Source organism: Dipteris shenzhenensis, chromosome 18 (genome assembly GCF_047967505.1).
Source record: "Dipteris shenzhenensis isolate YYH24624 ecotype China chromosome 18, Dip_SZ_1.0, whole genome shotgun sequence".
Lineage (NCBI taxonomy): Eukaryota > Viridiplantae > Streptophyta > Polypodiopsida > Gleicheniales > Dipteridaceae > Dipteris > Dipteris shenzhenensis.
In genome coordinates this window covers 45,175,222-45,247,310 of record NC_141613.1, presented here as the reverse complement: position 1 = coordinate 45,247,310, position 72,089 = coordinate 45,175,222, and the positions used below count along the sequence as shown (strand labels likewise).

At 40.7% G+C, this 72,089-nt stretch overlaps 2 protein-coding genes across 5 annotated transcripts; both read right to left on the bottom strand.

Moving 5' to 3' along the window:
* Window positions 1-1,824: 1,824 nt before the first annotated feature.
* On the bottom strand, window positions 1,825-3,339 carry LOC147891288 (protein DOG1-like 3). Of its 2 annotated transcripts, XM_087389799.1 has the most exons (3): window positions 3,085-3,339; window positions 2,400-2,831; window positions 1,825-2,261 (listed from the first exon to the last, which is right to left on the bottom strand). In XM_087389799.1, the coding sequence occupies exons 2-3, from the start codon at window positions 2,802-2,804 to the stop codon at window positions 1,872-1,874; spliced, it is 795 nt and encodes a 264-aa protein (XP_087245925.1). In that variant the 5' UTR covers window positions 2,805-2,831; window positions 3,085-3,339; the 3' UTR covers window positions 1,825-1,871. The 2 variants fall into 2 exon arrangements, with proteins under 2 accessions (XP_087245925.1, XP_087245924.1); XM_087389798.1 differs by having other exon boundaries at window positions 2,400-3,339.
* A 19,747-nt stretch (window positions 3,340-23,086) lies between these two features.
* LOC147891287 (uncharacterized) lies at window positions 23,087-47,242 on the bottom strand. 3 transcript variants are annotated; one of them, XM_087389373.1, is made up of 13 exons: window positions 46,619-47,242; window positions 46,377-46,471; window positions 45,918-46,183; window positions 45,286-45,360; window positions 45,135-45,193; window positions 44,612-44,747; window positions 38,088-38,184; window positions 37,907-37,973; window positions 37,533-37,631; window positions 37,330-37,419; window positions 23,663-23,820; window positions 23,379-23,477; window positions 23,087-23,272 (listed from the first exon to the last, which is right to left on the bottom strand). In XM_087389373.1, exons 3-13 carry the CDS (start codon window positions 46,177-46,179, stop codon window positions 23,143-23,145), a joined length of 1,272 nt encoding a protein of 423 aa, XP_087245499.1. In that variant the 5' UTR covers window positions 46,180-46,183; window positions 46,377-46,471; window positions 46,619-47,242; the 3' UTR covers window positions 23,087-23,142. The 3 variants fall into 3 exon arrangements, with proteins under 3 accessions (XP_087245499.1, XP_087245500.1, XP_087245501.1); XM_087389374.1 differs by having other exon boundaries at window positions 23,663-23,817; XM_087389375.1 differs by having other exon boundaries at window positions 38,088-38,181.
* Between the last annotated feature and the right edge of the window lie 24,847 nt (window positions 47,243-72,089).

The following is a 72,089-nucleotide window of genomic DNA, read 5'->3' as shown; positions in this document are numbered from 1 at the left end:
CTATGACTTTGCCCCCCTCAATCTGGGCAAAATGCTGAGACATCGTTAACTGGAGCTTCTGAAGCGTTGACCGTTGCCATCAAGTGCTTCCATGGACCTGCCTACTAGACTGGTGTGCGAAAGCGGAACCGGACCTGTGTTTGAGAAATCATAGCCAAAGAGTGTGTTTTGGTGTGTTTATACCAAGAGTTCTAGTTGTGTGTGTGTGCCCCATGTCCTTGAAGTGTTCTCTACTTGTTTTTGAGTTCTTCTATTGGGCTCTCTTTCGGAGTTCTTTGCTAGTGTGTGGGAGACCTCCCATATTGTAAATTTATGAGCATATAAATACAATGGATTTTACCAAAAAAAAAAAAGTGTGTGCCCCATGTCACTGTGGGAGTTATCCAGTGTATGCCTATTCTATAAAGGCTTGTACTTCTCATGTCACTTCAATGAATGAATGAAAGCCTTTCCATTATGTTTTCATTTGAGTATCATTTCCTCTCACCCTAGCCTACCTTCTCTCTCTCTCTCTCTCTCTCTCTCTTCCTCAACACCATGTTTCTATAATGGTATCAGAGCGCAGCCCTCAGCCAGGGCATACAGATGCTCACAAGGGCGGCCCATGTGGCTGCCCTAAAACAATACAAGAAGGATCTGAATATGCTGCGAATGTGGCAGCACGACTGCTGCCCACATGGCAGCCCTAACACCCATCTTATGCTGTATGTCATCCTCCCCCAGGTCTTCCTGATGAGGACTCACATGGGGAGGTGATAAATCAATTCCAACACTACTGCTGAGAAATAGAGATCATGTCAGCACCTGCCAAATCTCTATGACAAGGAAACGGTTTTAAAATCCCTGGACTCTGGTGTACACCCTAGACCTCTTGGATCTTCTCCATGAGGTTACTAGTGATGATCAAGCCATCAATGATGACCATCCTTTATTATCCTCAAGAAAGGTATAATTTAGCATCTGACGTAGTACGTGGAGGACCAATCTTATCAATCCTCTCATAACAAGCTCTTGGGCTTGTTTCAGCAACACACACCTCGTGAAGTGAGCACTTTTACTTTTGGTCCTTATGGCTGCTCCGCATAGACTTCCTCCTCCCAAGTCCTAATTCTCAAGACGGCAAACTTCGCAATTCATCTACAAAATGGACCACCAATGCTGTGGTGCCAATGCTATGGCTGTCCAGATCGTTGTCATCTTAGCTATAGAGACAAACGTTTCATTATGGTATTAACATTTCATTTTTTATTGGAATGTAGAGTTATTTACATAGAGAAGGTGTGATGTTCTATTATAATAGGAGGGAGGAGGATAATCGTTGCTGTGTCTTCAGCAATCTTGAAAAATAAGTTCCATGAGTTTTGAAATCAAGACTGTCCTAAAAGCTCCAGCACCTATCAAGTCGCCACAGATGAATTGCCGGCAAGCATTCACTGAATGGGTATATTATGGAGGAAATTCTATCCCCATTCTTCATAATTCATTCAAACAAAATACTCCTCCATTTCCACAGTCTATTCATAAAAAGTATCAACGCACACAAAAGGGCATCCTTGTCTCTCGCTAGACATCTCATAAAGGTCCTTAATATAAAATTTTATCCAAACAAAAACCTCTCTCTCTCTCTCTCTCTCACACACACACACACACACACAAAATATCTACCTAAGACATCAGAAAAATAGATGTCGCTTAGGTGGATATTGTGAGTAGAGAGAAAAAAGGGGGGGCGAGGGGGGACAGACAATATCGCCCGGGTTAGTGATATGTGAGCGTTTTATTTTGAAAAACAGACAAGAATCGTTCCAATTTGCAGAGTCAATCTTCGATCTGAGAAATAATTTTTATTGCAGCAGTTCAAATCTCACTCCTTAATTCGGCTCAGATGGATCACTTCCACTCTCCAAGCCCTTCTGAAGATTTTGAACATCATTTTGAGAAGCACCGTCCCTGATACTTGCAGGGGTAGCACTTGATAATTCGGACAAAAGAGGATGCCCTTCCATTTGATTCCCCAGCTTTTTAACAGCTGCTGCCATTTCATATGCAGCCAAAGCATACTGCGCAGCTTGTAGAGGTCTCAAGATATTGACCATATCCCGCACAGTTTCTCCTCTTACCTTTTCGGCTTCTACCAAAAGATCGCGTAAACTAGATAGTTTGGATTCAATAGCCTCCCGCACATCTGAGAGATCGTTGGTTTCACTGGGCGGAGGCGTTGCCGCTGTTGCTTTTATCATTTCCTGATCAGCCAACGACATCTGCAAGAAAATTGGGACTTGGATAAATCAGATTGACCTGTTCGGATAACGAGGACCCGATATTAACACCCAAGACGAAAAAATTCAAGAAACAGGCGAGCGTCGTGTTTTTTATATATTAAAGCAACGTAATCTTACCTGCAGAAGAGCGAAGCGATTAGAGAGGTCGTCCTCAGAAAAGCGAATTTTCTGCTGCAACGAGTTTATCATGGAAAGCTGCCTCGCCGATAATGCTGCCATAGTAGGTAGTTCAATCCCATCTAACAAATTGCGCAACTCGCTCTCCATTTGCATGCCCATTAGAGAGTAAGCCAAAACGACGGCCGCTGTTGGCCGCCAGCCTCCCATCCACAAAAATCCAACTTCCAATGAATTGTGCCACATGCCTGCGAGGACGAAGGATGCATCTTCCTGGCACAGCTTTATCTTTTCATTGGTATACAAGCTGTAGTGTGAAAAACAAGCCTGCACCAGGCTTCCGACATCTTCCTCCTTCGTAGACTGTTGCAAAGCGTCCCTCAGTGTAGAGAACAGCGTCTTCATCTCTTCAAGCCATTGGACGTAGAACTTCTGGAAGGCAAGTATTGACATATTCAGATCAGAAGCTGCTTATGACCAACGCCTTGCGCTACAATCCAGCCTCAAGACGTGCTCCTTTGCAAGCGCATGGCAGTTCACATCTTGGGCAACGTCAACCATCAATTCTCGTGTGCTCATTTGAGTCTTCTTCGCCGCCACAAAAGATTTGCAGAGACATCCCCAAGAACACAAGTTCTCGAGGCGTGGAGAGACAGGAACAGGATGTGATCGAAGGGATAGGTACCGAAATTCGTCGCGCGGTTGTCGAATTGCAGCGTATGCGTCACAGATTGTGATTGATTCTGCAGCGATTGCTTCCCAGATTGTGATTAAGTCCCAGGATTGCAGCGTTTTCTTCACAGATTGTGATTGCAGATGCAACCATAAACTCTCGGGAGGGGAAGAAACTCAAAAATTTTGTGGAGTTGAATGGGGATGGAGCTCAGAAAATGGCAATAGCAAGGGAAGAAGAAAAAGCACCAGAAGAAGAAGAAGAAGAAGAGGAGCAAATACCAAAATAGAAATAGAACCCAGTTAAGGTTTGCATCAGGTCAAGAGAAGCTAACCAGCATTGGTTCCAAATTCCCCACCAGAATGTGTGCCATGTTCGCATCGCAATCCCTTTGTGCACCAGAACCTGTGGCATGTTCGAAACATCTTCGTCGCATCGCACTTCGCATCCTATGCACCAGAAGTGAAACATTACACATATCTAGAGTAACTTCACGTCCCTCAACCTGATCAAAGGCCATGATAATAGACTCTCTGAATAAATGTTGACCGTTTTCAGAACTATCTACTTTGCATCGCAATCCCATTGTGCACCAGAATGTGTGGCATGTTCGCACATTGTTAGAAACATCTTTGTCACATCGGAATCCCTATTATGCATCAAAAGTGAAACAATACACATATCTAAAATAAGTTCGTGCCCCTCAACCGAATCAAAGGCCATGATAATAGACTCTTTGAATGCATGCTGACCATGTTAACACCCACCCGATCACTCATGGTCCTCAAGTCCCTCGGATGATGATATCTTTGGGGAATCGTTAACTTAGTAGCGTTGGCCATGACATGCACGTCGCACTTGTAGCAGCTTGCAAATCCAAGCATTTTCCTTCACATGAAATAAGGTGCTATGTTCACATTTCTTCGTCAATCTGTTAATGAACGTGCCACCGCACTTGGATCTTCCACATTGGAAGCACAAGATAATTATCATCCTCCCACATTCTTTTTTTTTTGGAAGCCTATTGTCAATTGTCCACCTTTTGTAGTCATGCCTGTTGACCTGTAACATTTTTGGGATGCCTAATGCAGAAGACGACATTCATTAGACATGACCATCGTTATTGCAAGCTTTGCAATTTGAAACGGTAAGCCAAAATTGATTAGTTCAAGTTCTTATTCAACCTCACCGATGAGTTATTACCCTTATAGTTACCCAAAATGGAAAAAGGGATACTTTCCTCTCAGCCCCTTTAAATCAACCTCGACATCACCTTCAACCCACTTTCTTCTCATAATACTTTTATAAAGTGACTATCTTTTCATTTTCAGTCATATTATCTTTTCTGAGTTTCAACTTTTTTTTCATTTAGAATCTCTCCACTTGATAAAGTTATTTGCTGCATGTACATCTAATAAGATTATAGCGCCGCAAGCTTCTGCATATAAAAAGAGCCATGAGTTCACATTCACACTAGGTAAGGTATCGCCATTACCATTAAAGTACACTAAAAATGTTTGATGCTTGAATGTTTGACGAAGCATTGCAAGCCTTTGAATAGTAAACATTCACATTAGGTGGGCTACCAACCATGCCATTAAAGTATACTAAAAATGTTTGATAGTTTGATGCATTTGTACATTCTCAAGAAAAATTGTCCAAATCATCCTTCATGGCCATCACTATGATGAGATTTCATTGAAGATAAGTACAATAGTCTTGAAATTTTGTCCTAATTCAAGAGGTTTCTCTTTCCTCACAACTTTCTTATATATCACTATAGTACAAGGGTGTACAAGAAGCCCTTTTAAAAACAAAATACATACTATTATGAACAAAGGTGTTTCAAGAAGTAGGGGGTTTTCTTGAATTACTATATTTGACCTTCTATAAATGTGTAGGCTACTTCTACTATACAAAGGCATATTAATAAAGGACCCTTCTACTTGCAATAGAGTTGAGTGTTGCCTTTTGTTATTTTCAAATCAATTTGAGCTTTTTTTCATGAAAGAATAACAATGGAAAGTTCTACATGTTTTTCAAGTACAAAAAACTTAAACAACGCAAAAGGCATTGTCACTTTTAACAAAGGATAATGAATGCAAACTTGCTAAAGTATCACCATTTTCCAATTGAGTAACATAATAAAATGATAACCTCAGTCTTGAAATTGATTCAAAAATACCTACTATCATAATGCTCAAAGATGTTTAATTTAACAAATTTACTAGAGACATGTATACAGGGTTGGGACATTTGATGTTTGTCTATAACATGAAAAAATAGGAGGCAATTACATTCAACTCATTTGACAAGACATGATCATTTGAGGCATATGTTGGTAAACTGAAAAGAAAGCAAGGAGTGAACACAAACTCAGAATACTTGCATATAGAATGAAGAAGAGTGAGGTCCTTATGTAGGCACCTCTAACATGCTCACTGACATCACTGATGACTTCAGAGCTCCACAATCATCTCCTCAATCTGCTCCTAGATTCTCTCAATCATCCTATGTGGATTCTACCACCACCTAACTGTGCTTATGGGCACCTAACTGTGCCTCTAGCACTCACACATAGAAACCAAGGTGTGCCTGAGGCATACACCTTGAGATATCCCAACAAACCCCCCCTCAAGGGAATGCCTCAGGCTATATCAAGGATACAGCTAGCACAAGGTGTCTCATGCCATCTCATGGTGGTCATGGATCTATCAATGGCTAGGATCTCAAGCTAGCAAGAGTTCCCATGGGTGTAAGGTAAACAAAAGGGATACAAAAGACTCTTCAATGGTTATCTCCCCTGCATGTACATGCACACAATGTCTGCAAGAGGTACCATGGAGCAAAACACATACACATGGCCTACATCATATGGTGACCAGAGGTGTTTACAAAGAACACAAGAGTTTATTCCATTCATTTTGGAGGACTATCCAAGCAGAGTACCTTGAATCAACATAAAAAGAGAGATCTGGAGCATACATAGAGATGATTTAAAAAGCATAATCTTCAAAGGATGCCTCATCTTGTGGAAGCACATCACAACTGAAAGTAGATTGGCATTTTCTATCTTTGAAGTTGCTTCCTTTTTGGCAACCATTATCTTGGCAATCTTCAACAAGGAAGCCATGTTGGCATTCTCTTCCTCTGTAGCATAACAAGACATTGCTTTATGATTTGGCCTTTCACATATTTTGCATAGGCAAGCCATGAGAGGGTCTAACCCAAGAATTGGGCAGTGTCTTCTCTCTTACAAGCTTAGAAAAATAACTGAAAAGCTTCAAAATATAAGCATTTAATGTAGCAAAGACTTGTGACCAAATTTCAATCAATGATGCTTTCACTTACATGCTTCACAGAGGTGTCTAAATGAAAGCTTTCCAATCAAAACCAGGTATAGCAACTTAAAAGAAAGTTGTAGCCACAATTGTACTAATGCTTTTCAAAACTTCAAAACCTCAGAAATGCTAAAGTAGCATCTAATGTAGCATCACTTTTAAAACCTTGTCAAAACTGTCAAAAACAAAGGCCTGATCTTGGAGGGCTTGTATCTCACTCTCCAAAGCAAAGAAAAAGGGGCTTTCTAAGGCAAAAGAAAGCTCATATACCACAGAAGGTCCACTGAGGAGGAGGGGCACAAATCTGCGTCAGATCGCCATAGCTTGCTTCTTCAATTTCGTTTGGTTTTTCTCTGTTTTTGCCTTGAATATGCAACAAAAAATAAGGATGTTTATAGGCAAAATGGGGGATACAAGAAATATGAGGAGCATATTATATGCATGCTTAGCACATCGTAGGTCATTAGTTGGAATTGCAATGCTAAAATTTGGCTATTTTTTCCCTTGCAAACTAGTTAATTTTCATTTGCATCTTATGAAATTTTGGGGAGAGAGAGAGGTAGATATATATATATATATATATATATATATATAGAGAGAGAGAGAGAGAGAGAGAGAGAGAGGCATTAGTATTCTTTTCCAATCTTGGTGGTTGAAATAACAACCACTGTGATAGTTCTAGTTGGGGATCATAACAATGGTCAACCACTTGAGATTGTATGATTGTATAAATAGGGACCAATGCATAATTGGGTATAGTGGTTTTTTGTGAAGTTTAGGGTGATGATGGAGATTGAATATTCATTTGTTAATTTTAGCCACCATGCTGGGTCTGTCATTTGCAAACAAATATTGTATGATGTTGAATCCATGAGGCTACAGCTTGTTGGGAAGGCTTGCAAGAGAGAGAGAGGGAGCATCTTGTTGACGACGGGAGAAATAGTTGTGGAAGCAAAAGGGACCAATGGTTACAGTCACTATATTGGTTGTTTACTGCTACTATGTTGGTGAATTCTCATTCACATTTTATGAAATTTGGGGGGTGGTTTATTCAATCACCATGCTGGTTCTCAACCACCGTGCTGGTTGCAACTGTGATGTGTTGGTTGAGTAGTTTGAGAGGAAATCATCTCACTTAGAGGACATGGACACTTATAATAATGATGGTGGAGATTGGCCATTGTGGTGACACTACTAGTTACTACTAGTTAGTGAGCACATGCATGAATTCTAGTTACCGTGCATGGTTACAACCCCAGGTGGTCTAATCAATATTGAACTATAAAAATCCCTAAAAATTATACAATAACCCAGGTTTTTTTATTTAACTGGTTGTTTTATCAATTGTCATCTAGCTATTGTGTTCCATGGCATTCAATAGGCTTAACTGAGATGTGGACACTTATAATAATGATGGTGGAAATTGGCCATTGTACTGGCACTACTAGTTACTACTAATTAGTGATCATAGGCATGACTTCTTACTATTCCCATACCAAAACTAGTTAGTGAGAACTAGTTTTAATCAAGACCCTTGTAACTTATGTCAACTTTGCAGATTTTGTAATGTAACACATCATAATTGTATTTGGGAAAACGATGGAGCAAAGAGCACCATCTACATGAAATGACGGTGTGGTGAGGATTAAGTGGCAACCTTCAGAGTTAGATTAGGATTTAGTCAGATGACTTAATTTCATTCCTTTTTAGCCACTGAGCTTGCAGCCCTTGGAGTTGGATAAAGACTAATTGTGATAACTTAATTTTGCTCGTCTTTAGCCATGGGGCTTGCAGCCAATTAAATAGCCATAGGGTTCCTATAGTCACCTAGCTTGCATGATGGGATGCCTAATTCATTGCTCTACAGCCAACAATGTCTATACAAAGGAGGTTTCTTTCAACCCTTTGACACCCCTTCAAAACAAAGTGACATGTTGCGAAAAATTTGTTGTAGTCCCCTTCAAAATGATAGCAGGAAGCTAGTTGCTTATCGACTGCCAATAAAATTGAAATAGTCAATTCTTGTCCCACCTCTAGTTTATTCCATTCTTGCTCCCGTCTATCTTCAAATCATTGGTTGTTCTCTCCCACGATCGTAGAGTGGGATATATGCTCTGAGACCTTAATTGGATGGGAAATCTTCTTGATTCATTACATTTGAGGTTTGTGTTTGAGTCCCAGCATGATTCAGTTTATTTGTGGATTCTATATGGGCCACACTCACAATTAGTCCAAGCCATAAAAATAATATTGTGGGAGTCTTTTCAATGCGACCTCTCATTCTTGCTCTCTACATATGCCCCTTGCACTCCCTCTCCACCTCTCTCTCAAATTCACCCCCTATTCACCCTCTTCTTCTCCTTCTCTCTCTCTCTCTCTCTCTCTCTCTCTCTCTCTCTCTCTCTCTCTCTCTGTGTGTGGCTTGGTCAATGATATCATCAATCAAGATTGTTCTTGGTCGATGATATAATTGACAAAGAACAAGCGTATGACCAAGCCACACACAGAGAGAGAGAGAGAGAGAGAGAGAGAGAGAGAGAGGGAGAGAGAGGGAGAGAGAGGGGGGCAGAGAGAGATAAAGGTAGAGGGAGAGGGAGAAGTGCAAGGGAGGGAGGTCAAGCTGTTGATTATATTATCGATTGGACTAAAGCCTAGGGATGTGTGTGCGTGCGTGTGTGTGTGTGTGTGTGTGTGTGTGAGAGAGAGAGAGAGAGAGAGAGAGAGAGAGAGAGGGAGGGGGGAGGGACGGAGGGAGGGAGAGGGAGGGAGGGAGGGAGGGAGCGGGAGAGAGAGAGAGAGAGAGAGAGAGAGAGAGAGAGAGAGAGAGAGAGAGAGAGAGAGAGGGTGAAATAAAGGTACAAGGAGGGAGGTTGAGTTGATTATATTATCGACTAAACTACAGTCTAGGGGATGATATCATCAATGCACTGATGCTCAGTTAGTGTGCTTCTCTTTCTCTTGGATCTAGTGATTGTATCTTCTCTTATTTTATCTACTCATCATGTTGTTGAACAAAATTTGTATAAAAAATGTTTGAAGAGCTCCCTTTTGAACAAAATCCTACTAAAACTTCTATGCTCGTGTTCCCAAATACAAGGTTTTCTACCATTTGTGCATATATACAAAATGGACTTTAATAATCTTTTTGATGATTTTGGACTCTAATTTTGCATTTTTCAGTTCAAATCTTTTGCCTTTAGGGTAAGTATTTAAATTTTTCTGGGGAAAATAATCCAAAGTGTTGTTTCAATGGTATATTTTTGCATGCTGAAGTTCTGATTGATTTTAATTATATTGCAATGTTTTCTAGAAGCCTTTATGCAAACAAATTTGTAAATTTCGATGGGTATTGAGATTATCTTGTCATTCTTTTTGCATAGGAAGATCATATGAAATCCAAATTTCCCAATGAAGTCTAACCTAACCTTCTTGGGAAAAGCCCTTGGCACAACCAATCTTGATGATGTGTACTTATCAATGGAGCCATCTATCGTGACTTTGATTTGTACACCACCAAGTTAAGAACTTTTTGTTAGAGGCTAGGAAGCCTCACCACCAATACAGTGTTCATTGGTTTGTGACAAAAGGGATACTACCTAGCTATCGCATCATTGATCCCCAAATCCTCCCAAAGCAATGGTTAGGCAAGAAACACTATTCACAAAAAAGCTCTAAACTATAATTTCACACCAACTTGTATACAATTAGCAAAATACACAACCTTTAGGAATACATAGACTTGCATATGGTTAGGAATATACACAACATTTAGGAATTATTGTACAAACTTTTCCTTCACACCAATAGATAACACAAAATCTTCTAATATCAAATCAGTACCCAAGAGCAGCTCCTTTTCAAAATTTTGTATCCCTTACTCTCCCCTTACTTGCTTCCATTTATTCACCTTGTGGTACTATAAGCAAATAGATCAAAAGGAGTTTGATAAAGAAGCTATCAATGCATCTCATGCAGGGCAAAATTTTTGGAGTTTGTGTTCAAAGAATCCCTACTCTTGGCAGAAGCTCATAGGTCAATCGGAAGGGTAGGCCAATGTTGTCGAATCCACACTTTCCCATTTGTATTTGAAGTGCAACTGATAGAATAAAAATGGAAATCCTTCTCAACTCTGCAGCCAAATGTTCCTTGATAGTGACCAAATAAATAGGGGCCACAATGAATAGAGAACAATAGTGATCCCTACTGTGTGCCTGCCTAGTAAATGTACCTTGAGTTGTGCACATGCCACGACCATTTATATGATTTCTACATTTGACCATACTCATTGATAGAAAATGAAGGCAACCTGGGGGGGATGTCCTTCTCTCTCTTCATCGAGTTGGAGCTCCTACACATGGTGGACTAGGGACAAGGCCTAGAAGGTAGGATGTGCTCCCCCTCAAGCTTTGCTAATCGCTTTTAGACATCGGGAAGGTAGTGCTTGATCACCAAGACCTCCTTCTCGACTCTCTTGGTAGAGCAGAGGGGTTGTTAGGGGATGGTTTTGGAGATGAGAGAACCGAAGGTGCAGAGGTGTTCCAATTCATCGGAGAGGATGTGGGATTTATGAGAAGAAGCGCTTTGTGCAAGCAGAGGTGGGCATTGTGACAGAAGGATATGGGGAAGAAGGCATGCTCCATTATGTGAGTAGAAGGGCCATGTAAGGAGGAGGAGATCAAGAAGGTTGGCTATGTCAATGAAGCTCTGACAGGATTGAAGAAATAGAGTAGAAAAAAAAAAGTCCTTGGAGAAGACAACCTAAGGAATCAATTTGAGATTTTGGCCTTTTATCTTTGAATTGGGCAGCTACTCCATCAGACCATTCCCAATGATGTTTAAGAGGTAGACCAAAACCCTTCAACCATTCATGATGAAGCATGAAACAATGATCCACAAAAAGGGTGTCGTGTTTCCTATCATCAAATATGTAGAAGTGATGGGTTTTATGGATGTCACCTACAATACAAATGTAGGAAATGTGAACAAAGATTGTTACTTGGCTGGAATACTAATGCATGGACTGTGTCTCATTTTGCTTCTTGAAGCTATAGTTTTCAGTCAAATATACTCATGATACAACCACATTTTTTAGGAACCTTTGTTAAATATTCTTTATTTTTCTCTGCTTTCCATCTATACACAAAATTGTGCTGAGAAAATCCACCAGGTGAGCATTGAACTGATCAATCAATTCCCTGGTTGACATGTCCTTGTGTGTTAGAACCTTCCTTTTCTTCTTCTTCACATTAGTAGTAAATCCCGCTTCTATGTCTTCAAAAATCTTCATAGCTATAGTGTGTTCACTAAATGGTTTCTCAATTGGACATATCGGCAACTTCCGAGCTCAACAGTCAATTCATTCTCCCATGACACACTTCAAAGCATGGAATGTAGAAGTTGCTAGTTTTGCACACAAAACAAACTCCCAAACTGATGTGACACCCTTGTAGGACTTATTCGTAGACTTGCATCGTTTGGAATGGAAATACACTATACAAATATGGCAAGCACATTGACATGCATATCCATGCAATCCAAAAGCAGGAATCCTCATGTGATTCAAGGCATCCTTTAAAAAGGACATCCAAGCATGTGCAATGCAACAATGTGTGTAGCGATCCTTGAGCTTATGCATGAAATACATCTTCAAGTTCTCAAATGCTCATTGTCAATCTTGATCTCTAGGTGCATTTCCTTGAACAAGAGATAAATCTCCAGCTGCAGCATCAAGTAAATAGATATATTACTTACATGATACTAGTATAAACCAGTATTTTGTTCCCACTGGTTCTTGGTAAAATTATATCGGTAGTCTTGTGAAACCACTGCAACTTCATTCTTGCTTTAAAAAAGTGTTAACTCAATGGTATGAAAAACAAATATTTTCATGATATCAGTACAATAATGGGAAGTAAAGTATGTTACCAACTAACCATGATAGTACATAACCTTACTATAAATCAGGTATTGTTGTGCTACCACTGGTTTCAAGTGAAGTACATTTCCATTATAGCACACAACCTTACTACGAATCGTTTTAGTATCTTGTGCTACCACTATTTCCTTTCCCACGAATGCACATATCCTTACTTTTATACTGTTATTGTTGCACTACTAGTGCCACCTCACTATGGAACCGATTTTTTGTAAGGAACTTACTACAACCACCTACAAGAAGTATGTCAAATTGCTTTCTACTATGTAGGTACCTTGCTGATGCAACATGGGAAAAAGAGAGATTTTCTCAATAAGATATCATATCTAGTGTAAAACTTGTCCATACTACCACACAATCATACATAGATACCAGTTTTCTAGTACTACCATTGTGGCATTGTTAAGTAACTATTTTCTTTGTAATGAGTGACTGAAAGAAATGTGATATGTTGCAAACTACCACTTGAGTGATACTCACCATGATAATATCATTATCAAAGTAGTATACAGTTGGGGTATAGGAGCAAACCAAAGAATGAAAGAATCATGACCATTGTGAGCACCTGAGGCTGGTCAAGGAGATGCATAGGGTGCTTGATCCAAGGTTTTCTTCCGAGTAACTTTTGACAAAGATCTTTTTTGTTGGGTGACACATGGGTGTGAGCAGCCCAAAAGTAGAATACCACCTCCTTAACCTCATTAGTAATTGACCCAACTAGATGAGGTTGTCGTTCTCATGTTGACAATGGTAATACACCATATTTTGCCTGTTCTAAACACGATTTAGCCACATAAAAGTTTCTCCTGTGTATGTTTACCATTCTTGACGTGGCAAAAACGTTTTTTTGAGATGTTTCTATTGTGGTACCATTGATTAGCATCATAATTCTAGCTCTTTTGAAAAACAACTACTAAGAGGTTCTAGGCACTTTCACTATAGCAAGTGTATTGCATATGTTTGCTACTAAACCTCCATGAGCATCCTTAGATCTCTATTGCAATCTAGTAAGGAATCCCCTCATAGAAGGTTGTTGGACAATCTAATTTAATATACAAGACATTGTATCCATGTCCAGACTTGACTTATGTTGATTAAAAAGATGAACAACCTCGTTGCATATTCTTTGTCCCTTTTCTTCATTGGATCCTTTGAAGACCATGAATTCTCCTCCTATGATTTTATCACCTTGACACTAGCATTATAACATTGCTTTTTCTTTCTCTCTACATGATAATCCTTTATTACATTGCTTCTAATCTTGGCACAGACCACAGATTCATACGGGCAGCCAAGCAAAGTACATGCATGTATAGATATCGTCATGTTCTTGTATTGCAACTATACGCTATCCTTGGTTTCTTCCTTATGAAGGCATTGAAGGCTCCATGCCCTACAATACAAACTAGTGGAAGAATAAAGAGAGACAAAGAGAGAGGCAGAGTGAGAAATTCCAAAGCTAGAGTGGATAGAACACAAAGAAAACACATGAGAGAGAGAGAGAGAGAGAGAGAGAGAGAGAGAGAGAGAATTACTAACTAACCGATGGTATTTGTTTGCACAAAGTCATTGAGACAAGTTGAATGAGAGAGAAAGAGAAAGAACAAGAGAGTCTTCGGGGGTTCACCTCCCAAAATTTTAGTGTATCACATGCATTCAAAAGGAGGGGTATTTTAATTCAACTTTTGGAAAAAAATTAACAGGTTTACAATAACAAGAGGAGGTTTTTAATTCAACTTTAGAAAAAAGAGGGGTGGTTTTATTGCGAGAAAGAATTTAGTTGAGGTGTTTTTTAATACCCCTTAAACACATGTGATACCTAGGAACTCTTAGTGTTGCACCCCCCGAGACGAGAGTGTAGGAGTGAGAGGGAGTCTACTGCAAGAGTGTGTGTGAGAGAGAGCGCGAGAGCATAGAAGTGAGTGAGAGTCAGTTGAGGGAGAGAGAGGTTCCTGCACAACTTTTTCTTATCCACATTTTACATTGAGTGACAAGAAATGGCACATTACTATGTGAAAGTTCAATTCATAATGCTTTTTTTTTTCGCACCCAAACTGCTTGCCGTACCATTGTCTAGAATAGAGACTTTTTGTCCACCTTAGCATGCATATACTCTGGACTATCGATGCTATCATTAAGGTGGCTAGTGGTGGCTTTGTATTTCCTCTGAGAGCTTGAGTAGGTGTGCTAGTGACCTCCTTGAAGGATGGAATCACCATCTTGATACACACTTTCCGATTTGGAGTAATGAATGTGGCATGCATGAATGGGTGGATGACAAAGCCACTGCTTTACTGGGTAGTCTTTTTTTAGGTTTGGGTGGATGTTGTGTTAGCCTCATATGCTAGGGTGTCTTTTGGCTCCATGATTCCAAAACACAATGGAGTTATAGATGTGCAACCACTGCTTGTCAGTGTTGTTATTTGTTCTCACCAATCAATCTAACAATTGACAACCCAACATCATGTCTTGCCAAGTGTTACTTGTTTGTCAATAGCACCTATGGGTATCACATAGAATCAGCTTTCCATGCTATGGTTATTCACCAAGATTTTCACTTCAATATATCTAAAATTTGACATACCTCGGCCATTTACAACTCATACAAGTACACGAGTGGGTTCAAGGTTAACTTTTGGTATCAATTGGTTGCATACTTCCTATGAGATCATGTCATGGCATGTTTTGATATGTAGGAAAGCTTGAGGGGAGTGGATCATTTCCCTATAAACCTAAAAATTAAGTTGCAACCTAGCAGGGGAAATGGTTAGATATTTAGGAGTCTCTAGCCCTTCTATTGCTACCTTAAAAATTATTATTAGCCCTAGTTGCTTCATTTTGGTTTGGCAAGCTTGGTCTCCTTCTATTGCCTACCTCTTCATGCCGGAAACATCTTTTTTGCGTTCTCTTTCTTGATGGATGGCTTGTAAGGTTTAGAGGCTCAAGGGGCTATTATAGCATTTAAGTTTTAGTTTCATTAATGAAACCATACTTTTCAACTCCATCAGGGTCACAATGCAACATGAACCTTGCGGCATGATCCCCACAAGCCTGTACGGACCCATTCTATAATATTGAAGCTTTTGCTTAGTATTCATCATGCTGTATAATAATTCAAGGTCGCCTTTGCTAAGGAGTTGCATGTAGAACTCGCATGTAGAACATGCATGTAGGAATCACATGTAGAACATGCATGTAGGAGTTACATGTAGAACTCGCATGTAGAACATGCATGTAGGAATCACATGTAGGACTTGCATGTCAGAGTTTCATGTAGAACTCACATGTATGACTTGCATGTAGGACTTGCATCTAGGAGTTGCAAGTAGAACTTGCATGTAGGAATCGCATGTAGAACTTGTATGTAGGAGTTGCAAGTAGAACTTGCATGTTGAGGATTCCTAAGAGAGATTATTCGTAGCCTTATGCAAGTACAAGCAGAGCTTTGCCACTACTCTCTACACACACATTCTGTACTACCTAATTCCATATTGGCATAGAGACAACATACTCTCAGATATATTTTATTACCCGTCCTCAGGTTATGGCTTATTGTGAGAGCACGTAGCTGGGTTGCCATGCGTGTAATCTAGTGGCTGTGGAACTTGTGTCATGCCAGTCAATCCTACTGTAAAGCCTTGGCACCATACAATTTTTGCTTAGTTTCCAGGTAGCTTGTATCCTCCATTTGTTCAAACAAAGATACGTGCCATGCTTCTAAGAAGATGACTCTTTGATAGAGTCAGCTTGAGCATCAATCCGTTCATTGGGATTGAAACTGAGTGGAGGAAAATGGCTATTAAGGTGACATGGGACCTCCAGAATGTATTCCAATGTTTTGCAAAAGATAGCACTTAGGTAAGGAAGCGATCAATGTTGCCATGCATTATTTGCTCATGCTACTGAAGTGCTCGGATCATTGTTGCTTGGATATTCCATTCTACACCAGAGTATGGTTTGATCATTGGCCAATTAATGGTGCGATCTTCACCCAAAGTGTGCTATACATTTTTGTCAAAGTATCCCACTCCTCCTTCGGCATGCTTGCATCCTGAATATGCACAATCATAGAATCTGAAATACTGATAAACAACCAGTACATAACTTTTCTGACTCTCTCATGCCAACCTTTAAATACCTGCAACTCCTGTTGATTGGAAACATTAGATATAACTGGTTCTTGTTCAGCTCCAGTAATGAACTCCCAATAGCCTTTTCCCTTAAGAAAATTCGTCATTCTAAACTTCCATGCTTTGAAGTTATTCTTGTCAAGCTTTTCAGTGACAATCTGTGAAAGAGCATCAGACGCCATTACAGAACACAGCAAAAAAAAAATCATTGCATTCAACCTGCAACCCCTCCTCAGGTTGTGACTAGATAGACAACAACAGGTGGATTTTCACTTTAGCTCGTCTCAGATCTCCTTCCTTCCCACTTATGGTCGCAATTATGAAAGCTTGTGCTAGCTTCAAAAATACCCTTTTGAGAGTTCCTCCCTCCTGTCTTGAAGAGATTGACAGGAAGCCTATCATGTGGAATGACAATATACTTGATGAGCATGGTAGGAAACTTGATTTGTCTCATTACATGCTATGGTCAAGGTGGGAGAGAGGCCCTGCCACCTCTATAGGTTCTTGGAAAGCCTTCAAAAGGCTTCCAAAAGATCAGCAGCAACAATTGGCAGCAAAAATTGGTCAGTTACCTTAGAGGAATTGCAAGGAGGATACTTTATGTAGATGCAACCTTACCCAAGGTTTGGATGGATATAGATGACAGGCCATGGTTTGTTCATAGTGGATGGGGGCTTTTTCAGAGGACATGTATTTCCCTTTGGGTCATTACTTTTTTGGGAGCATAGGAGGATGCCTTGATCTTTTATGTATAATCAGGTGGCAGGTTGTCTATTTCTTTAGATGATATTCTTTTGGGCATGCCTTTTCATCCTATCAGGATCATAAGCTATGTCGAACAGGGAAGGACTCTGCTTGGCATATAGATCTGCGCCCTCATCTTTCTCTCTTGGGTTCATAGAGGTTATGGATCTATGGAGGAGTCCCCATAAAGTATCTTCAATGGGACCCCAGAGAGGTCAATAATGCCATGAGATTTCAGATCAGTTGTAGAGATTGGAGACCTTCTAGACGGGCACGAGCATTTTTCGAGCAAAATCTTCCGAGCGTCTGAGCGAAGGAAAAAAAAAAGCTTCTAACTACGTAAAAATATGGCAAAAATAGATCCAATCAAAACATAGTTTCACTTAGAAATATGCAAAGTATTATAGCAATGCCTATTTTATACATAAACACCCAAGCAAACTACTGCTGCAAAGGAAAGATACGAAGACCGACCTGGCATCCTCGGTACTTGATTTTCACACCCCTTTGTCCAAGTGAAGTCAAAATCAGCCCCTCAATCGGGAGTGTCTTCGCGGGAGTGTCTTCGTCATCACTAACCCAAAATCCATTGGACTTGTTTTAACTAATGTGAGTACCTGTTGCAATACAAAACAAATCCAAGGCCGTCATGAAAGAAGTGAGAGTTTGAGAGGAGGCCTCCAATAAAATAGCAGTGTCCGCTGCTAGCTCATAATCCACGATGTTTTCCTGTTTGAGCGATAGTTTGAGCCCAAGAATGTCAGCTCGAGATCTAGGAAAAATGCTCATAGCCTTAGCCACAAATAGGAAAAGAAAAGGGGCAAAATGGCATCCCTCACGGGACTAATCTGGAAATCTAAAATCTGTCTCCCCTGACCCCTTCGATAAGCACCTTGTTGTGGGCTGATCTGTACAAGGCTGAAACCCCTCTGATTCAAGCATCAAAAAACCCAAAATTATGAAGGGTTCCCTCCAAGAAATCCCAATCTACCTGTCATTGGGCTTTTCAAAGTCTAGGAATAGCATGGCTAGCTTTTGTCTACTCTGTGTGGCCCACTCAGAAGCTTCCCAAAAGGAGAATATATTATAAGAAATGCTTCTATCATGAACAAATCCCATCTCGTATCATGAATGAGATTTGGAAGTATGGGATGAGCCACAAGCTAATTGTTTTCGCCAAGATTTTGTAGCACAGCCACACTAGATTTTTGAACCCCCCCTTTTGAGGTTAGATGTATGAGACCCTTTGTAAGTGAGCCAGGCACCTCACTGGAGTCCCAAACACCCTACAAGGTTGAGGCGATGTGATCCCCAATCATATGACAAAAGGTCAGGAAGAAAGAGGATGTAAGCCCATCTGAACCTGGGCAATTTCCCTTATGAAGGGTAAGAAGCGCAGTCCTCAATTCTATGCCGGTGAAAGGTGCATCAAGAGAGAATCTCATATCTGGTTTCACTAACATAGAAATACACTGCCACATGACATGTCAAGCATCAGCTATGGCCTCGCTAGCAAGATCTGCTGAGAGAAGGGAGGCATAAAAATATGTCGCTATGCACATGCCGGCATCCGGATCTGACTGTAATACTCTGTCTGAATCAATGAGCTGACTATGCCTGGGCCATGAGTATAGAAGAAATGCTTATTGAGTCTACCTCCCATCTAGATCGAGAGACTCTCGTGCTTGAAAGGCATACTCTGCTCTTTGATCCAACAATATCTACTAATGAGCCCTTGCTACAACAAGGTGCTCCTGAATCCAAGCATCTTGGGGCCTCTTCTACTGTTTCCTCTGTAAGGTTGCTAACTTCTATCGAATGCCAATCTCTTGTCTAGGAATCTCACGTCTCCTAGTACTAGCAACCAGATGGTAAAAGTCACTAATATTGGAGAGGGCTGCTACCACATGTGAAGGGGAGGGCACTCTGCCCTACACGTGAGAAACCCAAATCTGCAAAGCTACCTCCATGAGGTCCTCTACATAAAAGGCATCATGAATCCTAATACTGACAGATAGTCTCTCAAGTGCGGCTCAGAAACCATCAACACCACCCAAAAGTGATCCAAAATGGAAACCCCAAGGGCAATGCATACCGATCCTCCTCTATCCAAACCCTAATCATCAACATAAAATCGGTTAATCCGTGCATGGATAGGCATCTACAACCTCCTGTTCGACCAAGAAAACAAGAGTGACTGTGACTGAGTGTGAAAGGCATCATCAAACCAACCTTCTCTGCCACTAAAATTGGAAGGCATCCCAAGCTGTCCTCTCTAAAGAATGGATGCCACCCTCTCTAAGGGCAACTCCACCATGTTGAAGTCCCCTCCAATGAACCAAGAATTTGCAATGAGAGCCCAAGGAAGCAATTCCTTCCAGAACAAGACACGATCCCCTCTATTATTGGGGGCGTAGATGTTAAAACCTTACGCCCCCAATCAAAAGAAGAAACCACTTGGCTCTAGAAGGAACGATCACTCCGTGTCCAACAACCAAGGGATAAAAAGAGTCCAAAACTAAGATGCATCCACCTCCCCTAGTACCTAAACCAAGTGACCAAAAGGTGTGACCTAAAAGTTTTGCTTGACTTTGCACAATCTCTAGGATCAAGTTTGTGCTCCTGAATGAGTAAGACATCAATGGAGCCACCAATAGCACATGAATGAAGATGATTCCGAATCAACTGTCTATGAGACGGTGAAGAGGGGCACCACCAAGGCCCTATATGTTCCAACTAACAATCCTCATCGATGGGAGGATATGGCATGGAACATCTTACCCAACCTAGTGGCCAAAACACACCCCTCAGTGGAGGAAGACCTCTTGCTTGATGAATGAGGGAGGGAACCAAGTGGCGAAAAATACACAAGGAAAAGTACTCGTCCACTTCAGGAAGAAGAGACCCAATCAACATGAATCCCAACCACTATCTCACCAAAAGTAGAAGGCGCAAAGTCCTTCTCTAGAAAGTTTGTAATATCTGCCAGAGCTACGAAAGAGTTCCTCCTATGAATCAAGCCTGACACAAGGGTACAAAGAATCCCTATAGAGGGAAGCGGATTAACACAACCCCTTTTCCTCTATCCAAGATTAAAGAAGTGGCTGGTCTAAAAAACCCTGATCCTGGAGAACTGCGGAGGCCCCTCCAACCGAAGAATCATCATCACGTGCTTGGTCAAGGAGAGGGGCTACCACTGAGTCAGGGGGATCAGCTACAACCTGGGCTGCAACTGAAGCACTAACGTCTGGGACTGTGTGAGGTGCAACATCAAAGGGAACAACCAAAATGAGAATATCCAAATCTTCTAAGGGGATGGAATCACGGACGATGGCCTCCTGACTTGGAGGGGGTGGAGGCCGCACACCGAACCAGAACCCATTGGGGGAAAGCAAGTGCCACTGGAGCGGGTGGAGGTAGTACCAAAGAAGCACTCGGTCGAGGAAGAGCGTTCTAAAGTGAAGAAGTTGTACCACCACCCTATCGAGGTCGAGGAGGTGCGAGAATTGTATTGCCCCCCTGTCGAGGTCGAGGGGGAGCTACTATACCATAAGGCCTTTTGGGCCTCTTCTTCTTAGGGCAATCGCTTAGGAAATACCCAAAAGTGCTACATATTCTACATTTATCCCGTCCGCCCGCAATCTCCACTCTCTATTGGAAGAAAGTACCCTCCGAACGCTAAAGAATGATATGATCATTTAATAAATTAGGGTCTATAGAAAGGACCCTAACTCTAGGAACCCTGCCAGAACTGATCGTTTCTACAACTATCAAGGGAAAACTAGGGAGGGGGGGGATCTCAATGACAATATCCAAATACTTCCTAGTCATAGAGAGTAGGCGATGATAAATTTAGGGAAGACCAGTAAATCTGACGAAAAGAAAAACCCCTACTTGTACTCCTACATAGGATCAAAACCCAATGTAAAAGACTCAAAGAAAATCTTTCTATGTTCCAGGTGCAAGTACCTAGCTTTGAGCACAGCGCATGCAGCCTCCAGTGAATAGAAAACGACGTGGAAAAAACCTTGTCACAATAAGCAAACATCTTCAAGTCAAGGGGTAAGGTTTGAGGATAGACCGCGAGCATCCAGTCTCTAGCTTGTGACCTAGAAGGGTGAGACCCATACATGCGTGTGATCATAGTGGTAGAGCTTTCGAGCTCTACATCCTTCTTGAGTTGCTGCAACTCGTCTTCTGAAAATCTAACTATTTTCGCAACCAGTGGAAGCGGAGTAGAAGTGGCTAGCTACTGCAACTCGTCTTTTGAAAATCTAACTGTTTTCACAACCGGTGGAAGTAGAGTAGGATTGGCTGAGTGGAAATCCATCGCCAATCGAGGTGAGAAGGACGATTCAAACATAGTTCAAAGTTCCGTCCGACAAACCCTGCTGCGAGAAAACAAAAAAGAGAGAAATGGAGGGGGCAGGTTGGACGAGGGGCAAGGGAGGGAGGGGGGTGAGAAGGGAGAAGGGGAGCGTGGAAGGGATGAGAGGGGGCGGGGAGGGGCTGAGGGGGGAGGACGGAGGGAAGGGCTGAGAGGGGGCAATTGAGGAGAAGGGGAGGGGCTAAGAGGGGGTGGGGAGGAGCTGAGAGGTGAGGACGCGGGGAGAGGCTCAGAGGGGGAGGGGGAAGGAGGCGGGGTGCGGAGAGGGTGCAGGGAGGAGCTGAAGGGGGAGGAGACGGGAGGGGCAGAGGGGGAGAAGGGAGGAACTAAGGACGGAGGAGGCGGGGAGGGGCTGGCTGGGAGGGGGCTGAGGGAGGAAGGGGAGGGGGAAGCTACAAGCAGGGAGGCAACCGGGGAGGAGAGCAGCTCCAAAAGTGGTGGGTGAATCCTAGCAGTCACGCTAGCTCTACTAGATCAAATTGGGAGATGAACAATCTTTATACCATGCTTGTACGGAAATGGGATTCTCTATGGATTCCCAGCTTGCGCACCCGGGCTCTCTAGAAGGCATTGGGAAAGGATAGAAACTTTACACAAACATTTCATGATAGGGGAGTAGGAGTAAGGGCTCAGACACCTTACCCCATTTTGCTGGCTGAAACAGGAATGATACCCCTGTAGAAGGGGAAGCATTATGTGGATTCATGGCCTAACTCAACAAAGCTGAGAAGATGGATGCCAATAGGATTCCACGCAAGGCGATTGAAGCTACGCAAACCAAAGGGTGGTACAAAGAGGGAATGAAGTGGATGGAATCATGGGGTAACATCTGCTAATATACTAGAAGCATGTGAAATTAGGAAAATAGTGACACACAAAATTATACAAAAGACCCAAGGGAAAACGGAAAATAAACCCAATGAGCAGCTATGAAATGCAGAAATAATTATCTGTGCAGAGGGATCACGCTTTGTGTTTTGCTTAGAATTTAGTCCTGGCTTAGTCATCAAATCACACATGCTTCTATTTGCATTTTCTTCTTGGTCTTCTTTAGTCTTATCTACAAATAACCTCTCTCTCTCTCTCTCTCTCTCTCTCTCTCTCTCTCTAATCAATTGAAAATATGGGCTTTACAAACTATTTTGATGTTTACTTCATCCAGTAAGATAGTTTGCTTTGGGCCAGAAGCAACTTACAAATGCGATTCAACAAATTACAAATTATATTTTGCCATTGACCTCTGACTAAAATTGCTGAAGATAGACAAGTGTATATGACTACCAATTTACACTTATTTTCCAACTGCGACTCCCCAGGGTGAGCAGCTCCTTGCTCTTGCCTTTTAAAATTCTCTCAACAAAACACGAGAGGAGTGCTTGAATCCCCTTTAAAACACAATATCTCAATTTGATGTTTTACCACTTGCTTTCATTTTGACTTAGTTTCTGGTCTTTTACTTGATGGCGTTCACCACGGATTTCATCCCATTACTGTTACATCATCTGAGGCTTTTCTGTCTTGTTCACTCGGCCATTAAAAATTCAAGTTTGGTGTAGATTTCGAATGCCCCACACTCCAAGCAGCATCGAGTGGTGGGAGATCATAAGCCGCAGGTTGTAAGGCTACTGAGAAATCTGGTAATTCAGGTATCTTCTTTGGAACCCTGTTCATTGAAATCAATCAGAACTGTGAAAACAGGCCACTAGAGACACCTTTATGGAGTTCATTTGTGAAATGATTGGCCTGCCAAAAATTCACTCTTCACTTACTCCTCTTGCTGGTACGCATCACTTTTGTGTCCTCTACTAGCGGCATCTTTTGGAATCTTCTCTGACAAATATTTCATAGCACCCCACAACGGAGGGACCCTGTATTTATTAAGCAAACAGCAGCCAAAATGTTACTGAAAGTAGATAAAAGCTTCAATGCAACAACAAAGGCCTAGTAATGACCTGTCTTTTGACAATTTCATAATGCAGCAAGTACAGATAGTGGTACAACAAACACAATTGAGACTAATTTTTCTCAACTCCAGAAGAAAACAAGTAAAAACCTTGTTTTTGGGGTGGTAGCACAGAATTCTGCACAAAACTTTTGGCTGTCCAGTAAAAAATTATCTGCTAATTGAAGGCATATCATTGCTTTTGCACGTGTGTTCTCATCATGTACTTCATTCAGAATCAACCCATGAAAATAATATGCTGCAGCCTGCTACAAGTGGGAATGAATTGTAAGACAAATCTCAATGCCTGAAGAAATGAGAAAGAAACTGATTGTTATTTAACTGTTAAACTGTCATACAATAACACTTAGAAAGAAAATAGAGAAAGATAAACATCCCATCTTTTATAGTCACAGTCTTTTCCCTTTGCCTCTTTAAAAATACATTCCACTTCCATGATGACCACTGTCCTTACTCAGCATTGGGATTCTAAGTGAAAGCCTCAGCATTCATTTCATCTTTTGCAATAACCTTGATCACATGAGTGTTAAAGCAACATTGTAGCAGTCAAGGGGATTGAACAGGCAATCATAAAGACAACAAGGGAGTTGCTGAATAAAAGCCCCACACTTGATGGCATATCCTACCTCTGCATCAAAAGAAGTATGCAACATCTACTCCTACACAAAGGAACAATTAGGAAAATGAATGAGAGCTGTCCCAGAAGGCTAAAACTAACCTGACTAGGATAAATTACACTCTCACAATTGGAAGAGCTGTAGAGGACTTCCTATTCACCTTATTATTATGGCTGTCTCCACATCCCTACATCCAACTCCTCTAGTTTTATAGCTTCTGTTAGAAAGTTTCCTGCTCCATAAACATGCTCATCAGATTTCCTGCAATGTTAAATCTAGCATGAATGTGTTAGATGGTAAATTGTAGCCAATACTAGCAGAGGCTGTCATTGATATTTTGCCACCCCTTTGATACGGACACCTGCAAGAGCCTATTTTCTGGCCAGCATTAGATTTTAATTGTAGTGGCTTCTACCTATGCTTCTGTTTCATCCACAGTTTCGGCATGAATTGTCAACGTTTTCACATGGTGATTGCATCTCATTCTATTCCTAGAGGTTATAGGGACCCCCAGTTGGCGAAAAATAGTATTAGACCATGAGAGTTTGGGGGAAGGGGGAAGGGGGAGGGATAAAAGCCGGGGGGGGCGGGGGGGGGAGGGGGGGGGGGATAATCCGCCACGTGTGCCTTCTGGACTTCTCTGGCACAGCCTTGCTCAAGTATAAAAGACCTACCATGGCCTGCACTACCTCACCACTGCAAATGCGAATTCTGCATCCGCCATAGCTGTACCCTTTGTCCATGCAGCCTGAAGGCCTCACGATCAGACAGAAATGGAGGGTAGAGGACTTGTGAGGAGAGGAGGATAGATGAGATGCACAAGATGGTCTGCACTTCTCGGAAGGTTCGCTAGGGGATTACAGGCAGGAGATGGGAGGCGAGGGATGTCCAGCAGGGTGAGGGAGGAGAGGCTCCAAGAAGGCGAACGCAGGCGGGAGGAGAGCGGGTTGGGGGCTACGCTAAGGGGAGCAGCCATGCAAGGGGGGGGGGGGACCTGAGCGGAGTGAGAAGGGGGGGGGGGGGGGGGGGGGGCAGGGTGGAGGGGAGGCAGTTACAGAGGAGAGTGGAGGGTAAAGACGATGGCAGGGGGTGGCAATGGCTGGGGGCAGAGAGACGGCGGGGGAGTGGCTGGGTGGAGGGTCGAAGCAGAGGGCGAGGGGCAGAGGAGGCGGAACAGAGGGTGGAGGAGTTGCAAGTCGGTCGGGGGGTTTAATTAAATTTAGATTAAACTACGTTAGAGGGTTTAGCTTAGGTTAATTGGTTTAATTAAATCACCAATGAATTTTTTCAACGAATCGCTCAAATTTTGTAACTTTTAGTAATCCAAAGAAAGAACCAATTTCCAACACAATTGAAACAGAAAATTACAAACAAGATGCCAAAAGTTTGATGCTAATCCGATGCTCCAACGCAAAGTTGTAGAATTTTTAGCATTAGTGTAACCATTATGCTATATAGCAAAAATAGTTTGTTGGGATTTGACTGATATGTCCCAAGCAATTCAATCTTGTAACTCCATGTTCTGTCAAAAGAGGGCTGGATGATCCGAACACCCTCAATGCCTTCCGAAATATGTTAGAAATATTGTATTAGTAAGGCATTGGCCAATTACTTATTAGTTAGAAGGGTTACGGAAACTTTTTATCCTTATTTTAGGGTTTTCCCCTAATTATACTTAGAGGCTAAGTTAGTGTTAGTACGTGTGGTTTAACCCTAGTTGGGGGTCTGAGTACAATCTTGGCCTTTCTTTTATAGACTAAGCCTAGCAAAAAGCTAGGGCCAGCTTTCTAAAAGCTACTTTTACAAAAAGCCAAGCTTTTAGTCTTTTTCCTTCTAAATCTGGTGCTCTGGAGTTTTTAGGCGCCTTTTAATCTTGTGGGCCCTTCTTTTAATGAGGCACCCCCTTGTCTTTACTTTTTGAGCCTTGTGAGACCTGGTTTTTACACTTTTCTCCCCAGTCTTGGGTCCTTTTTGCACTCTCTTAGGTCCTACACATGGCACAAACAAATTCCAACACTTTAACCCGTTAAAGGTTAGAGAAATGCATGCATTCCTAGTTCTTGGACTAATCCTAGTCCCTTGTGGGCGTCCCCACAGTTCTCTTTTACCAATGCAAAGCAAAAGTAGTAAAACTTATTCTATTGAACCAAAGTCAATTTTCTTTGACCACAGTCAATCTGATAAAGACTCTTCTTTATTTCTTGGGAGAAAGACCAATTGGCGACATCCCCTCGGCTTCAATCAGTTGTCCTCAACTAAAAAGCTTCTTGATACAACTATAAAACTTGGGGATACCTCCTCTGTTTGCATCAATGGCCTAATAGTTCTGGTACTTGGCAAGATACCCGCAGATAAACTTGCCTCGAGGTACTTTTATTCTTTGTGCGGTACACAGTCTGTTCTTGTTGAAGGATCTCCTCCATCTCTCCACCTAAGGTGGATCTTGGAATCTAGTAACTTCTGATCATTGACTTAGATCAGTCTTGTGGCATTCTCTGCTCCTTTTGGCCCATTGGCCTTCTAGGACACTAGGCAGCCACACGTCCCTCTTTTTGCATCTAAAACACTTGCTTTCCGCATGGAGATTCTTGCTTTTCTTTGGCATTTCCTGCTCTTTAAGAGCACTGGGCAGCCATAGGCCCTTCTTTTCTTTGGTGTTTCCTGCTCTTTAAGAGCACTGGGAAGCCATAGGCCCTTTTTGTTTCTTGGCATTTCTTGCTCTTTAAGAGCACTAGGCAGCCATTGGGCCTTCTTTCTTATTCTAGATTGTTTATTCCATCCAGACATTCCCCATGCCACTGCTATGCAATAAGCCTCTTGCTATGATCAATCCACCTAAGTCCTTTCGATCTGGTGCCATTCTCGATCATATCAGTATTCTTGGTCCAAATTCCTTGGAATGACAAAGCTCTCAACATCTCTGTTTCTAAGAATCGACATAATGTATGTAGATACACTCAGAGAAGTTTCCCATCCAATACTTCTAATGTCCTTCATTCTTGGCAAATCCATGTCCCTTTCACTTGGAGTTGGCTGCTGCTTCTTTGACTTTCACAAGCCAGACTAGAGATAGTTTTGATCTCGTCTTGAATCTGTCATGAATCTAACTCTTCAATTCATAAAAGATATACAAGTAGTCTCTAACTTCTCCTCTTTGGCATAAGCTGCTCAAAACCATAAACTAGATGTAATAACTTTAGATTCTTTTGTCCTGGTACTATGTATACAAAAGTTTGATGAGACCAAACAAATAGTCCATAGCCTTTACCACATAGGTCACAGAAAACTGCTTCCATAATAGAGACTATATCACTCGTGTACAATAACTTGGAATCCTCCAAAATTGAAATATAACTCAGAATAACTAGCCTGTCCCATCAAGGAATACTTTAGGACCACATGTGTATGTATACCCAATCTTGTGTGCTTGGCTTTTGATTCCTGAAACAATTAAGGAAACAACAAACTTCTTTCCTTGTAATAGATACAAGGGTTAGATCTTTAAATCACAATAAGGCAAGCCTACTAAACATGAAAGAAATACTTATCTTTAGATGTCCCATAACATCTCTGAAGCCACTTTGTCCAAGGACAAGCTTCAACTAAGAGGTGGTTATTTCTTGCTTTTGCCAATTCAGCCAATAGTTCTCGATAGAAATCCTCATCCTGGGACCTTCTTCCCTTCATCTCACAATCTTTCTTAGGCGCTTGTACTTGTGAGGGCTGAGAGGTCACGTCCATGATGAGAAAAAAGAAAAAGCAACTCCTGTTTTTCATTGCTTTCTGTTGCTTCTTTTACGCCGCTTTGGAGAAAGGAAGGCCGCGTGTGCACAAAAAGCAGTTGCTTTTTGTGAAAAGCAGGTGCTTTTTTGGAAGAAGTAGATGCTTTTCGTGTAAAGCAAGTGCTTTTTGCTTCAAGAATTCTGAGCAAGAGATTGGAAGCATGTCACCAAGGATGATGATAGGATGAACGCCTTTCCCACTTGATAGATCACAGAGAAAAGAAGAACACAACTTAAGAGATAGGGCGACACAGAGAGAAGATATTTCTGGCCAATACGAATTTGTGCCTCTTGAAAGATGTGACTTACCTCCTGGCCTCCAAACAGGAGTGCCCCACCTTCCTAGATGTGTATTAGTTCACAAACAAGAGCGCCCCACTTTCTCGAGCAAGAATCAAGTCACAATTGGTGCACCCCACCCTCCAGCACTCGAACTGATATCAAAACATGTGCGCCTGACCTTGATTCACAGCTGCGTGCTAGCCTTGGACCGTTTCCACCAAGGAAAGTGGAATCCTATGGTTTGATACCACTGAAACCGGACCAGAAACCCTAAAACAAATCTGTATTCAGCTTTGAAACCCTAAAAACGAATCACTGCTGCTAGAAACACAGCCTGGATCTTCGATTCGCACTAGATAATCACCAAGATAGATTTTGAATTTCATAGATCACATGGAAAATCAGCATCTAATAGCTTCATATGACGAGGAGTAGTAGTAGATATCTGCTCGGAATCAAAACAAATTGAGAGAGGGGGAGAAAAAACAAAGATTGCTACTTCCACGCAATATTTTTGCAATATTTCACAAGAACTTCGTGATAGAAAGTGGAGAGCACAAACTGAAATCTGAAAATCAGAATTGCAGCACTTATCTCAAAGATTCTTCGCGATAGAACAGAGGAAGAGGAGAAGGAGACGCAGCACGCACAACACTAAGGCCTAGAAATAAGGGCTGGACCCCCCCAAAGGTCTTTATTGCAATAGAATAATCTTTGTACAACTGGCTTATGAAAGAGCATAAGTCTGAGTACAATCTTGGCCTTTCTTTTATAGACTAAGCCTAGCAAAAAGCTAGGGCCTGCTTTCTAAAAGCCAAGCTTTTAGTCTTTTTCCTTCTAATCTGGTGCTCTTGAGCTTTAGGTGCCTTTTAATTCATGGGCCCTTCTTTTAATGAGGCGCCCCCTTGTCTTTACTTCTTGAGCCTTGTGGGACCTGGTTTTTACACTTTTCTCCCCACTCTTGGTCCTTTTTGCACTCTCTTAGGTCCTACACATGGCACAAACAATTCCAACACTTTAACCCATTAAAGGTTAGCGAAATGCATGCATTCCTAGTTCTGGGACTAATGTCCCTTGTGGGCATTCTCTTTTACCAATATAAGCAAAAGTAGTAAAACGTATTCTAGTGAACCAAAGTCAGTTTTGTTTTACCATAGTCAATCCGATAAAGACTCTTCTTTATTTCTTGGGAGAAAGACCAATTGGTGACAGGAAATCCCACAAAAGTGTCTCCAAACTGGTTTCCCATCAAGTTTTGTCCAATTCTGTCCGTTCTTAGATGACCAACTTTTGTAATAGTTAATGTGTGTAAATGAAACGGTCAAGATAAGTAACTGCCAAGGTCCTAGATGAAAGTGAAATGGCATTGACTAGGTGGTTCTGAGTGCTAAGGCCTAGGTGCACCTAAATGTGCAATAATGCCAAGGGGCAAGTGGTTTTAAATGTGCCCCAAGAGAGGGGTAAATGGTGCACCAAGTGGAAAGGCTAAAATGATGACATTTGGCAAGGGGAACCATCTAGGGAAATGAGGGTCTCGTGGATATGCATGAAAAAAAGAAAAGGATAAATTAATTAGAATACATGTGATCTACGAGAGAAGGCTGGGAGGAAAGATAGATGCCATCGCCCGTGATCTGTGTGTGTTTTTTAGAGATAGAGTTTTTATCAGTTGGTATCAGAGCCGAGGCTATGAAGGAGATGGAAGTGGGATCGTCGAACGACCTCAGTGCCAAATCGACGGACTGACTGTTGGTGCAATGTGGTGACGAAGGACAATTGGCCTACGTATCATTGGGCGTGGACTACCTTGACGGAGATCCCATACGGGCCTTTGACGAATTCGGACGTTATCTACGACGCACGAGGCTTCTGTTTCGTGGCTGGAGTTTGGGGGTCACGTAAGGCAACGGCTGGTAACCTGCGATGTCCTTGAATTTGGAGCGGAAGGTTCATGGATAGTCCTTCGACATCGGTACTGGGTGGCTGACCAGATAAATACGAAGCCACGGGAAGGTGATGGCCTGGGCGCTACAGCAGTCGTGACGTGGACGTTCGTCTGCGAAGGCATAGGATTGACGCACATTTGCTGCAGGAACGTGGTCCGTCAACGAGTTACGGGACCTCCTTTAGTCAGCGCATTATCTACCTCGTGGGATATTGAAGGACGACTGCGTGCAGATATTAGGAGGTGGAACGGAACGAAGGCCTGGGGTCATAGTTGACGTAACGAAGGCGAAGGGTCAGGATCTAGATGTCGATGTTGACCGGGTGATCCACTAGTTAACTCTGAGCGCTGTTGACGTGAAGGACTTACACACAGGGAAAATCGGGAAGCGAAAGTCACTGCCTTCGAGTTTGTCTCAGAGTGAAGCGTGCGCCCACTTAATCTGCGAGGAAATTCCAAGGAGCATTTTTTTCCCTCTATACAAATTTTGGGCGGTTGTTGATTTGGTTTCTACAACAGAGACTGTCGCCTAATTTCCTGCATTTATTTTTTTTTTTTTAAGAGGAAGGAGATCCTTTTTTTTTTTTTTTAAAGGAAAAAAAAAACCATTTTCCATTGTGAACCTATGGAGGCAGAAGGATAGAATTCTAGGGTGAATCGTAGTGAGTCTAGAGCACAGTCTACACAACAAATGTCACATCACACAGCACCTACTTTGATCGGTAGGATTTCGATATTAGAAGATGCTTTACAGCAGATTATGAACCAGCAGCTTCAAGTGAATGCTGGTCAGAATGAGATCAGGGAGATGGTACAAGCCTTGTCGGCTAGACCGTCTAGAATTGATAAGGGCAAAGCTCCAGCAGAGCCAGAGCCCAGTATACATTCATTAGAGCGCGCAAGGGTCAAAGTGCCTAATATCGTTAATTATAGACCGGAGAAGTACGCTGGTCGGATGACCGAGCGCAGCTCTGATGTGATCGAGGTTTGGTTACACAAGTGGGAAGAAGCCTTCGCCATTTGTAAAATTAGATCTGATCTAAAGAAAATCCGTGAGGCCACACACCTGTTTATTGAGGCAGCGGATAGATGGTGGATAAAGCAACAGAAGAATCAAGTTGCTCCTACCACCTGGGAAGGGTTTAAAGCTGAATTTAAGAAACACTTTCTCCCACCTGATGAAGAGTCCCGAGCTTGGGATGCTTATAGAAATCTTCGTCAGAGGAGTCTGTCGGTGGCAGAGTACACAGACAAATTCAGGGAATGTGTCATGAAAATAACAGACCCTCTCCCTATGTCGGTTCAGTTAAACGACAAAATCAAAATGGAAGTTCGGGCTAAGTATGTGACTACATTAGATGAATCTATTGCAATAGCCCTGAACTATGAGGATGCCAGAGGCAGATCTGGTGGATTTGTGCAGGCAGGGACTCAGTATGAGTACCCGAAAAAAGGGGGATTTCAGAGGAAATGGACTTCAAAGACAAGTGTCTCGTAGCCAAGTGGCCAAACCAAGCAGGTGAAGCCGGTTGAGGGACCAATAAAAACAAGTACCACCATTTGGGTAAAAAGGAAAATAACTCCAATGGCAGCCCGGGCTTGGTCAAAGTCCTCGTTGACCCCTGAACAAAAAGAGAAAGCTAGAAAAGAAGGATTGTGCTTCGGCTGCCTTCAGCGACATCAGTGGAAGGATTGTCCACTGAATAAAGACCGTCGCACGGCTAATATGATAATATCTGAATGCGACGTGGAAATGCAGGAGAGTCTCAGTGTGGAACATATGTAGATGCAACTGGCGGGACCTTCTCAGAGGTTAGTACCTTGTTTGTTATGTGTGTCTGTTGCTAAGTTAGTGACGAGTGCACCTGATAACATCCTATCTAAGCCCGCAGCAACGGGATATACAGCCTTTAATGATACGGAGTTAATTAAAATGAAAGGGCAAGTGGCCAATCATGATGTCATTGTGTTGTTTGACTCGGCGTCAACTCACAATGTGATTAACTCCAAACTGGTGAAGAGGCTGAAATTAAAGACAAGTCCATCTGACTATGCATATACAGTCAGGATGGCAGATGGAAGTTCAACTGAAGTATGGGACCAAAGGGTTACCCAGTTGGAGCTTCGGATTCATGACTATGCTGAGAAGCTTGATTTTGAAATGACCAAGCTTGCTCATGCAGATATAGCCCTGGGTATGGCGTGGCATTCTAGGAAGAATCCAGCCATTGATTGGAAAAAGCACGTATATCAATTCAAGATGAATGATGTGCTTTATGTCTTGCGAGGTGAGAAAGATATACCTCAGGGACCGTTGGTTTCCGCAATGGAAATTCGAAAAGCTCAAGTAGAGTTTTTATTCCTTTGCACAGCATCGGTAGAGCCGGTTGATGATTTTTCGGCTAGCACTGATGTTACGCAAAGTGGTGAGATGGCCAAGTTGGCTAATCTTATAACAGAGGAGTTCTCTGAATGTTTTAGGGATGAACTACCTTATGGGTTACCTCCAAAGCGGAAAGTTCAGCATAAGATTGAGCTGATCCCGAGGGCAGAACCAATAAATAGACCTCCCTATAGGATGATCTTTACTGAAGAGGCGGAGGTGCGTAGACAACTAGAAGAATACCTCAAGTTGGGGCAGATTCAACCAAGTTTCTCACCTTTTGCTTCGCCAGTGATATTAAAGAAGAAAAAGCATGATACATTTCGCCTCTGTATAGATTACAGAACATTGAATAAAATCACTATTAAGCACAGGTATCTGATGGCTCGGATTGATGATTTGCTAGATGCATTACATGGAGCCGTGATTTTCAGCAAGATAGATCTTAAGTGTGGCTACCATCAGATCCGGATTAGAGCCGAGGATGTGCATAAAACCGCTTTCAGGAGTAGGTTTGGTCATTATGAGTTTTTGGTAATGCCCTTCGGACTTACCAATGCTCCAGCGACCTTCGTCATGCTTATGAACGATTTACTACGTCCGTATATCGGAAAGTTCGTAGTACATTTTATTAACGATATCCTGATATTCAGTAAAAGTATTACTGAGCATCGTGAACACTTAAGAATAGTGTTCAGTACTTTGAGGAAAGCCAGTGTTTATGTGAATAAAAAGAAAACTATACTGTGTATGGTTAGGCTTGAATATTTAGGGTTCATAATTACTCCACAGGGGGTAGAAATGGATCCGAAGAAAGTGGCTGCGATACTAACTTGGCCAATCCCTCAGAGTCTGACCGCGTTGCGATCATTCTTGGGATTTGTCCAGTTTTATAAAAGGCATATCAAAGGATATTCCGGAATAGTATCGCCATTGACTGATCTGACCTCAGATAAAGTACCTTTTATTTGGGGACAGAATCAACAAGAAAGTTTTAACACCATAAAACAAGCTGTGGTCACAGGACCGGTGTTAAAAATAGTTGATCCCCAGAAACCGTTGTTCCTAGAAACCGATGCAAGTGGCATTGCGGTAGGAGCAGTTCTCCTTCAAGAGGGAAGGCCAGTAGCCTTTGAAAGCAAGAAGCTTTCTCCCTCTCAAAGGAATTGGCCAACTCATGAATTGGAGTTGTATGCTGTTATCCATGCTTTGAAAACATGGAGGCATTATTTGTATGGTTCAAAGTTTTATGTGGATGTAGATCATGATACTCTGAAACATTTTTGTAAACAGCCTGACTTGAGGGGCCGCCAAGCTAGGTGGGCAGAGCTCATGCAGGAGTTTAATCTAACGATTCGGTACCGAAGAGGAAAAGACAATAAGGTTGCTGATGCGTTGTCTCGCATTATGCACAACCTGAGTTTCACGGTATTAGAGAGTGCTCTAATGACCGAGATAAGAGAAACTCAAAAAGTGGACGAGTTTGTCTAGAGCTTGTGGCCTAAAGCTCATGTGTTAAAACCCGGGGAAAGTGAAAAGGATGACCTGGCATCCAGAAAATGCCAAACTTATGCAAGATATACCATAAGGGATGGTATGCTAGTTAGAAATGGCAAGGTTGTAGTACCTAGTCAGAATGATCTCAGGCAGAGAGTCATTCGATAGTGCCATGATAGCCCGTGTGCAGGACATCCAGGAGTCGAGAAGACATATGATCTCGTGAAGCAAGATTTCTTTTGGCCAAAGATGAAAAAGCATATTCATGAATATGTGACACGGTGTTTCTCGTGTCAGGTAAGCAAGGCCGAGCGGGTGAAGCCACCCAGACTTTTACAGCCCTTGGAAATACCACTGAGTAAGTGGGAGAGCATTTCCATGGACTTTATTGTACGGCTGCCTATGTCCCAAGGAGGATATGATTCTATCCTTGTGGTGGTTGATCGTCTAACCAAGATGGCTCACTTCATTCCGACTAGAGAGTCTGTTAGTGCTCCGCAAGTGGCGGATTTGTTCATTAGACATATATTTCGTCTGCATGGATTGCCTAGATCCATAGTGTCAGACAGAGATGTCAGATTTACCGGTCATTTTTGGACAACGGTATTTGAGACACTAAGGACTGAGTTGGGAATGAGTAGTGGGGATCATCCTGAGACGGATGGTCAGACGGAGAGAGTCAACCAGACTTTAGAGGATATGCTGAGGGCATATGTGTCATTGAGGCAACATACGTTAGACAAGTGGTTGCCATTGTTGGAGTTTGCCTACAATGATAGAAAACATTCATCTACCGGGTTCAGTCCGTTTGAGCTGAACTATGGTTATAGACCAGTCAATCCAACTATAGTTGGAGTACCTCAGAAAGTGCCTAGTGCCGCGAACTTTGTGGTTCAAATGCGGGAGATGCTAGCACTTGCGAGAGCTAATATCCGCCAGGCTATGGATAGAGCCAAGATGTATGCGGATGAAAACCGGTCTATAAGGGTATTTAAGGAAGGAGAAAAAGTTTTTCTCAGAGTTCCTTCGCACTTGAAGTCGTTGACTTCAGGAGAGTGTGCTAAGTTATCACCTCGATACTGTGGGCCGTGGTTAATTCTAAAGAGAATAGGCAGTGTAGCCTGTAAATTAGAATTGCCACAGGGGTGTAAGGTGCACCCGGTTTTTCATGTTTCACGCTTAAAGAAATTTTTGCATACAGGTGACTCACTAATCGAAGGTGTGGTTTTGTTTCAGGAGATAGAGGATATTGCAAGGTGCAAGCCAACAAGAATCCTGGACCGAGGAACAATGCAAATACGAAATCGGAAGATACCCATGGTGTTGGTTGCATGGCATGGTCAGCCTCTATCAGAAGCTACCTGGGAATCCGTATACTAGTTACGGAGAGTGTTCCCAGATTTCATCATCGAGGACGCTGATGCTTGAAGAGGGAAGGAATGTTATGCTCTAGCCGAGATAGCATGACCTCGGAAAGATCGGTGGGCATTTTCTCTTAGATGACCAACTTTTGTAATAGTTAATGTGCGTAAATGAAACGGTCAAGAGAAGTAACTGCCAAGGTCCTAGGTGAGGGTGAAATGGCATTGACTAGGTGGTTCTGAGTGCTAAGGCCTAGGTGCACCTAAATGTGCAATAATGCCAAGGGGCAAGTGGTTTTAAATGTGCCCCAAGAGAGGGGTAAATGGTGCACCAAGTGGAAAGGCTAAAATGATGACATTTGGCAAGGGGAACCATCTAGGGAAATGAGGGTCTCGTGGATATGCATGAAAAAAAGAAAAGGATGAATTAATTAGAATACATGTGATCTACGAGAGAAGGCTGGGAGGAAAGATAGATGCCATCGCCCGTGATCTGTGTGTGTTTTTTAGAGATAGAGTTTTTATCATCTCCACTCTCAACCCTCACCTCTACTATGCTCTCAGCCCACCCTCAGCCCCCTTCTCTCACTACTCAGCCTCCTTCTCTCAGGCCTCACCTCTAGCCTCTCCACTCTCAGCCCACCCCTCAGGCCTCCTCTGTATTTTGCATATTTATATGCTCCGTGATCTATTGTATTCTGTCATCTATAGTATTCTGGCATCCTTAGTATTTTGGCATCTACACTTCTATGTCATAATACACATATTGCAAACACATTCATCAATGAACACTTCAGTTTTCTATGGTTTTTTGTGTGTTTTTTAAGTTTCAAGATGAAATTGAAAATTTAAAGTTGTCAAAAGTGATTTTGTTTTCATAATTTGGTATATTTCCATGTGATTTGATGACCTTCATATGATCCAAGAATAGTATTCCTATCCAACGTATTTTGGGGCATCTTCCAACCTATTAAGGGACAATTCCAGCCTTGTTCTTGGTTTCTTCAGAAGATGCTTTACTATGGGAGATAATTTCTAGCATATATCTTTGGAGGATCCCAATTGTAGACATGTAATTGGAGGAGAGGGCAGATTTTGTCACAGATTTTGGCAAAACACATACAGGCAGATAGGGGAGTCACAATCTCAGGTGGCAAGAGACAGATAAGAGAATTTGCATAAGGTGTGGGCTTCTTTTGCTCTCAGAAGCATGCCGTGGCATTATGCCCCACCACATTTTCATTGATTAGCTCAGGGGAGAGACACACCCTTTCTGGCTACCCATCTCCTACATTTACAAAATATTTGGGCTTAACCTCCCCTTGTGATGAGATATATAGGGCATGAGAAAAGCTGTTTATGATCTCTCATACCTTTTCTTATTTGCTGAGACACAATGCATTTGAGGACATGACCGCTAGCAGAAAGAAAAATTCAGAGACAAGAAGAGACAAGGATGACAAGATTGATAAAGATGTAGACTAAAGATGAATGTCGATTTCCAGTGAAGAATATGTTGAAAATATATGCAGGAAATGAAATGGAAAATATGAAAGCCTAGACTAGCACTTCCAGATTGCCATTCAGAGTCCAGAAAGCTAAACACTCACAACAGACTTAATTTTCAAGTGCACTTTGATGCTTCGGAGCAATGTTTTGAAGAGCATTTTGTGGGTATCAAGAGATTGCAAATTAAATGTATGAGTAGCTTGACAAAAAACAAGTGTTCTTCTGAGCTGGATCACAAAGAAACTTGTAACTCTGTACCTCTTGCGAGGTAAGGTTTGCAAGACGACAAAAGTTTATTTCTCCCTATGTCAGCAATACAGTCCATCGGTTTCATTAATTTTAGGAAGAATTCACAAGTTTGAGCTTAGAACATTAACTCACCTTAGCTTCTGCAAGTTTCCAATTTATGAACAGACTGTGCCTTTCTTCCCATGTATTTCCAACATGCACACTTACAACACTTTCATGCACCTGGTAAAGTCATTCAGAGCACATGGAAAGTAGATTAAGTTAATGAGCATATCAACCCTCTCAGAATATTTCGAGTTACATGAAACACATGAAATAAGATGAGTAGTAAGGACCTGCTTCCAACATTTCACTAGTTCACAAGCTAACCGTCTCTTTACTGCTAGACTTGCCTTTGCATTGTCCACCGCAAAGCTAAGCTGTATCTCTGTTCCCTGAAAGCATGAGAGTACATAGCCCCACGAAGGCAGAAAATATTTAGTTATCAGAAACAAGAATTGTAAGGTGGACTATTAAAATCACCTTTTGAAGGATGACATGGTGTGATGATTCAACGTGAATTTTTTAAATCATAACACCATAACCATAAACCTGTTTGAAGCAATCAGATGATCCAAAAAATTTATTATAGCTGTGGATTCTACCACAAGAAGTTGTATCCTTTAACTGTTATCACATGTGAGGATTAGAGACGAACAATTTTACTTACTTGACCTAATGCTTGCATGGACAACGCATGCAATGTACCTTCTCGTAAGTCAGCTGGTAACTTCTTCCTGCAAAATCATCTCCCACCAACTTCTCATAATGCTGCAAGTAGCTACAAATGTAGGCTTGAAATGTAGCTAAGAGAATAGGAAATCAAATACATATTGAAAAGGAGTCCTTACATCAAATCTTCCGACATTTGTGGTATGACAGAATCCATGGCACACTTCAATATCCCAGATGCTTGCAAAAGAGCATGAATAGCAGCTTTTTTGTCTTCTGTAATCATAGCAAATTCAGGTCTCTCTCTCTCCCTCTCTCTCTCTCTCTCTCCACTGCCACTGTCTCCACCGCCTCTCCAGCAGCGTTGGGATCTTTTGTCACTCATCTTTTTTTGTACCGTCAAGAACTTGAAAATTCTTGACCCCTCCACAGTGGAGGAGATTTTTGTACTGAGGATTAGGTCCCATGGGTCATTTTTTGGCCCCCCGAGGACGATAATAAAATTCTACTTCTACTTCTCTCTCTCTCTCTCTCTCTCTCTCTCTCATCGTCCATTGTCATCGTCGTTGGTCACCGCTGATAGCTCACTGATCATTGCCCATTGCTGATCGTTGATTGTTGTTGTTGATCATCTCGCTGGCCGTCTGATCCACTGTAGCCTGTAGCCTCTCCTGCTAGCCGCTCCCCTCTCACATCACTAGCACTAGCCTCTCCCATCGCCTACTGCTTTTCTACTCCCGCCCGTCGCTAGCCTCTCCCATCGCTTGCTTCTCCTCGTCTCTAGTCTCCAGTTAGGGTAGCAGACCCCGGGCTGCAGACCCCGGGCTGAGCTGAGCCTCTGGCTCAGACTGGGGTGTTAGAGACAGTAAAGAGGCCCTCATCCACTCACAAACCGTTATAGAGTTCTAGAAGGTGAAAACCTTTGTCACTAGCCCTATCAGTAAACTGTCCTACTCTGATATTGCAGCAACGGCCAGCTCTTATGCATTGCATAAGAAGCGAAGGATCAGTTCAGACCCACAGGAACAAATATATTTTCTACAGCAGGAAGTTAGAGAGATCAGGCTCCAACTTGCAGCTCTGGGAAGAAAGATGAAGGACATGGAGAATAATGGCAAGAAGGCAATTATTGCAGAAGTAGTACAGCAATGTAGCACATCACCACCAGCACCAACACTTGTTTCTACGGTCACAGAGATGAGATGGCCACCATAGCCAGCCACAGAGTCAACAGAGCTCTCCCCCCCTGCCCCCCCCCCTCCTCCTTCAAGAAGCTAGGTACCTACCCAGAACACACTACTCTCGAGCATGTAAGCACATCATGGAGAAACAAAACACCCATGCCTTATCAACCTACTAGTCAAGCAGGCAATCAGCTAGGCTCCCATACAAGGCAAAGAAGAGGGTGAGGAATACACGTGTGCATGAGAGCCATGTGGCACTATAAAGGATGGCAAAGAAGTCTCTCAGTGGCTGGCTCCTACATAGTCGCATGGAAGGTGGTTGAAAGTCTCCTTTTTGGTCTCGGGCTTGCACAGACGAGCTTGCTTCTTCTACGCCCTCTGTGAAAGTATCAACAGGATGCAATCTACTTGGCTATAGCTACTAGAACTGGTTCACTGCCAGATTTCTTTCCACGAGAGAGCTTGTTGAAGGTCAAGTACAGCAGCATTTGGTGAACACTCTCAAGGGCTGGAACAACCTACTACTCAGCAAAAATATAAATCCCTGATTGTTAGTTCCCAGTACTCTAGTGTCTCTCCCTAGGGAAAATCAAGCCCCCCCCCCCCCCCTTTAAAAAAACCACCCGCAAAGAAGCTCTCTGTCTCTATGAAGAATCCAACTCCATTATGCCAGTTGATTCGGGCATGCAAGGCCTCGTAGTACCAGTCCTAAAAAGGTCTGACACAATCAAGTAGTCCTCCTGTCAGATCAGGAGGTGCATCCCTACAAGCGTCCACTTACAATCTCAAAAAGTAGTCACAAGGCCTCTGCTTGATGAAGTGACTGAAACAATGAGAAATCCTCCCCCAGTATAGATCCCTATAATTATTACTCATGCTGCCTTTGTACAGTGCTGAGATGCGTCTGACGTTACCCTTTCCAAAGAGTGGGAGGCAGTTGTGCTAGGAGATCCACGACATCACGCTGATCCCAAGCAGTGCACATCCTGCCTTCCAGAGGATTATATCTAGGAGACAGTAGCTAACATCACAGCCCACTTTCCAAAAAATGATATCTGGCTTGTCCAGCGCAGCCTTGTGATGGAGGCACACCCAACATATGGCCACTTTTGTTAGCATATGGGTAGATATTATCAACAACTTCCACTCAATATGAAAGCAGGGTAATGAGGTCTCCAAGAAGACCTCAAAGCACAGTAAGTGTTTCCACAAAGCATGGCTTGCAAACACATAAGTGGAATTTGCTGGTTGTATAGTCTCTCCACACTGGATATTCACAACAGCTCTGGGCTAACTTAGGAAGTGAGTTGGAACCTTCAGAAGAAGGCTGCCAAGCAGCTGGCATCGCCTTCCTGTAAACATCATAGTGGATAACTAATCTTGTGTCAATTATCAACATATAATACAAGAGTTCTTTTTCACACCCCAAAGTCACGCAGAGCATACTAGAAGGGACTCTCACTTCTGGGGGGAATTTCGTAGTGTCCCCTTCCCTTGTCTCAAAGAACAAAACAAAACAACGGCTCTTGACATCACATTTATGCCAAAATACCCTTCCAGTTTCAATCTTTCACCTTTGCATGGCAAATTAGGGACAGCACTGTACAATGCAAACAACTGATACATAAAATCATGCTACAAAAACTGACCTAATCTGAGATCATGCAACCTTGAGAGTTCTTCTTGGAAGGAAGACGAAAGATCATTTGTAGACTGTTATACAATAAATAATCATTATAATATCCAATGTTGTGATAGTATCCTCCATTAGAAGCTTAGCAAACCCATCGCTTTGAAAGAGTTCATAGCGGGCCAAATAGTATCTCATGTTTATATTCTAGCAATTGTGCTATGAACTTGCTTGATTGCCATGGTGCTGACAGTTCAAGCAACCCCCCACGACATTTATTTTAGGGTCCTCATCATTGTTGGGCTATGAAACCGTTGATAGGACAAAAACTGTATCAAGTTTTTGAGCATTGTATATAGCTGTGGGTAGGCACATAGATGTACACATCTAGGGTAGGTGTGGGCTTTTGGTATTTGTGGATTTTTCTTTCACAAGCATGATGGACTGATGTATAGTTTTTTTGAGACAACTAAGTATGTTTTGCAGGGACTTCATGGGAAATGATGAAATGCAATGTGGTTGTACCAAATCTCCAAAGTAAGGGTATCTAGTGTGTGGTCGAGTGAAAATGTTTTTGGGGTCATGTAAAGCCAAGTCATGAAGGGGTTTTTTTTTTCCCTGAGTCAACACGGTCTTGCATGTTACGGGAATTTGATATGTTCCAATGCCCATGTCAAGGAGCTTTTCATGTGGGTTTATGGAGGTGCATGCAAGCCTTAATGTGCATGCTAATGTGTGTGGGAATTGTGTGACTAAAGGTCCAAAATGTGCATTTAATGTGCCTCGGGGTGTATTTGCATTTTTTTATGGGAGAGTGGTAAATTCCACGTGATGACGTGGCTGGAAACTCTGGAAGGGAACATGTGCACGCAAGGTGGCTACGTGATGGATGAAGGGGAGTTTTCTAGACGGTGAGCTGGAGCTATGTGGAGATGGCGGCAGGGAGCTGATCAGGCTACGCTGGAAGGATCCTACGTTGCATTTGACGAAGGCTTCTCGGAGAGAAGGAAAATAACAATTAGATGGAGGGACAGAGGCTGAGAATTGAGGAGAGGTTGTGTGTGAGCAGAGGCTGAACGTCCATTGCATGAAGGCCAATGCAGGTGACGGGTCCTAAGAGTCTTGGCGTCTCGGTTCGTTGTGTGTGACAAAGTGGCACTTACTGAAGTCCTGTGGAGTCTTGGCTGTGTAGTTGATGGTGCGGCCTGAGAGGAGGATTCTGGGCAACGGATGAACAGAAAGTACCATGGAAATCTTGGCTGTAAGAAGCATAGCTATTATGAGGTTTGGGCAGAACATTTCGAATGACAAAGAGCATGCACTACGAGCAAAAGAAGAGGTTGAGGCTGTTGCTTGAGGTGTCTTCCATGTGGCTTGTACGTAACTGGTTATGAGCTATCGCCTAGAGAAAGCTTGAGTCAGGGTCGTGACATCATTTGCTGCTGACTGGAGGACTGTTGGTGACGTGAGCTATGAGCGTGGAGTACTCTACGAGCAGGAGAAGGATACATACGCTGGAAGTGGTTGTGTAAGGCAGAGATGGTTGATGCAATCTGATATGCCAGTCCCTTTCACCCTTTGGACGTTGACTGCAGCTTGGGGAGAGTTACGAGCTGTTGTCCTTGATGGAAGCTTAGGAGTTTTGGCTGTGGGTTGATAGAATTCTGAGGCTGGCTGTTCTCTGAGTTTTGGGGGAAAGTTCAGTTCTAAGTTTATCTGTTTTGGGCTGTGTAGTCTTTTGGCTTTCTCCGAGCCTGTGTGATTATGTTCAATCAGTTTTTTGTGGGGGTTTGTCTTGGTGCCTAGTACAAAGACACATACTCTGGAATCTGGTTCATAAGCTCATCATCTACGAGCCCTATGAAGTCTCAGCTATCTGATGTGGTAAAGTACATAATTTCCTGGCTGTCTTTCCTTTTTTTTCCTTATCACCGTGCAGATGTGAAGTCCAAGTTAACTGATTGATATGGTCTTCACTTTTTTACACCAATTTCATAAGGTCTTCACCTTTTTCCCTCAAGTTCCCTTGTCCTTAACACTCCGGTGAGGTAAGGGTGTAAACTTACTAAATGTGCAGCTAGAACCACTTTTTCCTTTTACCTCTTCTCTCACACTACCTTATAGACTTCTAAGATAAGACACCTCTGACAGACAAGATGGGAGTTGATTCCAATTGGAGCATACCTCCTGTGGCCTTGGTTCTTTTGTTTAAACAAATTCCTTTTTGAGACAATCTCTCTCTCTCTCTCTCTCTGGTTTTGCTGCATTGCAAGAAAAGCTACTTCTAAGACTTGGACTCCTGCAAGTGTTCAGCAATCTTTTGGGGCAGCCATCAGTCATCTGACTATAAAAACTAATCTTGCTTCAAATGCTTCATCATGCACCCCGCCTCTTCCCGCCTCGCCCCCCCCTTCCCCCGATTTTTTCATGCCTACCAGCAATACAAACAATTTAACGATGTTTTCTTTACTAAGCACACATTTATGAGCAGGGCTCCATCAACCATTGCAAGTCTTGACAGATAAACATTGCAATGTACTGTTATTAGGTATCAACAACTCCTTTACTCTAAGATGCATCATAAGTGTGATCCCACCCAAGGAGTTCCAGAAACTTTATCCAAACGCATTCCTTGTGCTTGCTGCAATAGACTGAAGCAGCAAAGCTTTCCCCATCGTTTGTTTGCGTCATATCCACTTGATCGCTTTTGACACCCATGGCATGATCATGGAATAGGAAAAGATACGTGTGGAAGAGGAAAATGCATGAGGAGCTTACCACCCAACAAATGTTCTACCTAATAGCATCCTGTCAATGTCGACCCCTACTCTACCTGTCATGGAGCACTTGAACTAAAAGAAGTGATGAAATTTCCCAAGGGATTTTGTGCAGCTCTACCATGTCCCTCATGATCTTCCCCTTTTTCTATTTTTTTATCGGCTCTTTTCCAATTCTTGAAAATGAGATTTTTGGGACAGATCTACATGACATAGACAAAATAGGAAGACAGCACATCATGAAGCCACATGCCTTGCACACACGAGTAGCACACACACACACACACTTATTTTTAGTGAAATCTATGTGTCTTTATACACACACAGACACAGAAGGCAGTATAATCAAGATCCCGAGCACGTAAGCAATCATAAAACAATTGTCTCAGAAATGCTCGGGAGAACTTACATTCATAGCTGTCCCAAAGTGGGACAGCTACTACTCATAACAAAATACTGACACATACACATACTTTCTTTTTTTGGGGGGGTGAAATTTAGTTTTAATTATATTACAAGAAACATTCCCCAAGAAAGGGACTATCAGCTACAAGCATCAGAAGATGTCATTATATGACAAGGCAGTATAATCAAGATCCCGAGCATGTAAGCAATCATAAAACAATTGTCTCAGAGATGCTCAGGAGAACTGATATTTGGCAAGAGAAGGATCACCAAAGACTCGATGATTGCGGTCATCACACACACACACACACACATTTTTTTGAACTCTAGTGAAATCCATGTCTTCCTATATTACAAGAAGCAGTCCCCAAAGAGGGCACATGCAATTACAACATCATAAAATTTGAATAAAAGACAAGTAGACAGAGGAATCTATCTGATGAACACAGAGGCAATCATAAAGAGATTGCCTGATGTCACACACAACACACACGCACGCACACGTATATATATACAGTGTCTATTATATATATGTACAGAAAATCATATGGACATCAGATCTCCTCAAGCCTTCAGCTTTCAAAGCACAGTACAGATGCTTTATTCTACATAGCAATCAAGCACAGAACGACCCAGCGTACAACAGAAGGTCAGGACAGCTTGCTGAGAACTCAAATTTACCTATGTTATGAAGGTGGACCACATACCTTGAGTAACTTTGGGCTGATAGCCATCTGCAGGTGGTTTTGGACTAAGTAGGAAGTTTGCCTGAGACAATCCAAGGATTGCCAACAAATGCAGCACAGAGAGCAGCTCATACAGAGTATTTGCAATGGAAGTCTCCTGGAAAAGGGCATAAACCAAATTCAAAATTTCAGCATCAAAATGCAAGCTTGTCAATACAAAGACACTAGATAATTTCCTGACCTAGTGGGTCTCTGTGTCTAAATCCTTTCAATGCGTAAGAAACCTCAAAAAGTCGCCATCACTGACGCAAAGTAAACTGTTCAGCACTTTACACATAGTTGTAACTCAGCATGGTGGATGATTTTGTTGACTTCATAAACCTCGCAAAAGGCATAGGACTGAAAATCTGGAACCTTCCCTGCCTACCACGAGATGATTACACACTCTTTCCTTCTGAGTCGTTATATTGTTGGGTGAAAGGGGCATCAAGTACGCCACAAGAAAGCCTAACAAATCCATTCATGCAGGGTAAAGCATACCCACCTGTTGAAGGTCCTCTTGATTGATCCAAGAAAATTCTACCGCTTCTCTCAGCTTGCTTCCTGTAAAGCACTGTTTCAGTGATTTATTTCCGAAGCTTCGCACTGTAAGCGACAACTAGAAGCGCCGTGGAGAGCCATTTCGAGTGAGTTACCTTGGTTATTCAAGCCTAGTAGCACAGGCAGGTAGTCCTCTAGCGCCAGCTGAAGATCTGCTATATTTGAACCACCTGCACGAAAAGAACGAAAGAAATTTAATTACTTCATCTTTAAGGTATTAAGTCTCAGGAATAAGGACTTCAAATCCACAAGGCCGTAAATTGACATCTCATGTTCGGTTGATGCCGATTGTATTAAGATTGAGAGTTCCATGATTCGCAGCTTCATGTACTTGATAACATAATTATTTTCAAAGGGAGCTATCGTCATGAGATGGCGTCGATGGCACTGATCTGCGAAAATTCTAAATATTTTTTGTCAATTGTGCCAGCAAATAAATCCTACGTAGCTCAACCGTCCTCATTTATGTTATTTAACGAGCAAACAAGCCTTAGCCTTGTAACTAGATGTGAGGACATGGCTGTATGCACATTGATCCGAACAATTACTCTAAAACATAATACCTAGCATATATATTATATTTGCCTGGAGAAAGTGCAGAAAGTGGTGCGCTAATGGATCTGTGTTGCCTGAGTGCGCTGAACGTCTTGGTGAGCGCGCGCAGAAAGAGATGAGAGAGACACTAAAGAGGGCAAGGACATCGCAATCAGGCATATTTCATGAGTACCGTGATGGGCTGCAGTCCTTTGTTTCGTTTTGGTCGGGCGAACACGATTCTCTTCTGAAGCCATCACTTGTATACGATTCCGCAAAGCGGAATGGCGATCCGCTAAATCTGTAGGAACAAGTCCATTCAGGGCCTTGCCAACCTCTGTCGTCTTGCAAGGAGCTCTTATCCCTGGGACATACACGAAAACCGCCTCCCCTTGTGCGCGAGATGAGTTCTTCCCCCCGTCAGCTTCCGGCATGGATGACTGGATGCAGCCCATAGTTCTGCACGAAGACAGAGAAGATTTCAAATTCTTACGCAGGCTAGTGGTGCTGCAGCACTCCCATCTTATATCTTGCCCTTTCGAATGGCAAGTCAGTTGCATGCCGTGGAAACGCCAATCTAAGGTGCAATCAGCAAACGTTATCGTACATGCACAAACGTAGTGACCAATTGTCTCCCATTTCAATGAATTACCTCCAGTTGGCTTACACAGCGACCAGCAGTACGTTCGCACTTCAGTTTCTTCACTTGCCAGCTACAATCGCCTGCTGCCAGTTGCCTCCCATGGTCTGTGTCAATGGCCAAGTATTGCATCAGATCGACATGTTTCGTCTAAAGCCAGCGCTGGAATCTGCTTTAAACATTGTGAAAAATGAAATTTCAAAAGAAGATGAGCCGTTCAGTCGCACTGTAACCTGAGTACACGTGTTTCCGACCTGCGCAATCGATTGACAGCTGCAACTCCAATAGGCTCTCCGGCGGGAATTACGACAAGTATAGTGTCGATCGCTTCGTGAGACAAATTGTCGTAAGATGTGATTGCCACAGACTAGTGATCCTGAGGCTCGATTTGACTGAGGAGCATTCGCATTCTCCATGCGCTGGGGAAAGATATTGCTTGTGCATTCTGCTCAGGGTGCAAGCGGATCATTAATTTCTCATCGCCTTTCTATTGTATCAGATTTACATACGTGAGAAGACAGATACAGATAATCAGGCCGGAGTTCGGAAACGGCGCAACTGCAGGCGAGTGGACCAGAAAGCGGGCATTCGCAGAGCTAGCAGGGCGACGGATGGGATGAAGGAACGATCGCAGGTTCCTTGAGATGGAAGAGTTACGCAAAGAGGGAGAAGGGGTTGTGCGGTAGCTATTGAGTGAGAAGAAAGGATGAAAGCTGGCGATGGAATGAGGAAGCAAAGAGAGATGACGAAGGAAATGAGGAGGAAGAAAGCGGATGGATTGTTGGGAAGAGGGAAGGAGGAGAGATCACCAGCTATGGCGATGGAGCTCGAGCAGCACAGAAGCCGAAGACGACGACGACGACGAAGAAGAAGAAGAAGAAGAAACAATGAAAGGAAAAGAAGAGGAGCCCAAAAAGACTACGATGCAGAGAGAGAGAGAAAATCCTAGAGAGAGAACCACTCTTCAGCCTAGAGAGAGGAGAGAGTTACCCTCTCTTCACAATGCTTACACACACTGAGTATGGGTTTTCCAGCTCTACATCAAGCACCCCCCGGTTTATGGAGTTTTAGAGTCGTGGGCAAAGGCACCTCTAGATCGAGCACCCGCCTCTTTATGGAGTTTTAGTGTGCTGAGCTGGAGGAGGCCTGGCTGTCCAAGGCAAGCCTCACTTCCCTGGGTCCGTCACGATCCTGGTTTCTCGAATAAATACGATGGGGGGAACGAGTTCTCTGTGAGATGTCCGGTAAGTGTAAGTGCCTACACAGCAAAGCCGGCTCTCACAACAAAATATGGGTATCACAGCTCTTTTTCCGATCGAGCAATCGAGTTTTTTAGCGTGGTGCATTGCGCCCCTCGGCCACGTCCAGCACACCTGCGCCCGTCAGCATCCTGGTAATCTTCTCCGCTCTTCAGCTAGTTACCGAGCAGGGAGTCCACACGTGAGGTGGCACCGAACACATTTCTCCATGAGATGTCTCGTGGGTGTAAAAACCAAACGAAAAACTCTCGTGGGTGGAATAATACATAAAGGGAGGGAGTGTGGCCATCAATATATGGAATCTCTCTCGCCTCTGTATGTTCAAGCATTATGCTCATTTGTGGCAAGTAGGAGGTTTCTCATCAGCTTGAATTAATAGTTTGTTGGTATGTTCGACTATATGAATAATGTCATGTCTATATGTTCAAACATTGCCCTCACTATGTGGCAAGGAGGAGCTTCATGGGCTATTTGAATTAAAAAGTAGGAAGCTCAAGGAAGGAGTGAGGCCATTAGTATTCCACTATATGAATAATGTCATGTCTGTATGTTAAAACATTACACCTCTGTTACACTCACTATGTGACAAGGTTGAGACTCACTATGCTCGATGGCATTTTGAAGACTTGGCATAGCAAGCCTCATCGTTTGCATGCAAAGGCAGTCTATATTCCACAGAAGATGTCCTACAGTGGAAGATCTCAACTACCAATTGTTAGTTCTAGTGATACCCATGTTTAAACATTAAACCTCTGTTACACTCACTATGTGACAAGGCTGAGACTCACCATGCTCGATGGCATTTTGCAAACTTGGCATAGCAAGCCTCATCCTTTAACGCAAAGGTGATCTATATTCCACAGAAGATTTCCCACCTGAAAGATCTCATCCACCAATTGTTAGTTCTAGTGATACCAATGATAGCCTAAGGAGATTCGATTCGCCAAAATAAAACAACCTTAACTCATGTGCACAAGCACTTAGACAAAATCATGGAGTCCATTCTAGTTAATAGGAGATGCACCAAGGAGTAAGACCCAAGCAAGGTCCCAAAGGACACTAGAACTCTGACTCGAGGTGGAACGAGAGTGGCACGCTAAACAATTTTACTGGGCGATAGTAACGGGCGTTCGATTCCCTAAAGGTTGTCTTCATCTTATGCACAACCCCTTCCTTGTGCACGAGTTGCTCTCTCTCTCTCTCTCTCTCTCTCTCTCTCTCTCTCTCTCTCACACACACACACACACACACACACACACACAAGTTGAATGGGAGTATGTCTTCCCACTCTTGTTACATTGTGTCCTCCTTTCCTTATTTGAAATTTCCTGTGAAACTATGCAATTCTACTTTGTATGCTTTTTCTAAAATGGAACGTTAATCAAAATCTAACAAAAAGAAATCGACCATATTACTTTTCTCTGATCATGAGAGAGAGAGAGAGAGAGAGAGTTTATTAAAGTCTTTAGAAGACCAATGGGTCTATGAGAGAGAGAGACAGAGAGAGAAAGTTTATTAAAGTCTTCGGAAGACCAATGGATCTATGAGAGAGAGAGAGAGAGAGAGAGAGAGAGAGAGAGAGAGAGAGAGAGAGAGAGATTTTCAGTTTTATGGTCATCAACTCGGCTTCGACAATTTTTACTAATGGTTTTTCTGTGTTATGTAATTGTGTTGCATATGATAACTTCCAAAAAATTAGGTCTCCATGGTATCTTGTCAATCATCATATACAGACATGAACTTTTGACTTTGAGAGAGCCATAAGAGTCTCACTCAGATAATGTAGGATCCAAGGAAAATAAAAATGTCGTCATCAAGGTAGACCCCATAGCAATTCTAGCACCCACACTCCTACTCCACTCCTATAGCATGCTCGAGAAACCCTCATCATATGGTCACAATTGATTAGACAATTGACTAGCACCTCATCACATTGTGTGTCCAACTATTGTTTTAGGACCCTAGATGTTGGGATAACTATCTCCTATGCATATCAATGTCAAGCCCATAAACCAGAAGTCACTATACTTCCTCGAGAGATGACTAGCTTGCAAAAGATGATATTGAGAAACATTGATTCATTGTTTTAAATGTGAAATGGACTTCTCAAAGGAGTATTCAGTTTTTATCTTCTTTCTTCACTTCATACTCCTTGACTTCCCTTCTAAATGCATATGGACACCTCCTGGACACTCTTTAATCTCAAACCTTTTTCAATCTTTCCTAAACTTGCAATTGTGAATCTCTTCTTTACCATGTTGCTCACCATTCACTCATCTAGCACGCATACCTTTTGCATGTCACAATTGTATACCCATGTAAAGGCATTAACCCAACTTTATTGATATTTTTGGCCCTAGTACAGTCTCCACTATTATATTTCATAGGGTGCATTCATAGGGCATGTGTATTGCAATAAGGAAAGAGATGCAACATAGACCTTCATGTCTTTTTACCTTTCAAGCATGCTATTATTGATGTCCCATATGATGCTTACCTTTCAAGCGTGCTATTATTGATTTCTCATAGGATTGATGCTAGATATATTCCATTAAGTATCATTGGAAGATTTCATTGTTTTGAATGTATACAATACAAATGCGAAGGGTTCCAAAATTATTACCTTCTTTGTCATGCCATATTGGTGATTTAAGTGAATTATTATTTCCATATAATACTTTCTCATCGGAATATGCACAAAGTAAATATATTTTTAAATTTAGAAAGCAAGTTCCTATTCCAAATAAATATTGTTCTCATTGAAAACAATTAATTAACCAAACAGGTTACTAAGGATGAGGAGTAATATTTTTGGACTAGAGCCCCTTAGTACCAATCCCTTTTCACTAATGTTCTTTGTTGCAAATTTTTTGCCTAATTGTATGACCAAACAAAATTTGCACGAGAATGCCGTCTACTCTACAATTGAATGCATTAGGTTCCTTATTCAATGCAAAATATGCATTCCTTACAAAATATAATTTATAAAAGTGAGTTATACCATCCATTTCCCACCTCTAGATGGAAAGTTACTAATCCTCCCATGAGAAGAATATATTATATACATACCTTGATTCCAAATGTGACAAGAATACTATACTTTTATTTTATTTTATTTGGTTTAAGAGAATGTATGAAATACATTTACAATGTGCAAAGACACGCTAGAAAATGCATCAAAAACTTCATGTGTTAGAACTTGTAAGTTGCACATTAGGAAAATGCTCTCACTATTGGGCTCTTTTTCATGAAAAACTTTAATCAATCATTTAGTACCATTAGTTGTGAATATGCCATCAAATTTGAGCACCTAAAGGTTGAAATGTTGCTATCACAATGTACAAGAGCTTCCTTTTATGAGAAATCATAGAGCACTATCAGTTAAAATTGTGTAACCTATATCTACTTTTAGGTGACCTTTTTGAATCATAGGGGAATTGTACTGGTACAAGGAAGTGAAAATTTAAAAGCAACATTGATATATCTTTACATATCAATAACATCAATTGCACCCACCCCTACAAAACCTACCTTCTCCAATTCCACAATTTAAAGGGCTAATCATGTTAGCAAAGTGACAAGATAGACTTGTGATAATACTAGGTTCCAAGAGAAAATCCCAATGACACGAAATGTCAACTATCAGCAAACAGATATTGTATTCCATATAGTGAACACACAAAGCCAACAAGTACCAATAGAACATGATGTTAGCAAGATGACTTTAGTCAAAAGCAAGCCCATAGGAAAATTTACGTAGAACATTGTAGAATATCACATTATGAGGGGTGAAACAAATGTAGCTTGAGACATTAGCAAAAAGAGTGTTCAAATCCATGGTATTAGAGTATCCAACATGCTATCATAATTAGGTGCAAGGAGGTTTTATAGAAATACATTATATTTGATGTGATGTAACTAAGGATAATGAAGAGATTATGACAAAGGAGTAGGGGAATAAAAATGGGTTTCCACAATTTTAACTTCAAGTTCTCCATCTCCCACCCACCCATCCTTTTTTTGAAGGGGGACCCACATGCCCTCTCACCCACCTAGCTTGAGCCTCTATCTAGGGGCACCCAGACCTAGCTCTCCTCCCCGTAGGGATCGAATGCTAGTCATCGCCCCGGTAGGCACGGTAGGCAAGTGCCTTGCCATTGGGCTACCGCAACATTGGCAACCCACCCATCCTTACCTTCCAAACTTAATCCTCTCCCTCTCTCTCCCTCTCTCTCTCTATCTCTCTCTCTCTCTCTCTCTCTCTCTCTCTCTCTCCCTCTCCCTCTCCCTCTCCCTCTCCCTCTCCCTCTCCCTCTCCCTCCCTCTCTCTCTCTCTCTCTCTCTCTCTCTCTCTCTCTCCCTCCCCCCCTCTGGGAGGTTGAATATTCATGTACCATGGCCCCAAGCATTCCCAAAATGAGATTCATGAGAGCCATTCAAATAGTTTTCCCTTGTTCTCATCTTCTTGTTCATTGTCTTAACCTTGCGCATTGTAGTGTTTAAAGTCCTTGTCCTTACCTCCATTACACTCACCAAACTTGAACTATGTTTCATTAATTTCATGAAACCTACACAAGAAAAAGCAAAGAGAGTATGTACTCTCTTGTGTTTAAAGTCATTATTGTTACGTCCATTGTACTCATCAATACTTGAACTATGTTTCATTCTACTCACCAATACTTGAACTATGTTTCATTGATTTAATCAAACCTACACAAGATAGAGGCAAGAGAGTACGCACTCTCTTGTGTTAAATGTTCTCATCCTTAACTTTTTTGTACTCACCAATACATAAAATATGTTTCATTCATTTCATCAAACCTACACAAGAAAAAGGCAAGAGACTAATTACTTTCATGGATTTTTCAATTGTTTTATTTAAGTAGTAGACTTGAAGGGAGGATCATACCACCAATATTAATTGATCCAACTAGTATTTTGGTATTTCATGCATGTATTCATGGGGTGAATAGCCACTAAGTCAATCAAACTTACACAAAGTAAGATAGAAACTTGGCCATATACTATATCCCAAGTGGAATTGAACCAATTTTGCCAAGCTAGCCTTGGTAACTTGCTTCTAATGCCCATATCAAGTTTGTGTCTCCTTCCCATCTTTTTAAGGAAATATCTATGTCTTAAAAGGGTATCACCCCATGTAGTTTTATTCATGAACCCCTTATAATGCTTTGATACATCATGTGATCGCCCAAGCATGTACTTCCAAATCATATTGCCAATCCACAAGGCTTGAAATGAAATGCACTATTGTCAAAAAATTCAAAGACTAGAAATTATGGCTCATGGGAATTAGCATTCACATGATGAATTCTTTTGCTAGAAAGAAAATTTTGTGAAACTTTGTGACATTCTTTTTCAATGAGGAAATATTGTATGAAAGAGATTATAGAAATTCTCAAATATTATTTTGAATAATTAAGACTATCAACTAATGCAAAAGGTATTATAGCAAATCTTAACCTTAACCATTAAAGATGATGAGTTTTGAAAAATAAAAATAAATGAAATGTTTCATTTTCAAAATAGGTGTTTTCTTCAAGTTTTGTTCATGCCATATGATGGTTGACTTCTGTTTGGGTTCATGGTTTAGAAGTTGTGGAGTTTCCATTATTTTGGGATCTAAGGACTAGGCCTAGTAGAAGTAGTGGAGTTTCTTTGACTTCTCGATTGGTTTGATGTCATTCCTTTTATGTGTTATTCCTAGTCTTAATCTTTCTTTTACTTCCCTCTTTAATAGTCTTGTTTAAAGCATGGGTAAGTATAATAGGGAGGTCATGTTTTCTTCTTTTTAAAAAGTCCATGGTAGGTCAAAGTTGCAAAATTGAGAGACGATAGATTTGAAATCATTTTTAATTGAATTAAGGATAATGAAAGTGTGAATTTGCATTGTTTTTCTTAATGTGGTCTAGATATTATCCACAAGTCCTTGTGTTCTATTTTGATTGGACGTGGGACATGGTTTCCATGGAATGGGACATGAGAAGATGCATGTCAATCTAGTATACATGCACACATAATTAGAATTAGTGTAGAGCATGAAATAACATAGGCTCCCTCACTACATCCCACATCTTGCATTGCCTACACACTGCAGTCTAGAAGATAGGCAAATCACACAAGTGCACTAATATTTTAAGTGCAAACCACTAAAGCTAGTGTACAATAGGTCCAAAGACCACAGCAAAGGGGTGTGAAGTCTACATGACTATGAAGATCCTGTTACATAGAACATTGTTAACCAAGAATTGGCAAAGATATCTAATCTAGCAAGCCCCTTTTCTTGAGCTTGTGTGTAGTGATCATGAACCCAGTATATTAGTTATTTTCTGCATGTGGGTAGTTTGAAGAGATGAAAATGAGCCACATCAACATTTGCTATTACATGATCCAAGTTTTATTTGTGGCTTGTAAGGACTATTCAGGTAGTGGTCTTTTCTTATGTGAACTCCTAGCTAGACTATTTTGGGTCTCCTAGTTCTCAAGGGCCATGTGGGGGTCAATTTGTGGGAGAGAAATAAATGTTGCATTTATGGAAAAGCTAAGGGTTCCTGATTAAGTAGCACATCCCTATTGATCCCTAAGAAATCTTGCATGACTAGATGAATTGCTAGACAAACCAAACTATTCTTCAAATATTCTAAGAGTGCTTGACATCCCTATTGACCCTATGAAGTCTTATCGAACTAGAGGAAGAGATAGTGGAGGACTGCTTGACTAAGTAGCCCATCCCTATTGACCCTATGAATTCTTATCGGACTAAAGAAAGATGGTGGAGGTAGAGATGGACAAACCAAACTAAGGACCTTAAGCTTGATGATGAGGGGAATGTTGTATAGTGGGGACCATACTTTTTGTATAGGGATGTAGGAGTTACGTCCTAGTTTTTACAATGACTTTCTCTATCAATTATATCGTCTTTTTTTGCCAATGCTGTAGATTATAATAAGCTATAGGGTAGTGAAAATACCATATTACATTCATTAAGGAAGAATTTGAACTTTCTACTAGTGAGGCCTCCCATCTATTAGCTACATAATATGCTAGTAGTGTTTTTTTAATGTCTTAACCCAAATGTATATGAGTATAAATCTACTAGGGATACAAGACATATCTAGCTAGAGTAGTGTTGCTAGTGAAAATTTTAACTAATAATGATGTTAAAGGTACAGTTAGGACTTGAATCTATAATATCATGAGCATTAGAAATGGAAGTAATAACAAATATACTAGTAGGTAGCTTTCTGGTGCCCATTATACAAGGTAGTTTCTTATCAAGGCTGAAAGATGACATAATAAATGTTTGTATATAATCTTTATACACCTATTTAATGCAAATAGATTATTATTTTTATATGTGTCCCTATAAATTATACTCATTGATCTGCACCAATGGTTATTTAGAGGTAGTGGCTCACCAATTAGTTTGTCTCATTTTGATAATGTAACACTATATAAGGAGGCATGTGTAGAGGAATGTAGTGATAGTAACAAATTTATGATGAGGTTTGTCCCCTATCAACCTCTAAATCGCCAAATAAGGTCATGATAAACTTAAAATAGGTTTACTTGGGAAAGAGTTTGTATAATCAAAGTGGAAATTATGGTTAGTAAGATGGTGCAAAGTAATACATCCTTAAACAAGCTAAAAATCACCATCAAGCACTATAAAAGGCATTATAGATGTGTGCTCCAGTTCATTGGTGATTGTGTCAATGGGGACCACATATAGTCATGAGCATGCAATGGCTAGGGGAAGCATGGACCAATGGCCATTTGGAATTAAATGATTTAGTATGAGACAACTTGCAATACACACTTAAGAATAGAAATCCATGGTTGAGATTTTGCTATGAAGATTTGATTGAACTTGGTTGTAGTAATTAAAAGCTCTAAGAATGAACCATAGGAAACAAATTTAATCGATAAGATAGAAGATGGCATTAAGGTTTCAAATGAAGGGAGATGTCACTACATCTCAAGAACTAGCATTTAATTATTTAACATAAAAAGAGGGGTGTATCATTTAGTTCAGCGAAGATAGATGAGTGGTCGTGATGTGGCATGAAGTGATGCTACAGAAAAGATTTGGGATATGGTTTAAACTTCTTTTTGGAGAGAGCTTGGCTAGCTTAATTCCAATCATTGATTCAATCCCAATGCATTTTAATGTTTCAAATGGTCAACCCTAAAGTCTTGAGTTAAGATCCATAAGAAGACTAAAAGTATTTTTTGAAAAAGAGAGAGGATGAGTTCATAGATGCAATTGGCATTGTTAGGAGCTACACATAGAGCATAGTAGATGAAATGCATAGAGGCTTGGACACAACATCTAAGGCAGACAAGCGTGGCAATATGGAACTTTATTTGAGAAGTGAAGTTCAAAATCACAAAACCTTGCAACATGCCTACTTTACTATGCTTAAAGAGACAAACAATACATGCTCATATTGAACTTATTAAAAGGGTGCGCCCATAGCAATGCTTATATAGAGACTAGAAAGTTATTTAGTGTGGTTGCCCACTATTAAAAAAAACAACATTTTAATAGAAGATTGATTCTTTTTCTCTTACTACTTTCAAAATGGCTTCTTCATGTGGATGTACTCTCTCTCTTTCTCTCTCTCTCTCTCTCTCTCTCTTTGCAATAGTCCATGAGCTTGCGAGAGTATAGTTTAAACATTTTGATTAACAAAAAAAAAAATGGGCTTGTGGATGCCAGAGAAAAGCACGAGAGGGAAAGATACAATAATGTGAGCTTGTGGATGCCAGAGTGGAGGCGAAGAGGGAAAGAGGAAAGAATGCGAGGTTGGAAGCGAGAGGCTAGCCAAAGAGGGAAAGAGAAGCTGAAAAGGCAAGGAAAATTTGTGGCAAGCTAACGACAATAAGTGATGGGATGGGGTGTTGTTAATTCCTAAAGAGCTATAGTGGTGGAAGAAAGTTAGAAAACAGTGAATGGCAGGAGATGAGTGTGAGCCTTGAGGGGTTGCAGAAAGAGGGAAGTTAAGATTTGTCAAGTTATGTCGAGGAAGATAAAGCTTACCGAAAGTAGGAGGCGCTTAGATTAGCACGCCTTGGGAATCTGCGTTGTTATTATAAGATTAGACTAATTAATAATGTTGGAGACATAAATCTGCGTGGTTATTATAAGATTAATAATCGAGCAGGATTGACCGGCTGTGGGCCGTCGCCCCACCGACCATTTCCCAGCCCATGCACTCGGATCTCGACACGTGGGTGTCGGTGCACCTGCTCATTTTAAAGTTCTTTTTTGAAGAGTTTTTGGCCGTGCGTTATATAATTGCGTGAACTCCCAAAACGAATAATTCCGCAATGTCCCATCCGTAAAGCTTCGTTTAACGTTAGCCTCTTCATTTATCGTCCCCACATTGTACATTATTCTTTTATGCACCTTGACCTTACAACGTTTCTCCCCTCTTTTTGACAGAATCTCCTTCTCACGTTGTTCAATAGTGTGGCAAGAGCTAATATTATTCAAAAACTAAAATAAATAACAAATAAGAATATATAAATATCAATATACATACAAAAGATAAATTAAAATAATTTAATTTAATTTGAAAAATAATAATTTAATACAAAACACTAAAAGGCCCATACAAGACGTCTTTAAAGATTACATGCTTTTGCCTTTGAGGGTTTGTCATCATCTATTATTGGGTCCACGATCATAGGAAGAGTATGAGCACACCCCAAGAAACACAAAAGAGCGATTTGGATCATACAAACCACTCCTTGTCTCGATTAGGCAGCATCAATCATTGCTATGGCAAAGTGCCCTTCATGTTTTGTGAAGATTTGAACACAAATAAGGATTCACAATCGTGGCCTTCCATCAAATTTTAAGCAAGAATATATCATGTCAAAACCAATAATTATGTGATTACATATATTTTCAAGATATTCATATCTATTGTTAGAACAATATTGTTGTGATTATTTGATCATTTGTCGTTATACACAAGTTTTGTGACATAGGCAAAAAATGATAAGATGTTGTTGACATATGGTAACTATTAGCGCGTTCTACAAATGTCGGAATCATTTCTAAAAAACATGAGGAATATAAGCTTTGTTGTACAATACTATGTCACTAGTGACACACGCACATGCGCACGCACGAGGGTTTCCATTTTCCGAGCAAAAATCCCCGAGCGACGAGCGGACAAAAGGTAGCAGGGGTCAAAATATATAGGCTCAAGTCATTTTTAGGGAGCATAAAAATCCAAATTATTTCAAGGAATATGTAAGTAAATATGAAATACTAATAAATAGATATAGATATAAATATACCTTTATATAATATACATATATAATGTCCAAGTGGTGACTTATTTTATCACTTTCAAAAATCCTTTCTTTTCCTTTCACCATTGGTTGGATCATGAAATTTTGAGCAAATATCCTCTTTATAGTTCCTTAGGATGACCTAAGAAAATAATATAATACTTTTTTAATAGACCCTCTAAGTGTATTTTTCTAGAGGAATATGGTTTGAATAGCTTGCCCCCCAACCCTATTCCGCCGTTGGAATACCCTTGGAGAGCCTACGCAGAAGGGGTCATAACTTTTGCTCCTTATCTCAGATTGAGGAGCTGTAAAAAGGAAAAATGTTCAAAATTTCATGATCTATGTAATGGTAGGTTAAAATTATACTTTTGATAGTTATAAAAGATAAAAAGTAAAAATTTCAAGATGTATATGAGAGTTATAACTTCTCCCTAATTCATATTTTGGTAGGAAGGAGTTCAATAGAGACCACATTTCCTTAAAAGTACTTAGGTTTGGAGAATTGGGAATATTTTGAAAATTCGTTCCTTGCCTTCCCATATTTGATAATGTATTAGAGATTAATTTATGATTAATTATAATGGCCTCAAGTATGAGGTTTCCAATATCTTTTTCCTACTCATCGAAGGAATATGGTATACATTGTCATATGAGAACTTCAAATATGGGATTGCTAAAGATTAGGGAAACTCTTTTAAATTGATTTAATTACCATAATCCTCAAAAGAGAGTATGGTAGGGAGGTATTTATAGGAGTTTCTAAAGTGTTCACTATTTGTTCATATATAGATGATGTTCTCTAAAATGAGGATTATAATGAAAAATAAGTAAGTATATGGTTCCATAAATGAGAAATTAAGAAAGAATTGTATATTCCTTTGAGAAATATACAAGCATGGTTGGTGTCAAAAATTATCGCTCAGACTATTCTGCTTGTAGGTTTTTGCTCGGAAAGTGTGCACATCCTGCACACACCTACGTGTGCGCACACACACACACACATGCATGCACACATGCACATGCATGTATGTGTACACACACATGCATGCATGCATAGGCATGGTACTTTGTTAGGAGGAATCATCCTATATCAAACCATAAATTATGGATACATTAAGGGTATTGTTCAAAAACATTTTGGTTGTTACCACCTAGAATCAATTCGTCCTATTATATGTATTGATGTTGGTATTGCTCTTAAGGGATTCATTCTTTATTTTGTACCTACCAAATCCATATAAAGAAAAGGAGTTTTGAGAGAGGGTGTACCATATACAAGGGTGTCCTTTTGATATCCAAGAAAATTGATATACCTGTTATAGACTTATGGCCATTGTACTCAAGGGGGCTTTTTCTCATGTTCCAACATGCACATGAAAGGGGTTCATATACTATAATTAAATCGCTGATCTCTTGATGAAGCATATTCTAACTCAATTACTATAAAAGAATGATAGTTTTTAAAGTGATTACTGCTAATATATCATGGGTAATAGTATGTTGCATGACTCTAAGAATTGCATTGACAATTTTAACACTTTTGATGTTGCTAAAAGATAATTTACATTAGCATATTTCATACAAGAATATCAAACATAATGTTGCTGATGTTGTTATGATGATCTTGCTGTAACCATATCAAATGGAAATGTTTATCAATAACTAAGCACATTTTTCACAACTACCATATAATCTCTTGGTGAAATGATGTACAGAAAATTTCTTACTTATCATTTGAACCCAACTAAATAAGGTATGCATTTCTACATAGTAAAATGTAGTATCTATGAGCTCAAGTCAATATTAGATCTTGCAATGCTCAACCTTTCCTTACAATCCCTCCAAGGATACTATGTTTGAGACATGTTAACCCATTACCCTTCCAACTCTCACAAGAACCAAATAGTGTTCAACATTGAAATTTCTGTTTCTAGGAAAGCTAAAGAGGACAAGAAATTTCTTTACTAAGAAATTGTTTTCTTGACATGGAATTTTCTAAAAAATCCTTTAAAGCATTTACACCTTTTTAATTTTGATCGAATGATGTGAAAGTTTCATGGGTTTTTCAAAGTTAACAATGTAAAATGGCTTTATTTGAGTTCCAAATATGACTAAAAGGGACAATGACTAGGTCAAAGCCTCACTGCTAGTATGATTCTAAGGTAGTGGAGCACTATATAGCATGTTGTGGGCTCTAGAGAAATTGCAAACATAGATATTGAAATTGACAATGACGTTTAGAAAAGTCATATTCATTTAGTAAGTACATAACCTATGTTTGACATATTAGCTAATTGGGAGTTTGCATCAAAAGATATTCTAGTGTCATTATTTTCAATGAAATAAAAATAATGTATGTAATGATATGTGGGAGTTTTTCATATCTTGCATTATGGAAATGGTTTTTTAATCTTATTTAAAAAGATGCTAGATTCCTTAGTTTATTAGAAGTCTCTTTTTGCTACCTTGAACCTAATGAAATAAGTAGTAGTTCAAATTCCTTGCCAGAAATTAAAGAAAAGATAGTGATATGGTAGTGACGCTAGTGGGGGTATATCAATGATGGCAAATCTTTGCTGAGGGTATTTTGAATCTTTTCCCTTCATGTGCTTATCATTATAATCTTGCCAAATTAGAAAACTTGATCAATAGTTTCATACTAAGTGGTTTGGACTCAAGAATTGGCTCTATGCCATGATAATTATGGAAAATATTTGTTGGCCATCATCATGGTGACATTTTGTTCTTTGGGAACTTTGTTTCTCATTTTTGCCCGAGGGGAGGAAAAGGTCTAAAGAAGTACAATGCATTAATTTTAATTAACAATTTCAACAATTCATAAAATTGGGAAAATATTAGGCTAATTTTATTGATATGGCACTCTACCATGTCATGAAATTTCCAAGAGGAATCACTGCAGTTATATACATAATGCTAGCTTCATAAATAACCCTTCAAGAAATTCCTTCTCATATGAATCATATACCCACCAAGGAATTACATCTTATATGACATAGAAACGGTAGGCTCACCAAGAAATACCATCTTATATGATAAACACATTGTATCTTACTTCATAATTATGGCTCATAGACAAGCCACCTACATAAATTTGGGAAAATATCGGGCTAATTTTATTGATATGGCACTCTACCATGTCATGAAATCTCCAAGGGGAATTGCTACATTGACATACATAATGCCACCTACACAGACGACCCCTCGAGAAATGCCTTCTCATATGAACCATATACCCACCAAGGAATAACATCTTATATGAGATACAAACAATAGGCTCACGAAGAAATGCCATCTTATATGATAAACACAATGGATCTTACTTCATAAATACGGCTTATGTACAAGCCCCAAAAAACCCATCATTGTATACCCATGTGACAAAGATGCATTTGGAAAATTTTGGCCCTCTCTAATCAACTTGCATTTGGAAATTGTCAATATTTTTGGGGATTTTACAAAACAAATATTCTTTAAAATCAATTTTGAGCAAAAATCTAAATATTTAAAAATTAAAACTTAAAATTTCCCCTTATTTTTTATGTATTTGTTGGGAAATATATTTTCTATTGGAAAACATAAACTTTACGATTCATGATTCTTTAGAAAAAGTTTCAAATGTTTTAAAACGTTTAGCATGCTCATGAAATGTAGCTAAAGATTAAACTCTAATGCATCCCCTCTAAGCTACGCACAACCTAGGACCCAGCTTTCCATTTTTTAAGGGTAGTATTTCTATCATCTCCCTTTGAAGACTATATTAAACATTTATTTTAAAAAAATATTCTTATGAAGCTAATACGTGATTCATGAGAAGATCTGATGTTAAAATGTCACTTAACTTAGTTTTATCCATGTTTCTTATATATAAGCATAGAAAACCAAATATATATTTATCCTTAAATACTTGACAAATTGTAGTACAAATCTGTTTGTAGTTGTGTAGCTTTATGCCATATGCCTCTCATCCACCTAAGCACTCACAACAATAGACCTTTGTATTTACAATTTTAAATTTGAACCATTTTCCAATGTTGTTTTCATCCCCTTCCTAAGTTCCATCAAGGTCAAGCTTTAGGCTTTAATGCAGGACAAATCAACATGAGATCTATGAGATCCAAATTAATTAGTAAACAAAAAAATTTGCACATTAATTTTTGAAATCTACATTAAAAAAAATAGAGTTTTACAATAAAAGAGCTATGTGAAGCTTATCATCACCCTAATGAAGTTATTTCACAAAATAAAGCAAAAAGCTAGGAACTTAAAGAAAACTATCTTTATGAATTCATCTAGAACTTTGAATAAAGCTAACATGTGATGAAATGATAACTAATGATATTAAATTAAGATGATGAGATTTTATCAAAACATGTGGGCATCACTCCCATGTCATGATGAGCATGAACTCTTTAATATTCATGGTTAGGTCTATTTCTATTTTTGAAGTAGACTTGTGGTCATACTTCACATGTCATGCTCATTGTAGTACTTAAAACCTTTGGCATTGTTGTTGATAATCATTGACATGATTGTTTAGATTGTTTAAAATCACTAATTCCCCATTCGATAAATTACAAAGAATGTGTTTGATATTAGCACTTTATATTAAGTTCACCCCTTTTATGTTTACCTTAAATCAATGACATGCTCATTATTAAAGTATTTTAAACAATATAAAATTGCTGTATGTGACTCAAAGAAAATGGTGGCATAAGGTGATAGGTTTTCATGTCAAACAATTTCCCATACACGCTTTGATACACATGTATGTGTTTCATTCGCATTCCATAGAGTTCTTGATTTTGATGTCGTCCTTATCCAAGTTGATATGTTCAAGAAATATCCCTTAATCTCCATTTCCCTCTTCATTATTTAGATGAATTATTTATCTACCATGCTCCATGTTTGTGCTTTCATTATTAGGTCCTATGTAACTTATATGAAATATTGCCTTTGCTCCACCATCAACTTCATATTTATTGCTTGGTTGTAATGTTGGCCATGCGGCACAACATTCTATTTTTATTCTCCCACTCTTACTTTCTGTGCTACTGATCTCCATATTAGTAACACTGTTGGTTTGACACATATTGTAATAAAAAATCTACTTACAATTCGATGGTCTATATCTAGCAATGCCAATATGACTATCAAAGTTAGATTCAACATAAGAACATTAATAAAGCATCAAATACCATTCATTTTTGAATGTCTAAATATCCTTAGCTGACTAGTACCTTTCCACGCTAATAGATAGTGACCACATATTTACTTTAAGAAAAAGATATGCGTGTCTTATTTTTTACATAAGTCTAACCACAGGGGGAGCTTATTCTCAATATTGAGCCGAAAGTGTTTTCTTCTACATGCCTAAACCTCCCAATATGTTTTCTTCTACATACCTGAACCTCCCAAAAATATATAGGGCATTGCAATGCTCCTAAAAGGATCCAACAATATATAATTTTCCCTCTCATGCATTCTACTTTTCTCTTCCTCTTCTCTAATGGCCCCCTTCATCAAGATCACCTTCATTACTTCAATTCACCTGTTAACTGGCATGTCCCGCCCTCACCTCCTGTTCCTCCTTTATTCCACATCTTTACCCCTGTTCTATTCCCCATAACTAATAGTCCCCCAAATAATTAGATTCTACTTTTTGATTCGACATACTTTTAGTGTTAAAAATTCATGTTTGTTCTCCACACGATGTGTAGATATAGAATTGTTAGCCACCATAAGTGTTAATGGGAGCATCATTAGAACTTCTTGTCATTGATCTACTCCTATTTTATGTCCCTCTCTCTATTTTTGCTCTTTTTCTCTCCCTCATCTTGTCACACATATTATCTCTTCTTATCTTCCCCTCTTTTCCTTCTCCTCATCCTTATTTTATACACCAGTTGTTTATTGTTTTCTCCTCCTCCTCCATTTGACCTTATCTTTAAGGTTTGTTAAGATTTAAAAATGCATACTCAAATTAGTGTAGAAAAAAATACTCCTTATTTATAGAAACTTTTTTTAAGTTGAAAAAAAGGCTATCTTTGAGGCCTATAAATTAATGAACAAAAAGGCCATTCAAAAATATGTATTCACCATCCTCATCATCACTCTATCATCATAGCTAATGCCATCATGATCTCCATGACATTAATTGGGGAAGTTTTCATTGACAACTTTAAGGGAAACTTTGATAAATCATTGTACATACAAGAAAGAAAGAAAAACTAGTTATGGGGTTTTTGAGTCATTTGAATTCAAAAATACACACAATAGGGAGTATAAATTAAATTATCAAGATGAAGACACACAATAAGGGAAAGGTGGCAAGTACATTTGCTATATGTATATCCCCATCCCTTTAAACCCACTTGCCTCCACTCCCCTTGCATCTCTTCATTATTTAATTGACAAGCCATTATTACGACTCCACAAATACTAAATCAAATATATATTGACAATTCGAAATAGCAAGGAAAAATGATCTTTTTTTGCAATTCATTTTTATAGCATTCAATAAAATCCATATTCTACTCAAAAGCACGTGGTTATTACATAGATTTGCTGCACTTAATACTTATTTCTACCACTAGCATGCTCACTTTGAGCTTCCCAACCATTAGCCTTGTCACCCTTTGACAAAGGTGTTTTTTGTCTCTAGACACCTCTTCATTAATATCCTTAAGAAGGGCTTCCTACTCACTCATTATTGTGCAGTCTCTCTCTAGAAACTCATCCAAACAAAACATTGTTTCTTCTATGTTGTTCTCCTCATCCTCCAACTAATCATCTCATCATCGCCAACATGTTAGCAGCTTTCTCACATGACTCTTGGACAACTCCAAACAAGCTTCTTTATGGCGCATTATCTCAGCCTTTGAAGTGTTGATTGATCTACTATGACATGTTTTCATGAATGGTAGGAGCAATCCATAGCTCTATATCCTAAGAAGTACATCTTTAGAGTGCACTATAGGGTACTTCTAGGACACATTGTAAGCTATTGCAGGATTGCAATGCAGGATTGCAATTGAACCGATAGCTTTGTTTTTTTGGTGGAGTGGGCTACTAGATTTTGAAAAAGGATCATGACCATGAGTGGGAGAGAAAACAAGGATGGGACATCTAAGAGTTAAATAGGATGTAGGAAAGTCCCCCCATCCTTACCCCTCCAAAATTTGTCTAGGAATTCCATATTTTCCTAGCAGGAGGAAACTATAAACTTGCATGTTGCCTTTTACAATTGCCTTGCCCACCTAGTAGTCTTATGTCGCCAAACCTTGCTTCCCATAGACTTGGTATGCCTGAGCTAAGAGATTACTCTTGGCCATAATATTTTCCACACATTAGCTTAAACACTAGATTTTGTGGGGATGAAAGCAGTAATCTCTATGGTGAATGTGGTGCTTTGCCTCATGACATTTGGCACTGTTGTTGGGGAGACTAGCGCCTTAAGTAGAAAGTATGCATACACAAGTATGCATGAAAATAAGCCACCACATACTATCATGGACATATCCCTCAAGGGCCAGGAGAGAAAATAATATCCAATTCTAGCCAAAAATAAGAATTCCAAGCAAAAACCTAGGGTTACTAGCCTAAGAAATTTTATATTTATTAAAAAGTAGCCACTTAAAGAACAAATTAGGCCATCTAATAGACACCAATGTGAGAGCTCCAAATTATGAGCACTTCTCCTTTTACACATATGTAAGGCTATTTCGTGTGAGGGATGTGCTTCAGATTTTGAAAAAACTTAATGGTTTTCTATTATTCTATGGAATAAGCACCTACAAAATTTGTATCCTTAATATTAGGAGTTTTGATTGTAATGATTTCCTCTTAACAGAACGAACATCTCTTCTGTGGAAGCCAAAACAGTGCTTCAAAGGTACATGACACTGATAAATTGGATGCATGATAGCCACTTGAGATATGTGCATGTCTTTCATTGATGGCAAGTAGTAGAGGGTCCTCTTGCTTTTGTAGCCATTGCACAGAGGCCCATAAAAACTTGGACACCCTTTGTTTTCAGTGGGGGGGAAAGTTTCATGATGATGTTTATTTTGTCCATGTCAATTGCAATCCCATGCAGAGAGACTATGTGTCCCAAGACTACTCCATGTGTGACCAAGAATTGGAATTTGAGAGGCTTCAAAGTGATTCCATACTCCCTACATTTCTTCAATACATTTTCAAGGCATTACAAGTGATCCTTTTTGCATGAGTGTATGCACAAGTCGTCGAGGAAGACTTGTAGGAACTTGTTGAGAAATTCCTTGAAGGCAGTGTACACCTGGTGTACATGACCCTTTGAAAAGCGGATGACTCTATATGCAAGAATGCCCCATTTTGTGGAAAAAGTTGTCTTTGCCTACTCTTGAGGTGCAGCTTGTACTTGGTTATATCCGCTGAATCCATGTACACTACAGACCCCGCTACCCTTTCTAAAACTATTTCAGTCAATGATAGGGGATAGTGATCTTTGATTGTTATTGCATAGACATTCTTGAGATTCACACATACCTTCTTGTTTTTCTTAGGAACAATCAGAATTCGTGACACCCAATCAGTATCCTCAATCTCAATCTCAAAGCTTTTAATTATTTTTCTTCATCTAGAGTGAGCTGTTTGTCGATGTATATAGGCTTTTCTTCTTTTCCATCCAAGGCAAGATCCAATTTTCTTGTCTTGGTGGCTAGTCCTTCATACAATGGAGTCTCCTTAATATTCTTTGTTTCTATGAGCTCTGATTCCCTGACAGGCATGGGCATTGCTATTGTTGCTTCTCCCCTGATGCAGTTTTTGAAGAATCAAGAACTACCCTTAGGCCCTCATGGCACTACTTTGAGGTGCTTGCTTGGCTACTAGCTCCTCTAGAAGTTGTGGAAGATGTTTAGTCCAATTCAGGCATGTTCACTTACTGTTCTTTCTTGTGACTATTCACCATTTCACTCTTCATTCTCACATTTGGTTTGAAGTTGTGAAGTTTTTTGCTTTGAGAGACTAGTGATGAATTTTCAATAGGAGTCTCACTCCCGAGGAGGGGTTCTTTGGCCATACATGCACCTTCAAGTCCATTCGGATCAGCTCAAATTATTTTGTTGGCTTTGTCAAATACAATTTCACCACTTTGGTATGCATTCTTTCAAATTCATTAAAGTGCTCTACCTATGCCTTTTGGCATTACACACCTTCGTTTTTTTCCCTTGATCAATTGCTATTGGCTAGTGTTGGAGAGTCTATCCTGGGATATTCTACGGCCATGAGTGCCTACAAGATTGCTAAGTCATTGTCAAATACTTGACCTTCCAATGTGGCATTATTAGCTTCTATTTCTAGGTTCTAGTAAAAGTTTGCACTATAATCTTTAATTATGGCCTCTTCAAGATCACAGTCCCACTTGCCATGAAGAATGGCACTTCCACCTCTTCTGATTCATCATCCCAGATTCGTGCTTATAGTTGGATAGTTTGGACATCCACAACTAGCAACATTAGGTGTGTTACTTTACAATTATCTATTGTGGCCAATGGTTGTATCAAATTATTGATGTCACTTTGTGTATCCCCCTTCTATGGGTTTCAATACATTTGTAGGTAAAGGGGATGCATGACTATGGCTATAGTGGAAGAAGTGTCTTCAATATTTCTTGGAGTAGTGGGTTTGATTTCCCTTGTTTCCAAATTGATCTTGACAATGGTTTCTATGTTTTGGATTGTGATTCGATCAGTGCCCCAATCATGGAGTGCCAAAGCTTCTCAAAGCCATGGTCTTTCCAACAACATTTGGTATACTGTGGCTCCCTTGGGAAGATCCAAGATAGTAAACTTGACTCCATCAATTTTTGTTGACACATTGTCTCAATGATGCCCAGTGGCTTCATTTTAGTGTGGTCGGCTAGGCAAATTTTGAATGTATCCTTTTGCATTGGAGGTAGGCCCCATTCTTCATAAAGATCTCTTGCTAAAATGTTAACACTGACTCCGCTGTCCACTATTGCAAGGTATTGGCCAAAGGCTTTATGCTCCAACGGGATGGTTACACTTTTGATGTCATCCCGAGCACCAAATTTTACAGAAATAACCTTTTCCTCTTCTTTAGGTGGGGGGAATAATTGTGAAGATTCTATCCATCCCTTGAAACTTGCCCACATTGTAGGGAAATTTCTCAGTAAGTTACCAATTGGCATGATGATGGGATAGCTTATCACGTTGGATAGTGTGGTACCATCCAATTGGGGATGCATTGCGTGTTGCTTGATTATCCTTTGGAAGGTGTTGGAATCAATCACTGTGTCAATGTTGGGTGATGAGAGTGCTCTAACGACTTCTATCTTATCTGCCTCAAATTTCTCTTGCTCTTGTTGTACCCATTGCTTCAAGGTTTGATAATGAGCTTTTTCAATTTCAATGTTGGTGTAGGCTTCCTGTACTTTTTGGGGGGCACTGTTTGTAGATGTGCTAGGCATGGCCACACTAAGTTGAGGATTGGTGAGGCTTGTTTTGCTAGAAGGATCTTTGCTTTTTGAGTGGAAAGGAGTTTTTTCCATGCCGCTTCTTCTGCTACCTTTTTATGACTAAGATTGGCTATGATACCACACTTTGTGTAGCCAGACTGTGATTTTACACACTAATCATCCCAAGGGGTACATCACGTTTTCTTCATTGGTTGGGTGAGGCTTTGCTCTGAGTTGGCAATCCATGCATGCATGCCCAACTCCACATTCTCTGCACACAAGTTGAAATGTAACGGGGCTACCCTTGTGTAGACATTCTACTATGTGGTGGTTTTCTCCACAACTGAAACACTTGGTTCACAGGTTTTGCAATACAAAGTGACATCCTTAAACAAGGTTGGCCAATAGTATCCAGCATGTAAAATCTTCTTAGCTATATAGTCACTGGCATAGTGGCCTCCACAAAATCCATCATGATAATGCTTCAATACCTTAGGCACTTCATTTGCATCAATGGCCCGTCTTAGTACCCCATCCATGCCTTGACAGTACAACACCCCATCAAGGAGGGTGTAGCTTCTACTATCTCTGTGGATCTTCTGTCTCTCATAGCTAGTACTTTCTGAAGGAAAGGAGAAAGCAGTCAAAAACTTGTAGATACCACCATACCATGGATCCCCAACTTCTATGGCTACTACAAGGGTTACATCAAGGCACTCCTCTAAATCAATCAAAGCATTCTTCAAGTTGGAACAACCCCCTTTTACAATTTTGAAAGAAAAATCATATTCTTGTAGAACTGCCAACCATTTGGCCAACCGGCCCATGGGATTTGGTGATTGAAGAACCTGCTTTGCAAGACCAGTGCTAGTGAGTATAATGAAGGACTTTCCAGCCACATAATGCTTAAATTTCTCAATGCAAAACACCAAAGACAAGGCATGCTTGTCAGACTTTGAATAGCATCGCTCAGTGTCGAGCAATTAATGAGAAGCAAATCGAACGGGATACATGAACCGATCCTCCCCTTGCTGGAGAAGAATACCTGCAGAGTGTGCTCACCAAACCTAGGAGTGATATAGAAAGTCTTTGACCAATCTAGATTGCATAGAATGGGTTTTGAAGCCAGAGCATTCTTGATTTGTGCAAACCCATGATCACAATCCTCATCCCAAGAGAAATTAGCCCCATCTTTTAATAGCATAGTCATGGGTCGTGTCAAAGCAGCATATTGATCAATGAAGCGGCGATAGTATCTTGCTAGATTGACAAATGAGCGTACCTGACATTTGGTTGTTGGTGGGGAGAGCTTGAGGATAGCTTCTACCTTCTCGGGGTTAGGCTTGATGCCCTCGGATGAGACAATATGTCCCAATAACCTCCCTTGAGTGGCTCCAATGGTGCATTTCTCAGGGTTGAGACTGCCGTTTGCATCATTGACCCTTCATGACATGCTCCTTCATGATGGAAGGCCAATCTAACCTTCATGACATGCTCCTTACATGATGAGAATATACAAAAATCATCTAAAAACACCTCCAAGAAATCCTCCAAATAAGGAGCAAACACCATCTGCATAAATCTTTGAAAGGTAGTAGGAGCATTGGTGAGGCCAAATGGCATTACTTTAAATGCAAATGTCCCCCAGGGTGTGGCAAATGTGGTTTTAAGCACATCTTCTTCGGCAATTCTGATTTGATAAAACCCAAAGTAAACATCACAGAAACTATACATCTCATGACCACTTACCTTCTCAAGAATGAGGTCTTAAAAAGCAGAGGATGATGATCCCTCTTGGTGGCTGCATTGAGTTTCTTATAGTCGATGTAGACCCGCCTCTTGTTGTTTTCCTTTGGGGTGACTACCACTGGTGAAACCCATTCAATATTTTGAACCAGAACAATAAACCCAACCTCTACAAGCTTCTGCAACTTTGAGCGCAAAGCATCCGTCTGCAGGGGCCCTAATCTCCGATACTTATGAGCCATAGGCTTCACATCAGGCTTCAGCTCTATCTTGTGCTCTATGGCAATCACATGGCGAAGGTGGTGGTAGCTAGTTGCAAAGAAGTTAGGGAAATCTTTGAACATTTCTAGGAATTCGTCTTTCTCAGTTGGAGTGAGGTCTGGGGAAAGCATAGATTCAAGCTGTTGAGGACTAGTTGTTACCTTTTCTACGGGATCCCAGCACCCACACCATTTCTATTAGCCGAAAAAGAAATCAAGACCAGAGGCTAGAGGCTAAGCATGGCGACGCTCGAGGGCCATCGAGGAAAGGAGATCGTGAGGAGGAAACGTTATCATGGGAGGGGAAAAGGAATTAGAAGGGGAGGGAATGAAGAGGGAGACTATGACACAAGGGGAAAGGGAGAGGGGGAAGAGAAGCATGTACATGATAGGAGGAGGAATGTAAACATGGAGACATCAAGGGAAGAGGACCATACTTTATTTGAAAGAAAGGATGAGAGGGAAATATCAAAGTACTAGCTAGGTGGCTTTACAAGAATGAGCATGTCTCATCAAGGAATAGCCCCTTCCTTTTATATCCAAGAGAGGGGCTCTCTCCCAATAAATGCATCCTCCCACATGTATGGTGTGTGTGGAAAAGTCTCCCATGTGGGCTAGGCGGTTACGCACTCTCAATTGTGTGCGATAACCCTTTTCCTCATTTTCCACATAAATCAAGCCCCATATCTCAAGTCTATGATACTCCCTTGGTCTCTCCCAATTTTATAATATGTTCAAACCTCTAGGAGGACAAGTGGAGGGTTGGCACAAGGAATCTTGCCACCCCATCCTACTTTCCCCATTATTTAACTTGCATCCTTGGACTATCTATACCTCCCCCACATGGGCCTATCCTATATGGAGGGAATAAGCCAATATAATATCCATCTCCACCTATTTTATATTACTTCTCCTATGGACTTTGAGCCATATCTCACTAAATGCAGCCTAGCTGGAGGGGTGGCACATGGAGGAGGCATGCCATCTTACATTTTATAATATTACTACCATGGATTATGTACAACACACCTTATGGGTCCTCTTACGTGGAAGGGTGGCACATGGTCATGCTGTGCCACCTCAACCCTGGGCCCTATGCACACCATATTTTATTATACTATTGCCACACATACAAACACACACACATATTAATGCCTTTTTCCTCAAACAAATTTATCCATAACATTACCTATGGATTACTTATTGCATACTCATTTGGACGTGGCAAGGTTCAACATCCCTTTATTTCTCCCTTTCTGTGGTGAGGTTCAATGTCTTTCAGGTGATAACATTTATGAACACATATGGCTAACTGCTTGAGTACTCATCTAAAAAGGTTGTTATTTTATTCTCGCTATGATTATGTAAGCTGTTTCTAATCCACACAAGCTTTCCTCTTGTCATACGTGTGTGGCTTATGCTTGGTCTATCTCTGATTGCTCAGAACTTTTGGATGCGAAGAGGTTGTTATTTCATTCCCGCTATGATTATGTAAGCTATGTCTAATCCACACCAGCTTGCCTCTTGTCATATGTGTGTGGCTTGTACTCATTGGATTTCTGATTGTAAGGTACTTTTGGATGCCCAGTTGTTAACTACTTTCGGATGCCCAAGTGTTCAGTAATTCGGGATGCCTGGATGCTTGTTGTGT

Coding starts and splice junctions, on each gene's coding strand:
- LOC147891288 (XM_087389798.1), bottom strand. CDS start 2,852: ATGTCAATACTTGCCTTCCAGAAGTTCTACGTCCAATGGCTTGAAGAG. Junction 2,262..2,399: donor ATCGCTTCGCTCTTCTGCAG/GTAAGATTACGT, acceptor ATTTTCTTGCAG/ATGTCGTTGGCTGATCAGGA.
- LOC147891287 (XM_087389373.1), bottom strand. CDS start 46,179: ATGGGCTGCATCCAGTCATCCATGCCGGAAGCTGACGGGGGGAAGAAC. Junction 45,194..45,285: donor ACTAGGCTTGAATAACCAAG/GTAACTCACTCG, acceptor AGTGCTTTACAG/GAAGCAAGCTGAGAGAAGCG. Junction 38,185..44,611: donor TCAGCCCAAAGTTACTCAAG/GTATGTGGTCCA, acceptor CTATGATTACAG/AAGACAAAAAAGCTGCTATT.